The sequence below is a fragment of the Dermacentor andersoni genome, chromosome 2 (assembly GCF_023375885.2).
Source record: "Dermacentor andersoni chromosome 2, qqDerAnde1_hic_scaffold, whole genome shotgun sequence".
Taxonomy (NCBI): domain Eukaryota; kingdom Metazoa; phylum Arthropoda; class Arachnida; order Ixodida; family Ixodidae; genus Dermacentor; species Dermacentor andersoni.
This window is the reverse complement of record NC_092815.1, coordinates 138851482-138912429: the sequence shown is the minus strand read 5'-3', so window position 1 is coordinate 138912429 and position 60948 is coordinate 138851482. Positions and strand designations below refer to the sequence as shown.

Here is a 60948-nt window from a genome sequence, read left to right as displayed (position 1 = left end):
TTTTCCCATTTATTTATTGCATAATAACTCATCCAACCATGATCCTGTGTCATGATCTTTCATTGCCTTACATGCATATGCACAGTTGAAGTGTATACTTGTTCCTTTGATAAATTTTCCAATTGATAGTCAGAACTTGTGTTCTGTTGACGTCCTTGTTTTTAATGTGCTGTTGTTATTAGCCAAGCCCAGTTGTTCGTATTTGCATTCAGCACACACATAACCTTTGTATTATGGGAGCACTGGAGTTATGAGTGGCATCGGAGCCAGCTGTGGAAGACGACGACGAACGCACGAGCAGTGGGTGCGAGCGGTGGCGTGAGGCACGGCAGGGCGCTCTTGGCTGCGGCTGGCCAGAACTGGGCCCTACGAGCGTGGACTGTGGGACTGCGCTGTTCCCACAGTATATCGTACCTATATTATTTATTAGTACTTAACAAATATATCCATCGAGATAGATACTCACTGACCCAGCAGCAGCAGCTATGCCAAACCAAGAGGTTAGGCAAAGAAAGCTTCGCTGTAAAAGAATAGGCAGGCTCCAGCAATTTCTTTGGCTCTGAAGTGATTCACTCCAACTTTAGCGGGAGGAAACACCACCACCTTGACATCGAGTGCTCTCAAAAAAAATTTATTTGCAGTGCACACAACATCATGTTTGTCCGATACAGTGCTGCTTGATGTAGACTCCGAAATGCACTATCAAAAAAAGCATTTTACTTTGTTGTACCGAAATTTCATTATACTGAAATTCGACCTTTATGCTATTCCAATGGATTTTTCCTGTACAAAAGGGGCCATAACATTTTCCAAGTTATGGGGCAATCGGGAAAGACTAATTTCAATGAGAAACAAGATTACGTTGTTGAATGTGAGAGTCAGCAACCAAAGATTCGGTTTCATATGCGGTGTCGACGAAGTCTTCACATAGGCAGTACGAAGCGAAGCCTGCGGAGCTTTTGTGTCCACTCTGCCGCTGCGAATGATGGTGTCATCCACAGTGGGACGATGCTAGCATGATGAGTACAGGCATAGGATAGCAAACACTTTGTCTGCCTCTCGCTTCAATGCATAACCAAAACTCGAGATTACGTGACCTCCAGCACTAAACACGCTCGGGAAGACAGCGCACATGATGCCATGGCCATCTTGGCTGCCCCAGCTTTTGCACCCACTGCAGATTACCTCCAACATAGGCCTCGCCAGCCGCGTACTATGTCGACAGCCATGTGGCTAGTCTAGGAGAGACTAAAGCTCACCTGCCTCCCATTTTTCCTTTAGTGTGCACTTAGCCATGTTAGCCTGTGCATTTGCCCCTTCCCCCTTACCTGCTCGCATGGAAAGACGGTGCGCATCAAACCACCATCGTTTTCGGCTCACCCGGACCATACGGTGCACAATAGTATCTTAATGCAAGGCGAGAGGGACTTCTCAGCTTCAGCAGCTGCTCCCTGTCGTGCAGCACTCGATTTGAGAGGTGCGTTCGCAAGTGGCTGCACCATTTCACCATCTGCGTCCACGGCATTTGCCTCAATGTACCTTACACCTCAGCATACCTTCTTGGCAGCAGTGAAATCTCGTTATATTGAAATCGTGTAAAAACACACTTCATTATAACTGAAGTTAAAAATGCATGGTGTTCTCTTAACAAGAAATTATAAAAAGTAGAATACTTTTCAAATATTGAAGTTTGTTATATCGAGATTTAACTGCACATACACGCATGCCACAAGTGTCGATCCGAGTCTGCGTTGCGTGCAAAACAGTGCACGAGTTCACAAGCGCCAAATCTGAGGGATGGTGCTGCAGTTACCACATCCAGCTCCCAACAGCACAATGCTAAAGATGTAGGAGTGTAAGTTCAGAACTCCATTTCATACATATGGAAATAGATAGGTCAATAAAAGCGTGACTCTGCACATTTCACAGTTGTTGTTCTTGACCTGTGGCTCTTTCTAGAAAATAGCTACTTCACACTTTACAACTACAACTTGTGAATCGTTGTTGTGTTACGTTTGATCACATGTTATTTGTGAACCTTTGTGCTTCCAATATCACGCATACAACTATGTTTTGGTTGTGAGCACAAATGGCGCACTGTGTCCGGTGCTCGTAGATACATGTCATTCTGCTCGTTAGGTGGTAGATAGGCTCAGATCTGCGACATAATCCAATGCCATAATTTACTTCACATTTTGTGACATAAGAGTATGAGACCTAACGTAATGTCATGTTACAAGACACACGCCTACATTCTTGCGTATGAACTTCACTTTTGCATGTAATGCACTAGCATTCCTGGTGTTGTCTGCTATGCATGAAACAGTTAATTTTCTGCATCCTATGCTGAAGGTGAAGCTGAAGATGACAAGTTAGAAGAAGCCCAAATTCGTAAACATTAATAAAAGTTTGGAAGAATTGTCGGGTCATGGCAATGACCTGAGTTGACAGCGACAGCAGTTGCAACTGTCAGCACAACGAGAACGCCGGATAGACAGACACATTACTAATTCCTGTCTTGAGCTCTTATTTGCTGTAGCAGTTAAATAAGATCGGCACATGCAGCCGAAAGACTTGTCTTTTTTTAAGTGCTCACAGTCCATTCAATGATGTTGAAATGTCTTTATTCAGTATTTACATGTGGCCACGTGGATGGAAAGAGATGATGCCTGGGTGCCTCTGCTGCTAGCTGAGGGTCGACAGACGAGGGAATGCACTTTGCTTGCTGACAACCAGCTTCTGGTGCTGCAGCGAAATGTAACCCTTTATCTTGCCCTGCGACGTGGCAGTGAAGCAAAAAACAAAAACTAATTTACAAGTTCAGCACAATCCAAGCATGCCTACAACTTCACTCCACTGGCGAAGTGCATGATGCAGTAGCAACAACGCCTCTTTGCAAAGGATGTGCAGACACACACAACCATCAGTAATGCTTTCAGCTGTTTCTCATAGGGCAATGCAACCTTCACGTTCTGCATCATTGTGGCCCATGTTAGCAGCTCAACAGTTCCAGGCTTAGAAAATCTGTAGAAAATCACATACATAATGCAACCTGCAACAAAGATTCTCAACCTGACAGCTGATGCACAATCAAGGATGAAAATCTGTGGGACAAAATTGTGAAAAAAAAAAAGCATTTTCTGATGCACAAGGATGCAGCCCAAAATTGAGCAGTGTATTCTGACATTTTCCTTGCAGGCATCGCAGAGCACAAATAAGTTTGTGGCCGTCCACCTAAGAAACAAGAAATCATGCAGAAGCATACATATTTGGGTTGGTTGGTTCATTGAGCTGGTTGGTGGACACAGTACAAAAGAATGAGATATAAGAAAGAGACAGGAAATGGCACTGACTAAAAAGCAAACGTTTGTTCCTTTAAGCAGCGTATATAGCATACCACTCAACAAGAAAAGACTGAACAGGGGAGGTATTCTGTAAGAGTCCACTTAGTGGACATGTCCATTTCGTCTGATGATTGGCTGTAGCACCTGGCTGTTGCAGACACGCAGAGCAGCCAATCAGAACTTCAACAGCAGACGAAATGGGCATGTCCACTGGGTGCACTCTTACAGAATACCTCCCCAGGAGCATGCGTGGAAGTAACATGGAATGAAATCATTCTGGTAGGAATGATGTCTCCTTTGGAAGGAGTGAAATGGAAGGGTAGCTTACACATGCATCGACACTTTGGACGTGGAATGCCTCGGATATCAGTTGTGTGCACTCAGTGTGGTATTTTGACATTATGGTGCAATCTTTAAAAAGTGGTTCACAGCCACGATCTATGCAATGCAGTGACAGGTGGCTATCTCTAGCTTGCTAACTTGATTAAATTCTGCAGTTTTAGTGCCAAAACCACAATATGATTATGAGGCACATTGTAGTGTGAAACTCCAGATTACGTTTGACCAACTGGGGTTCTTTAACACGCTAGCTTGCTTACCAACCTTATTTGAGTGCTTGATTCACACTCTTTTAAGGTTTAGACACAAAGCTATATTTTTTGCTCTATTAGGGAAGAAAAGCTGGTACTAGTACTCTGCCTGCATGCTAACAGCACTTCAGCTTTTTTTTTTTTTTTTACAGTTCTAGCGGCTGAGTGTATTTGCTACATGGCCAATTATACGTTGCAGGACTTTGCAGAGAAGACAAGGTCAAATTTATGGCTGTCTTTAGACATAAGGAAAGAAGATAAAGAGGCAGCCACAAGTAGAGTCTGTTCTGTCACCTGATTGCAATCAGTTTAGAATGGTAAAGCATTCATTCAAAACTGTATTCATGCATCCTGTGAAAATTTTTTTTTTTTTTTTCACTGAAACCTAAGCACCAGTATGTATGTTTGACACCTCGGATTTCTAAGTATGTTGTATTTTGGTGGTTATCGAGGAAGAAATGGTTATTGCCGTATATACTCACGTAATGAATGCACTTTTTTTACCAGAAGAACTGAAGCAATGTTGAGGGGTGCATTTATTATGCTGGATAAATTTTATGGGAACTTTTTCGAAACAGCAAAATTTGATAAGATGGTAATGATTTGAAAATGCATTAGATAACTTACTTTTGCAGTAAAATACATGTATACTACTTGCAAACTGTAACAATGTTTTTATTACACTTCACTCTGAACCAAAACCACCATAACTGTCGTGGGCCGCTTCCACCTACATCGTGTTTCGACAACAGCTCATCCTCACAGCCGCTTCCGGCCGTCTGCCGTTAACCACACGCATCACGTTGAAGCACTGCTTTCCAGAACCTGTTCTTTTGACGAGCACTCCGTGTGCATCTTTCCTCCACTGTCCTGCTCATTGGCATGTCAAAGTTTATCCATGTCTGATCAGCATTTCCATTTTGTGAGCAGATAAACTCTTTGTCCCACAACAGGCATATAGCTCGACTTAGGGCCAATCGCACCCAGCGAAACCAAAGACGGACAGAAAAGTGAGAAACAGACGTACGAATTCGACACTATGCCCGATTATGTCCACTATGCCAACCAAGCACCAACCAACCCTTGCGCCTTGCCCAGCCATGCATCATGCCTGTGTGCTGTCCTATAATGTTAGAGTATAGTTGCTGTTGCAGAGAGCAGTTGCGCATTTTTTGTTCTCTCGAGTCTGCCAGGTCCCTCTGTGCTGGCACTGGCATCAAACATGCGGTAAGAGCAAGCTGAGCGTTATCGCGATTGCTCTTTCCGTAAGGTACTGAGCAACTGTGATGACGCACAGCCTGTTGTTCATATTGTTACATGTGGAAAGACACAGATTAAAGAGGCTATATACAGGCTATTTACACTGGAGACAGATCACCAGGCCGACACTCGCTCGCGCCAAGGGCACAGACCCACTTCGTCGTCGTCCTTGCGGCGGCTCGTCCCTTGAGCATCGCTCGATGATATCGTAATACTACCCCCCGGCGGCAAAAGCGCTGTCACGGTGCTCTTAAATATCCAAGGCGCGTGGAGAGTTGTAGGGTTTGAGTCGGGCGACGTGGACAATGTCACTGGTTGTCACAGCGGAGGACGTAGTGGGCGTGGCTAGAGCGATTTCGTAGGTGGCATCGGTTACTTGCCGAAGCACACGATATGGGCCTGTGTAGCAGGAAAGCAGTTTTTCACGAAGGCCAACTTTACATGATGGTGACCAAAGCAACACGAGGGTGCCGGGCACAAAATGGACATCACGGTGATGTAGGTCGTAGCGTTGCTTTTGTTTGCCTTGAGAGACTTGTAGATGAGTGCGCGCAAGTTGGCGAGCATGGTCAGCATGGGCGATAGCATCACGGGCATAACCGCTAGCTGAAGCTGTGGTGGACGGAAGCACAGTGTCCAGTGGTAGCGTCGGTTCACGGCCATACAAGAGGTTTTAAAAAGGCGAAAAGCCAGCAGTTTCGAGACGGGAAGAGTTATACGCAAATGTAATCTAAGGTAGAGCCTGGTGCCAGTCACAGTGGTCGTCTGAAACGTATTTGGATAGCATGTCCGTAAGGGTGCGGTTCAAACGCTCAGTGAGGCCGTTCGTTTGAGGGTGGTAGGAGGTGGTAAATTTATGCTGTATTGAGCAGGCACGCATGATGTCCTCAATGACTTTGGCTAAGAACGTACGGCCACGGTCTATCAGCAATTGACGCGGAGCACCATGAATCAAAATGATATCATGCAGGAGGAAGTCCGCAACATCAGTTGCGCAACTGGTTGGAAGAGCGCGGGTTACGGCATAGCGGGTCGCGTGGTCCACCGCAACTGCAACCCACTTGTTTCCTGATGTAGATTCCGGAAATGGGCCGAGAAGGTCTAAGCCGACACGATGGAAGGGCTCGGCAGGGATGTCAAGCGGCTGTAGGTAACCAGCGGGGAGCTGGGAAGGCTTCTTGCATCGTTGGCAAAGTTCACAAGCGGCGACGTAACATCGTACGGAACGGGCAAGGCCCGGCCAGAAAAAACAGCGACGTACACGGTCATAGGTTCGAGATACGCCGAGGTGTCCTGCCATTGGTGCGTCATGAAGCTCTTGTAGAACAGTTGAGCAGAGATGTTTAGGTATGACAAGTAGGAACTCAGAGCCGTCCGGATGAAGGTTACGACGGTACAGAGTACCGTCGCGGAGGACGAAGAGGCGTAGAGTGGCGTCGGCCGGAGAGTTTTCAAAACGGTTGATGAGTGCTCTGATGTAGGCGTCACGACGTTGTTCGTCGGCAAAATGAAGCAGCTGCGACACAGAGAATACACAAGCAGCACTGGTAATATTGGAGAAATCAGGGTCGTCAACAGGGTAACGCGACAAGCTGTCAGCGTCCTGGTGCAGGCGGCCAGACTTGACCACGGAATATGAAAATTCTTGTAGCCTCAAAGCCCATCGACCAAGCCGGCCTGTAGGATCCTTTAGTGATGAGAGCCAGCAGAGAGCATGATGGTCAGTGACTATGGAAAAAGGGTGACCGTAAAGGTAAGGACGGAACTTCGCAACCGCCCAGACTACAGCAAGGCATTCTCATTCCGTAATGGAATAGTTGCGCTCCGATGGTGTGAGGAGGCAGCTCGCATAAGCAATAACGCGATCCTGGCCACGCTGACGCTGGGCTAAGACGGCACCTACGCCATGACAGCTGGCATCTGTACGCAATTCTGTAGGGGCATCAGGGTCGAAGTGGGCGAGAATGGGTGGTGAGGAGAGAAGAGTGACAAGACGAGAGAAGGCGGCGCCTTCTGCAGTACCCCACGAGAATTGTACGCCTTTCTTCAAAAGATTAGTGAGGGGTCTAGCAATTGCCGCAAAATCTTGAACAAAACGACGAAAGTACGAGCATAGCCTGACAAAACTTTGAACGTCTGCGGCTGTCTTCGGAACCGGAAAGTCTTGGACAGCGCGAGTTTTGTCGGGATCAGGCTGTACTCCGGAAGCGTCAACGAGGTGGCCCAGAACAGTAATTTGGCGGCGGCCGAAACGACATTTGGACGAGTTAAGTTGCAGCTTCGCCTTTCGAAATACATCAAGTGTAGCTGTTAGACGCTCAATGTGAGTGTCGAACGTGGGCGAGAAGACGATGACGTCGTTGAGGTAGCAGAGACATGTGGACCATTTGAAACCACTGAGCAAGGAGTCCATCATACGCTCAAAGGTGGCAGGGGCATTGCATAATCCAAACGGCATTACTTTAAATTGGTATAGACTATCAGGTGTGATGAACGTAACTTTTTCTCTGTCCATATCGTCAACAGCAATCTGCCAGTATCCAGAACGAAGATCAATAGAAGAGAAATAGCTGGAACCGTGGAGGCAGTCAAGGGCGTCGTCTATACATGGGAGCGGGTAGACGTCCTTCTTAGTAATGTTGTTCAGATGGCGGTAGTCTACACAGAAGCGCCACGAGCCGTCCTTCTTCTTAACCAACAATAAAGGTGACGCCCAGGGACTCGAAGACGGCTCAATGATGTTTTTGTGCAGCATTTTGTTGACTTCACTTTGAATTACTCGGCGTTCTGATGCAGAAACTCAATACAGTCATCGGTGAATAGGAGTAGCATCGCCAGTAAAAATCCGATGCTTGACCGCGAGCATCTGGCCTAAAGGGCGATCGTCGAAGTCGAAAATATCTCTGTAGGACGATAATACTAGGTAAAGGTCTTCAGCCTGCGCAGAGGACAGGTCCGTCGCAACCATTTTCTGTATCTTGGGGTTGGCGGCCGAGGCTGGCACGATGGGCCTGCTAAGCTCGCAAGAAGCATCGGTCGATAAAGTTGCCACGTGATGGTCGCCGAGACAATCAACGGTGGCAAGGCAAATACCTTGCGGTAGAATTTGCTTTGCCAATCCAAAGTTGAAGATAGGCATGAAAGTGCGGTTCGCAGTAGTAGTAAGTATACTGTGAGGCACGGTAATGTCATACTGTACTGGAATGTCGGGAAGAGGAGTGACGAGGTACTCGCCATCAGGGACTGGTAGGGAAGACAAGAGTTCAATATAGGCTATTGATTTTGGCAGCAGGCGAATAAAGCCGGTGGGGCGTAGGCGGCACTGGGGTGCGTCAGAAGGTTCTGCGAGAATCGGCAACTCAAGGCGAAGGGTACTAGTAGAGCAGTCAATAAGACCAGAATGCGCGGAGAGAAAATCGAGGCCGAGAATGAGGTCGTAGGGCAATGAGCAATCACGGTGAAGAGGACAGGAGTGTGGCGGCCGGCGATGCTAACACGTGCCGTACACATGTTGATGATAGGCACAGTACCGCCATCCGCAACGCGGACGACGCATGCCGATGCTGGGGTGAGGAGCTCGTTGTCGTCGTCGGAAGGCAGCACTCATAATAGAAAGATGTGCACCTGTATCGATGAGTGCCGTGACAGGATAGCCATCAACGTCAACGTCAAGAAGGTTTTGGTTCGTGTGTAACGTGAGCAGAGGATTTGAGGGCAGGGTGGACAACGCAGCTTCACCTCCAGAAGTTGCAGTGCCTAGTTTTCCGGCTGGATCCGGGAGGCGATAGGCGACGGAGAGAAGCGACGGGGTTGGGGCGAACGAGACTGATGGCGTCGAGGCGAGTGCGAGCGGCTGTAGTGAAGGTTCGGGGCAGGAGCATCAGCGGCAATGGGTTCATGGCGGGTGGCATAGGGAACAGAAGGTCCAAAGGGGCGGGAATGAGCGGCGGTGTATGTCCGAGGAGGTGGTGGCCATCGGTTGCGGCAGTGACGAGCGACGTGGCCGACGCGACAGCAGTGGAAGCAGATCGGCCTGTCATCAGGGGTACGCCATTCGGCCGGGTTGCGGCGAGATGTGGCAGAAAAGGACTGCCGGAGACGAGGAGGGCTGCTAGAGAACTGGGGAACCGTGGGTGTAGACGATGAACACACAGAGTTGAGACCCATGTTCTCAAATTCCTGTCTGACGACGGCCTGAATCAGCGCAATCGTGGTTGCTGGTGGATCTGGAGGCATCGCGGAGAAAGCTGGCAAACAGGCAGCCTCGAGCTCGCAGCGAACAATACGAGTTACGTCGTCACAGGGGGTGGTCTGACGCGGTCGACCCTCACATGTCGACGTAGCAGCAGTGTTGGGTAGCCGCGTGATGTGATGTGTTATACGGCGGCTCTTAGCTTGTTCAAGGCGACGGCATTCTTTGATGATGGCGTCGATAGTCGAGACGTGGCCGAAAACAAGCAAACTGAAAGCATCGTCAGCGATGCCTTTAAGCACATGCGACACTTTCTTTGCTTCAGACATAGTATCGTCAGCTTTGCGGCAGAGCGCCAAGACGTCGAGGATGTATGAAACGTACGGCTCTCTAGATGTCTGAACACGAGACGCAAGAGCCTTTCTCGCAGCAGCCTTGCGCCCAATGGGGTCGCCAAACAGTTCCCTGAGCTTTTCTTTGAAACTGTCCCAACTGTTTATCTCGTCGTCATGCGTTTGGTGCCACACGCGTGGGGTGCCGCCGAGATAAAAGATGACATTGGCGAGCGTGATCGTTGGGTCCCACCTGTTATTAGCACTGGCGTGTTCATAGAACTTGATCCATTCGTCAACGTCCTCTCCCTCCAGGCTAGAGAACACACCAGGGTCGCGATGTTGGGCAACCGTGATGATTGGAGCAGTCGAATAAGCCGAAGCCGTTGCAGAGGCGGTCTCGTCACCGGGAGGCATGGTGACAAGCTTGATGTACCGACCACTCCGGAGTTCCGTGGTGAGGACGGGGATTGCCGACCTCCACCAGAATGTTACGTGTGGAAAGACACAGATTAAAGAGGCTATGTACAGGCTATTTACACTGGAGACAGATCGCCAGGCCGACACTCGCTCGCGCCAAGGGCACAGACCCACTGCGTCGTCGTCCTCGCGGCGGCTCGTCCCTTGAGCATCGCTCGATGATATCGTAATAATATCACAAGGAGCCAACAAACACTGACACCAAGGACAACATACGGGAAATAACTTGTGCTTAATAAATGAAATAAAGAAACTATAAACTAATGGAAATTAAAGTGGATGAAAGAAGAACTTCCCAAAAGAACTTTGCATTTCACGTGCGCGAAATGCGAAGCATCGCATGCGAAATGCAGAGGTTGTGGGTTCGATTCCCACCTGTGGCAAGTTCCTTTCTCATCCACTTTAATTTCCATTAATTTATCGTTTGATTATTTCATTTATTAAGCATAAGTAATTTTCCCGATGTTGTCCTTGGTGTCAGTGCTTGTTGGCTTCTTATGATATGACTAACAAAAAAGAAAACCGGGCCCCTCGGCTAATCCCCTTCCTTCTCGTTTATTACATAACGAGGGTCTCGAATCTGGCAACATTGATGCCTTCGAGTAGCATGCGTGGGTTTATTGACCAGTTACCTTCACCCAAAAATATCATGTTCTCGTGACGCCTGCGGCAGGCATCACAAGACAAGGTGTCATCAGGCAAGTACTTGAATGTCCCAGGGGAGTCTCTAATCATGTCCTGCATTTACCTCAATTTCTCGATTATTAAGGCTCTGTTCGCGATAATACTGACGCCTTAGAGATTCTCTAGCACTAATCTATCACTTTAGCTTGACTCAATATTTGCCTTTAGTATCCCTTTAAGTGCCCTTGCTCTAAACACATGTGCGAGACTAAAAGATTTCAGCGTGTCCGAAAAACTACATCCCGGCCATTTGATAGTGGGACTGAACAGGAGTGAAATTTGGGTGTGTTTATTATCTGAGTGCATTCATTACATGAGTATATCCGGTAATACTTATCAAGTTGAGTCGAGTTATTTGAGAAACCAGTGTAGCCCTTTTCTAATGAAAACAATTAAAGATACCTGAGAAAATGCTGTCGAAATTCATGACATTATGACGAGACCATGCAGGAAACTTCGGGGCTTTGTCACTATCCGCCTTTCATTTTTGCTTCTTTTCTGCCTTTCCTTACAATAACTGTTTTGCCGTTGGTGCAGCATGAATGACTAATACAGCTTAATAAACAAGATATAAAGGGGTTAACCGAGGGGCCCGATTTTTATTAGTCATATCATACAAAGCCAACAAACACTGACACCAAGGACAACATAGGGACAACACATGATAATACAGCTTAATGTATTTCATTATGTGTCCCCTTGTCCAAATTGTTCGCTTGAGATTAAGTGTAGAAAATCAAAGTATTTTCCTGAAGCATCATTATTAAAACCTTGCTGTAGGAGCACGTCAATCCAAGTTTGTGTATTGCAAATCATCAGGTTCCAGTAGGGCACCTGTATGTTCAGTGTTTTGCAGATGGGTCCCAAGCACTACATGACACCTACCCTCGATGGCTTTGACAGGTTTGCCATGGCACGGTCGCTTGCTCAAAGGGTTCAAGAAGCGGACAGTTTGCATTTTGTCGAGGATTGTGTTGCTGCTTTGCAAAAGGAGGAAAAAGTTCAGTAAGGGCTTCTTGTGTCTCGGTTTTCTATGTGTGTCTGTTTACACTTCAATGAATGTATGCACTAGCTCAGGTGTCCACCCTTCCCAGCCTGCCACAGGAACATGACAACACACACGCTTGTAGAGAAATTGAGAAACTGAGAATTGAGGCACTTATACGGGAGCTTCCCTTGCTATAAATAAGTGAAATTGAAAGCCAGGCCTTCACAAATAAACACAGGTTCTTTTGTAGGTAACCACTGGTGGAGTTATTTACACTGTTGGGAGGCATTCTGGCGTGGCAGAAACGGAAGGCAGCAGGATCCGGCTGTAGAGTTACAGGTTCTTAAAGGGCGCGGCACCTCCACCATACGTTGGGAGGCATTCAGGTTTGATGAAGTTCCCAGATAGCAGAGCAACAGCAGGTACAGCTCAGGCAATGCAGGCACAAGGCTTCAACCAACTCATTCTTGTCTTCTTCCTTAAATCAATGCACACTGCTCCTTCTTGAGCACAGTACTTATTAATAGATGCGGAGTTCTCAGAGCGAGGGGGTGTGGGCAGGCTCTCTTTTGCCACCACGGGGAAAACTCGGATGAACTGCAAGTTGTGTGCTTGCTTTGTTGCCAAGAAACACAAACGCAGTGTAGCTATTGAGAAATGTTGCATAGAACTGCCAAATGCCTCAGATCAGGTGCAACTTTGCACTTGGTGAAGAAGCGGGCAGATTTTGTTCTGTGTGGAAACAAGGACATCCACGGAGTGGCTAGGCGGAGTATCTAATCTAGATTATGAAGCCAGATTTCCTGGATTACAGTGAATGAGAGAGCACTATCAGGACTGCCCTTCATTCAATCCATAAAACATAGGATCCTGCGTCCCACAACAAGTGACGTATGTCGAGGCTGTGCCCCCCTGAGCTACAATGTAAATGTAGGCTGAGAACAGAAATATTATCTGCCATGAATCTACCGAAGTTTCACATGAATTAACTGAATGCACTCTTTATTTTACTCAGTGAATTGAGACCCTTAGTTGTTATGTTTTTTATGCCTAGAGGAAGATCAGAAAACAAGATTCAGTTCTTTTCTGAGCCTTCATCTCTCTATCAACCATGCATAGATGAGCGCACCCCTTCTTGAAACCAACGTGTGTGCTTACTGAATGGAACTGGAGTTCTGCTCACCTCGTAGATAAGATTGGCAATGATGCAGTGCAGTTCATCCATGTCCACTTCGTCTACCTGAAAAAGTGGCCAATGGCCAGCAAACAGCATTGAGCAGAAGCTGTTTAAGTTAAGCCCACACCACATGTACGCTAGCGGATGCGTGCAAGCTTGCGTTTGCGCGCCCACGCATGCAAAGACGGTGCGGCATGGCTCGTACGCGTTGAAACGCAGCGTTATCTCGGGGAACAGCTCCTCCCTGTTAACGCACGCTTGGGTTGCCTCGCGTCTGTGTGCCTGGCTATGCAGCTAAGGTGCGGAACGTTCAACTCTCAGTGAAGCAGATTTATATGATGCAAGAAAGTGCTTCTTCTTTCCTTTATGTGCTTATTTAACAGCTATAAAAATATAACAATTACATTCATAGGTATCGAAGCATTTTGAAACACTGTCAATAACAAAGTACGAAGTGGTGTCTGCCAAGGCGTCTGTGGGTGAGCCCAGTGAGCGCGCGCTGTCGCGCGTCTTTGTGGGTGCAAACTTGCAAACTAGCATTCCTCGCGAGGTGCGGCAGGCGCTAGATGCCAGCTTGCAGGCATCTGCAAGCGTACGTGTGCTCTTGGCTTTAGTGCTAGTTTCTTCAGGGGAACCATCAGATTACACATGAATGCAGGCACATGATGACTGGTACCTAAAGGAATCTGCTACACGACACTTTAGCAGTGAAATTTTTCATCTCGCAATGTTCTTCGCATGGCAAATGACCAATCTGATATTTTCGTCAGATGACCTAGGTATTTACAAAACAATATTTTTAAACTGTGGTCATCTGGGCAGCCTGCCAACTTTTGAGCAATGCCGATTGGTGTCATAAGTGACAATGCACTGCTTGTCATTTGCTGTAGTTGATTGTTCAGCTTTGTTCATACCGCTTTGATGACAAGGTCACCATTTGCCACTTGGTATTGAATGCAAGCACTTAGTTGAAAATCAGACGTGCAGACGTGTCAACTTAGTGAAGCCTGCAAATTCATTGATGTATTTAGCCTCATGTAGTTCAAAGAGACAACGTTGAGTGTGAGTGGCCAAATTTGATGAAAGTCAAAGCATAGTACACAAGCCTTTATGGCAGCATTTATTAGCATGTACTGCAGACATGCTAGCAGGCTGCAGTTTGTGACACCGAACGCAGAATGTCAACATGGTAGATGCTCTTGATGGGTTAATGCTAGGTTAACAGAATTATAAGCGTTCCTCTGTTAAGTAAAGCCAATACATTAACTGACCACATCAACATCCCTATAAATGTTAGTCTAAGCGAGAAAGTTCTGTGTAAATCCTACTGAAAGTGCTACAAAATGGGTATTACACTGAAAGTACCATATAAACAGAGTGCAACAGCCAACTGCATATTCATCCTGATTTACTTTGTCTTGAACTCTCACACAGCCAGCTGACTAGATTTCCGTATATACAGTTAACTTCTGATAATTTGACACTGCTGGAACCGCTGAAATTGTCTAATTATCTGGCTGGCTGAATTGAAAAAGAGGCAGAAAAAACATCAGAACGCACCACTCATTCGTTTGGCAGTATTTGCCCAAATTCCAACATGCCTCTGATGTTAACACACACCCACGTTTTATGGGTTCAAAGTAGAAAACCAACGTAAAGATGACTTTTTAGACCCGATATAAAGTAGACACTGAGCATGCCTTCGATTCTGGCAATAAGAAAAAGACAAAACCAACAAGCTTTACCTTCACAGAATGAAAACTTATTTACTTAATGTCCATCATCATCACTCCCGGATAGCTCTTTATTTCTATCTATAAAGAACCGCAACCTGTCATCCTCTGTACAAGCCACAGCACATTTGATATTATGCATTTATAAAAAAATTCTGCAACAATCGCAAATGGGACGGCGGCTCACAGTTAGACTAACAAGTTCACTAGTTCATTCTGTAACGATTCTCCAGAAAGCCAAGAGCACGTGACGTGACTTGTTGCTGCTAACTTAAATTGTAAAACAATGTATCATTTGAATGTGCGTTTCTAATCAAGACTGAAAGTGGCGGGTTGTCTTCGTCATGCTATGCAAGAATTCATTCTGTGGCATGGAGGAAGTTCTGTAACCATTCATGGTTGCTATCTTGAGATGGCCATGGCGATGATGCTGGCTAGGCTGACTCCGATGCGGACTGCACCACCTAAGCAATTCTTGAGTAAGTTTTCTTCGACAAAAAAAAAAAAAAGCATGCGTTAGAATAGGGTAAATATTGCTATAATTGATTGTGAGCTACCATTTTCATTTTGAAATCTTCCTGGGGCAGGCCGAAAAAATACTCTTTTTCGATGGGAGATGATGTGCAATCGAAACATTTACTGTACCCTAAGCATCGCCAAGATGGACAGTGCCGCAAGTGGAGTCACCACTGCGGTCACCATTGAGGCTGGGTGTGTGTGTGATGACCAGCCAAGTTCAATTTATCCAGGGAAGGCTAATTCCAGGATGGAAATAAACTTTGGTCCCCTAGAGATGTATGGGCACTGGCCTGGACTTTCGTTCGGGATCAAACTAACTGAAAAATAGAATTAACTAGAGACAAATTAACAAAAGTCTACTGTAGTATAGCATTATGGAGCACTGAATGAGTAACTGCCATAAGAAAATAAGCATAAAAAAATCCAAATACATACACCAATAAATTGCTATGCTTCAATGTTTTATGACATTTCATTAGATGCAACGGTATGCCGTGGCCGAATATCTTCACATGAAACAAGTGAATGCCTTTCTTTTTGTGCATGGTAGCATTTTGTAAGGTCAGACCAACCAACCAAACAAATCAAGGAAACCATGAAAACCATGAAAAGCAAACCATGCAAACCATGAAAAGCAAACCTTGCAAACCACGAAAAGTATCTTGCCATTAAAATAAAGTGAAAGATAAAGAATAAATAAATAAAAGGAAGGGTGCGATTGTAAAATGAAGCCGCACCTTCATGAACTTCATTGCCACCAGGAACGCCTCCACAGGAATCTGGTGTGTCTTCAGCAGCAGATACCTGTGCAAGATAGAAATGGGCAACACAGATCAACAACCCAGATATATCTTGTTTTGGCTAACTACAGGGAAGCGGCAATGGCAATGAAATGCAGTTGTAGCTGACTGTCAAGCTCCGTAAACATAGTGATGTCTGGAACACTCACAAAAATCAACCTGCGATTACCAAGATGACCAGGCATATAATATACAAGTAAACCATGAGTTAAGTACAACATAACATCATTGCTGCTATTCACATTTTATACTTCAGTTCCAACTGTCCAATGCTTTGTACTTTTATTCTGATGTCCCCTTCACTCTTATGTCCCCATCAGGCATTCTCAATGCCTGATGCTGTGCCTGCAACATGTTCTTTAAACAAACAAATAAATAAATTGCAACATACACAATCATTTTTATAGAGGTGGCAAATTATATGGACATCTCAGTGCAAAGGCTATGAGAGATGCTACGAGAACTTTGAAATAATTTTGCTCAGCAGGAGCTACCACTGGTTACTGCTTCCAGAGATTGGTACACAAGCTGCTTTGCATTCCACCGCCACTGGTACATGATCGTCATAGCTGCGAACCAAGCCTGTTATGTCGTACTCAGCAGCAAAGTACTACAACCACTGAGCTGTTGTGACCGATACGGCTTGGGAATATGCTTACAAAACAGAATTTTTGTTTGATAAATAAGAGGCTGTAAGGGTGCCAATGAATAGTACGCATGAGTAAACATGATGCACTAAGAGGACGCAAAAACCAAGCAGAGTACTCGGCCAAATTTGGTACAGTCTCATTGTTTTGACTCTCTAGGGGCAACAAAAACACCCGAAAAATTCAATGGATGCCTTCTACTGCCCCCGATCGAGGGCTCAAATCATCACAGGATGTCCGAAAAAGGTATGAAGGCTTGCCCCAGCACAATTATTAGGTGTCTTTGTGCTCATACAGTGAGATGAGACAGTGGGTGCATGCGCGTATAATTAAATAATACATATATATATATATATATATATATATAAAAAGAAAAGCTACCGAGGGGCTTTATTTTTCTTAATCATGACCATATAAAGCCAACAGACCTGCCGCTTGGAGATTCCGCCTTACTACATAATTAGTTTCAATTGGTTAATCAGCTTCTAAATTACTATAATTAGTTGAAATTAGATGATAAGTGAAATACACAATAAACTGCTGCGTGATTGGCCGCTCGAGGCACTTTGCATATATATTCGCGGGCTTCTCTCATGCTTGGAGAAACACTTTTATGTAGCACATATTGAGTAAGCGAAAGCTGTATCGGGAGCATTTTACGTTGCTCTACAATTTCCTGATCAACACTTTTCACACACAGACACAATAACAGATAACACAATAACATGACACAAATAACAGATGGTGCCTTGAATAATTCTCAAAGTCACATGTCACTATGAGCAACGTCACACTGCAGACTCGAGTACGTAGGCGCAGGGACGTGAGTACATCATCCTCCAGCTTGGAGCGCGCTGGCCGCGAGAAGGAAAAACAGCGTTTGGTTTGAAACCTCAGATCTTTCCGCAGCGCGTAGCGCTGTAATACTTTGCGGACACGATCGTTATCACACAATGTATGCTCTGAGCTTGTCAGCTCAAAATGGCCAGACCAGGTGAGGGGGAACCTGAAACACTTTTTGAACGTAGATAGTAGGAAAACGATGCTGATCTGTGGGAGAGGCTCCTGTGAACATGCGAGCCAATTACTACTGCACTGCATGCTACAGGATATTTACAATCTCTTGCCAAAACATTGAGAAATTGCTTGCTCTCGCCTTTGCAGTGTTGTCATCGCAAGCAGTGAAGCTCACCAACAGCTATTGGTCGATTTAGTGATCGCAAAAAAATTTTCCCTATACTATCACTGCTAATGTTGAAGTAAATAAATGAAAAATATGTATGCCTGCAAACTTTAAAAGAAGGAAAAACCATTTCATCTTTGCAGTGCCTGTCTACATGCGACAGTTCCGTGCAGATGCGTGGCCTTTAGATAGCAGTGAGGTGCTGCGTAGCGTATATGTTGCAGCCGCTACAGGGTGCTGTGTCGAGCCTTGCCCCTTTGCCAGCTTTTCTGTGCAGCTTCCAGTGCACTAGTGGAGTCAAAAGAAGAAAGCCGCTCATCGATGCAATAACCACGTTTAACTCTACTTATACTTAAAGTATCTAAAAAATTTATCAGTGAGGCGATTCTATTAGTTAGAAAGGTGTTTCAGGGCCCCTTTAATATAAAGAAGTGGAAGGGACATACACTTTTTTGAACAGGTTCCGGTATGTGATGACCTTGAGCCGCTCCAGGATGAGGTAGATACCACTCTTGATGAAGAAGTCCTCGTTGGCTGCCAGCGCTTTGTCTAAACGCGTCAGGTTGCCCTCCCTGTATCATGGCAACGAGAGACAGCAACAGTCACAATGAGCATTATTAAAGCACCTCGATTTACAAACCTATAAATGAAATTTTCTCCTGGAACTGTCGTGGAATCGACTATGGATATGATATCAATCAGTGGTGGAATGACCGTCTGACCTTTAAGCACATGTCCTGGCGCAGCCAAAATGCTGATCTGGTCCAGCGAAAAACATTTCTGGCGCAGTGGCAAACGTACATCTATACACAAGATTGTCCCAATTTTGACTGAAATAGTCAATAGATATAACGGAGCCTGCCTTATGCGCATCAATGAGGCATTTGAAATAAAAATTCCCATCCTGGTTTCTATAATATGTATTTGAGTTAATTTCCTTGTGTGTATATCAGGGTATAAAGTTGCTTGTCCCATTTTGACTAGCAACAGGCGATTGCACATTTGCGCCGCTTTTTTTTTTTTTTAAGGAAGGTTGTGGAGGAATTAGTGCATGTAAGGAAGACGACGCCCTTGGGCGTGCGCTACTAAACCAAATATATAGTTAAGATGGTTTTCTTCAAACCTAACATGCAAAATCTCTTCCATGGTGTAAGCTGTTCAAATTACAACCATGGAATCTGCTCTTCTGATCGTGCAGGGTTGGAAGAAAAGTGGCTGAAGAAAATATGCAAATTATGTGTTCAGCAGTTGAGCACACGTACTACGAAGTATTCAGAAAGTGGCACCACATCAACAACTATACTAAACAATGTGTGATCGAATATTATGCGAGGCTTCTTTCCGATCCAGTGGCCTTCTTCAGCGAGCTCCATGCCATGCTAGTACAAGCAATACCCACCCGACTGCATCACAAAGGGCACAACTTACAACCTAACAGCAGCAGTGCATTGCAAGCTGTGCTGAAGCGAAACGCAAAAAAAGAGCAAAAAGTTGGCAAAACAGCAAATGGAGGAACGACGACATCGGCTATATCCACTGGCTATGAGCACTTCACTGACTTCCAAGATGATGATGATAGCATACTTTAGGACTTTAGGGTTTAGTTTCAGTTTTACCAGTACAGCAGGATCAATAGAACGAGGCCTTTGTTCTTGTGCTTTCTTTGGCACAGGCTTTGTTCTTATGCTTTTTTTGGCACAATTGGCGCAGCTGTTCCGCCACTATATCAATTCTTCATGGTTTCTACAAGCATCGTGTAAACTGAGCATTAAACCAAAAATTTTTCGGGTTTGGTTCGGCTTCAGGTTCCAGCATATTTTTCCGGTTTGGTCCAGGTTCGGCTCCGGAACACTATAACAGTTCAAACTCGTTCATTGAAGTTCATAACAGTTATAAGTTAAGGAGGATGGAAAGTTTTATAAACTATTTCAGCCACATCCACAAATTTATTTGAGTGAATTTATTTGCTGTAACACTGAATCAATGGTGAGCTGATGCCTCACTGATACAGTAGGCCTGCTGACCATGCGGTCAGCATCGCCGTTACAACTGTTCGTTTGTACTTTTATTTTGTGGGCATAAATTTGCCCAGCAGTCTCTATATTTGGAGCTCATCCTAGCCTGACTGCCTGCTTGCACACACCAGTTTCTTACGATAATGTGAACAGGTCCCTTGATTTTTCCTGCTTCATTTTCCTCAAAATTCAGAAGGTAATAAAATGGGCATGCACTTCAGGATGCTAATATATACCATTTAACTTAACCAGAAGTTATTTTCAAAACAAAGTCATTAAAGGTTATTATAAGAGATTTAAAAAGTAAGGGTGTGCGAGTACCGAATAGGAGATTTCGAATCAAATATAGAATTGAATAAAGAAAAAAAAATCTGAATATCGAACTGAATATCAAATATCAGAAAATTTAACACAAGCTTTTATGCTTACAAACCTTCTGAAAAAACACAGCTGCATACTATCAGGATGCCACCCCCTTACATAACAAGAATCTTGCTAGCTATCAATAACTTGGGTACCTATGAATAAAAATGCATAGTATGCTGCACTTTTATTAAAGGGAACACCAAATTAGCCTGCCAGCACTGATAACAACTCGGCTCGTATACAAAAGTCTGGAAAATATTTTTTATCAATGGAATGTCTGTCAAATAGAATTAAGTGCTTTCTTACCACTGAAACTGAAGAAATAAACTGAAGAAAAAATCCTATATACCAATGTTGTTTTCATCAGTTTAATAGTGGGCCATACTCTATTGCTTAGAAAGTGTTGCTTTCCAGTTTTCTTCAAGAAAACAGGAGGGCTTTTCCATATTTATGGCGGGTGGTTTTTGTGGGTTATTGTCAGCTCGTTGTAGGGCAAATCTGTGTGACAGACATAAGTGGGGAATGCACATCATGTCAATCTGCACCGTTCCGCACAGTTGGCGTCGATGGTAAAGAGTTCTCAGATTGGGAGGCCCATGGCAAACTTGCGAGGCGTCGCCCCCTCCCCCTCCCCTTTTTTGTCTGCATCCATCTGCCGTCCGTATAAATGTGTCTGAGAGCCGTGCTGTCGCATGATATTTTTGAGCCCACCATGCAAATCCAAAGCTAGTATTGTGATGGGTCGCTCGTAGCTATGAAAAGAGACTGTTGTGCGCCTACGAATGGTGTTTGTAACGAACGTCCACCATGCGGTATTTTGCAAAAATGGCTGCCATGAACATGCAACAGTCATACTGTGCATCCACTTTTGTTGGTGAGGCATTTGTTTGCTTTCTGAGGGTCGTGCAACCACTGAGACAAGATCTGCATTGATTTGGTAACTTTAGTAACCAACAACCGGGGAGACAGCTCCAATTAGGCCTAATGTATTAATGATGTGACCATGACAAAAATTCCACCACTGGCTGACGTGATAATGAGCTGCAAACTGTCACGGAAAGCTCATCGAAAATATGTTTCTACGGGTGGCTCATCAGTGATCGATCGCGAAATCACACGTGCGGGTTTGACTGACGGCTGTTGAAGAGGCGTTAGGGTCTGCGGCCGACCGGCCGGTAACTGCGGCGAGCACGCTTGCCAAGTTCATCTCTGAGCTCTGATTTGGGCAGAAAGCTCCCAGCTGCATGAATTTGCATGCACGAACACTGAACTCGCCTATTCGATGAGATCAGCGTGCCTTCTGGTGGCTAATCAGACCGATCTTCGCACACGCTCTCGTGCTTCCCACATGTGCTGCTGTTGTAGTTTTCTCTGTTTGCATCACGTTAATCGTTTTGATCATTATCGTTGACCTGGATGAACCTTGTGCCAATGGAGACTGTGCGCCTTGGGAACGCTGCACGCATCAAGGCCAGGTCATGGCCAGGTCATTCACCGAAGGTACCAATATTTAAAAAACTGAATATTAGACATTTGATTCACAAATCAAATTATTCTAATGATCACTATTTGATTTTAAATGGAATAATTGGGTATTCGCACACTCCTATTAAAAACGCCTCCTTGCAAGCAACCAAAGCAACCATGCAGTCCACTCTCTCACTTTGGGTCCTGTGATGGCATACAAGATTTTTCTGCAGTGCTTACAAAGCACACAAACCTATTTGCTGTTTGTTGTCGATCGTAGACTGCCTGCTGCCCTCACCACCAGCCGGAAATGTGCAAGCAACCTACGTTGATTCGTAGACAAAACTGACAGAGCAAAGTGGTGAACAGCTGCTGTACGTGCACTGTTGTAAAACTTCCGGGAATGCTTAGACGGAATGCGACATTTAGAATGTTTTACACAAGATCCTGCTACTGAAGACAGTGTATCTATAAGAAACTTATTTCTGTCATTTGGTGTTGATTCAACCGAAATCACTGCACTTTTAGTCCTAGTGAAAACGGCATTCCGAAAGCTGGGAAATTTCTCTACCAGGAAAAACATAGCCAGTTATGTTCTTTACATAGTGGTATACACACTCTAGTGCATGCAAATTTTGTAAAGAAAAGTATTACACGAGAAGCCCTGCAGTGTCCAAATTTTATACACACTGGCCAAGGGGAGAGGCTCTTCTTAAAAGGCCAAGAACTGGCACAAATATCACATTTTTAGTATTGTCATTTTTGCATCTCCAACACCCTGAAGTTTCATAAGATTCATTCCATAAGATTCTAAAACCCTTCATTTCTATAGGAATTTATAAATTAGGTCCCAATAAATATGCTTTGAAATGTTCTCCCTTGATTTCTCTTGATTCTTCAACAATTTTGACAGGTTTGCAATTTTGGAGAGAAAATAGCTTCCATTCTATCTTAGCTATTGTAGTAATTCTTTCTTTACTGAAAAGATAAATGCATGTATTGTGCACTAAGTTTTTGTAGCATAATAATTTCTTCAGAAAAATATTTGTTAATCATATGTTTCGCATGTCAATATCACATTTTTATTTTTCAGGCAACTGTGATGGGCTCCAACTGTAGTTAAAATTGATATGTTATTGGTTTATACCTTAGCGCACAACTTAGACATTCTAGATTATTTCTATATTTTAACCACTGTGTTCGGTTTATTTGTCTAAGGTGCTAATTTTCCTCCAAACAAAAACACTGTTTCTATGATATGTCAGGTACTACTTGCCCTAGGACAAAAATGATCACATTTTTGGAATCAGCACACCAAAATATCGGAAGTGTGCAAATTTGGTTAAGATTTATCCAGAAATAACAAAGTTGGCATCCTCCATGTAGCCTCCTCCCTTAAGAGCTTCTGCATAATAAATAACAACTGAGATGGTAAAAAATCCATCTCAGAAAAATCAGTCAGCTGCCGCAAAGCCTTCCCGACAACACCAGGAAACAGAGGAAGGTGCTGCAAACAAGCAACGTGACTTACGTGACGGCGGACACCACCTCTGCAAACTGCATCAGGTCGTACTTGCGCAGTAGGGCCTCGCTTGGCATGTGACCCTGCACACAGGTGCGACAGCAGCAGCTAAGACAGCCACACGTGCTGTACATGCAAGTACATGCGCGCTCAAGGAAGCCAAGCGTTTTCAATAGGAGTGCATGCATAAAGGCCGGCCTTCGTGGAGTGAATATTTGGCCTCAACACGGCTACATTTGCCCTGTGGCAAAAACCACATGCCTGGCTTCGAAAAAGTTGGCGCCGCCCACCAATCTATCCTGGCATATACTTCTGTCAGGTGGACATGGCTGCTGGAAGCGACAAGCACGCGGTGGAACATGTTAGCCAATCAGAAGCTGCCTGACAGGAATGGCTGCCCCTGACACTTCTCTGACTTCACTCCCATGGTGTTGTTTTTCGTACTTTCAAAGGCAGCCACTCACATTTTATCATCTGATGTTCCATCTGTGAGATGGTGCATACCGAACCAGGAATGAGCGCCAAGCAGGTCCAAAGGCAGCAAGCAGAAGGGCGAAAGAAGCGGTCAGTGAAGGCCACATGTCCAGCTCACATAAAGTAGTAATCTCTGGCATGCAGCTGGTGCTTTGGCCGATGTGAAACAGACACACTGCTTGAAGGTATGCATAAAGAAACATATGTGACCATGTTTCACGCGTACCTTTAACACTACTCAGCCAACTGTCAACGAAGCTATTCAGCTGTGCACACAAGCAAGCATTTACAAGATGTGTGCTGCCGCACTTCTTTTCAACTGCAAACATCAACACAGTGATCACATGCAGTTTTGAAAAGAAAGGAGCTTTCAGCACCGACCACAGGTCATGCATTTGTTAGGGAGCCAATTTTTTTGCATAATTTGCCAAGAATGGTAGAGCAAAAATGTTCTAACAAGCCAAGTATCAAAGCGTTCATGAGAACACTGCTAACCCTGCCTGTGTTTTTAATGCAGCGGTACCATCTTCACCTCCAACATGGAAGGCTTGGGTTTGACATTAAATTATTTTTTTCTACATTTTTTCCCCTTTATTCTAGACTAGAGGAAACATTATAAATAGCCCATTTCACTGCATTGTATTGAACTAGGCATGCTGAAAGTTAGCAGCAGCTCTAGCTTAGCCATAGAGATGGCAGCGCTTGCTTTTCATGCTTCAAGCACAATTTTACTACACTAATGAAATTGCATAAATATTGTTTTCTAGTACAACAGGCACAAAATATTTTCTGATTATTTTCCAAAACCATGGTAATCCCGCCTCATGTCTAGCGACAATTACAGCGGCATGACGACATTTACTGTCGCCTTAGGGGCGATGCAGCAAAAATATGGCTGCATGTAGGGTGAGATTTTCTGATGTAAGAACTTTTGCACCATGAGGGCCCGCCTTAACAAGACCTGTTAGTTGTGGACAGAGAACCTTTTAATCTGGACACTGCACCGTGGCTAGTATCTGTATAGAAGGCTTCTGGGATGGGTGAAAGGACACTAAGTAAAGATTTCATGTCAAGCTAAAATGATATATCGGTGCTCAAATAAGTCCAAAGTGTTACTTTGTAAACAACACAGCCTTTATTGGTAAGAAAATGAGAAATACAGGACAGCACTAGTACTGCCACTGGGTACAGCACCAACTCTTATGACGTAACATGAACAGCTTGTTTATAATTGCCAAATTGCAGCCAATCGCTGACAAGAAAAAATGAAGCTGCATTTCAACTTGAAAAAATAAAAAGAAGAGAAAGAAAAGTCTAGCCAATATCATTCAATTTTCATGCAAAAGAACTCTTCCGATTCTTTACAACGCTCTCCTGTGGCACTTTGCAGGAATGCCCTGCCTTCTCTGCACTTGACGGAGTGTGACCGCAGAGGTCACAGGTGCAGCTACATGAAGAAGCCTGTTTGTTGTGGGCGGTTTTAATTGTGAAAGAATCGTCCAGCCTTGCAAATCACCAGAACTGCAGATCACATTTTGGCACGAAACAAATGCTGCAAGGATAACCTAGCTTGGTTGTCACCGACTGTTTACCTCATGTGCCCCTTAAAGCTGAACACACTTTTACCGTACTTTCGCTTGACATGGAACCTGTAATATATTCACTGCATTGGAGATGTCATTTCCTTAGAGAAAAAGCCCCAATGACCAGCCAATTATCTCCCTTGGTGCTCAGACGAGAAAGAAGGGTGTAACAGACACAAGCGCTGCTTCCAACTACATTTCATTAAAGAACCTCAATGAAAGTACAGCCGCCGACCAACAATTTGGACTGAGTGGGGATGGCCTAAAAGGCTAAATATAATTCGGAGGCCGAAATATTCGATTTGCCAGAAAAGCTTCTCAATGCACTGATGCACGCACATATGCTTGTGCGCGACCTGGTCTTTTTGTATTTCAATCACTAATATGTTGTCACTACAGTCGAGCCTACTTATAACAATACTGGTTTTAACAATGAGAAGTTGCTGCACCGGAAACTTTTGCATGTTTTCCATGGTGAAATAACCCGCTTAGTACAATGCCCCAATGCCGCATTATCAGTTATAACTACTAAGTCTGGCTGCTGGGTGTCTGAGCCAAAATGTTCAATTCATTCCCTCCCTCAGGGGTTTCATTTTCATGAGGGACCTTCTGTGGAGCACCTGGATGCCTTGGAGAAGAATGTTGGCAAGCTTCACATAAAGCAAGCATGGCTGACAGACATAGGGTTTTCTCGTGTAAGCCAGTGAGAAGTATGTGGCGAGATGCTTGTGGCAATCTCACCTCAGCGTTTATTCTGATTTCTAAAATTGACAGGCTGCCGTGGAAACCTCCTTGTATTTTTTAAAAGGCCCTTTTTGGGGCCACCAAAGCGATGTCTTGGTGGAGCTTGCATACTGCTTGCTGCCTGTGACCCCTCTTTGCAGTTGTTACAGCAGCGCCATTAACACTGACAGCCACGGCTTGTTACACACGATCAGAGCGCCCAGGAAGCAGTTAAACGAGTGAACATGTTCAGCAGCCAGATTGAGGAAGGTGGTGGGGAGGGGCACTGGCCACCCAGCCGTTAGTTTTCTCTGCCATCCCTCTATTTTGATTTTTTCATGCAACCCGGTTATAACAATTATCGGTTATAACAATGGAATTTTCGTGGTACTTGAATATTGTTATAAGTGGGTTTGACTGCATAGATAAATGAAAGTACAGTAAAAGCATGCAACAATTTCCATCTCCAGGCAAATTAAAGAAAGCCCATTCGTGCTCCAATGGCTGAATGATCATGGTTTCTTTGCAACAGCCAGTGTCCAGCACTACCCTCACTCAATCGGCGCTCTCGTTGACACAGACACTGCGAGTGGAGTTGGCGTTGCTTGAAGCTGCTTGACAATTCCGTAAGACAAGAATTTGTAATACAGTCAATCCCAGATATATAAAACTTTAATATCTCAAATGACTGTTTATACTGAATGGTTGTAAAATCCACTTGGAAATCCCATGCAAAAGTATACCAATGTACTACACATATATCGAACTGCCGTTTACAGCCACATTTGATATATCGCACACCACACCCCTACAAATGGGTTTTTCTTAATGAAGGCGTCGTTGGAAATATTTAATGCAGACGAATTTGAAATGGCACCCTTTCGGCTGATGCTGTTAAACAGGAGCTTGAGTCTGAAAGGCAGTACATGCCACGAAGGAAAAATGAGCAGGGTGCTTTAAGGAGGAGGACGAGGAAGAGAAACATTTATTAAAAAAAAAAAAGAAAGGACAAACAGGGTGCTTTCAGCTTTGGTTGCTGTGCATATGGAACCAAGGCTCATGCAAAGTGTGGCCATTCGTTATCGGCAAGAGCACATTGCCACTCTGCCTCAAGAACGTGAAAGACATCCCGTCCGAAACGCACTCCACAAGAAAACACGGATGACACTCGATTTTTCTCATTGAGTGAGGCCGGGTATGGGATGTCTGTGCCATCGGGTTTGTCTTCTCATAGACAAGCGATTTCAGCAAATAGCATTTTGGGGTCCCATGAATGGCTAACACGAATCCGACATCCGACCCCAACTACCACCTCGACGGATCTTTACATTACAGTGCGAATTTAACCAGCGCACGCCACATCCACACTTTGTGGCATCGGAGCGCGAAGAATCATCGCTGTGTGATTTGCGGGTCCGTTCTGAACGTGTTTCATTTGTACTTGCACGGTTACACACGAGTGGGAATGGATTCAAATGTTCTGTAAGCTGAAGGCTGCTTGTGTGGGCAGTCACTGACACAGCAGCTGGAGTGGAATGGCCGAGAACAAAGGGATTGCAAAGCGTCAGAGTGCTGATCAGCACGCAAGAAGAGATGCATGGACTTTTTAGGGCGGAGTGACGGGTTCCAACAGGAAGGTGGTTCCGAAATTCAGCACAACAGTCTACCCGGATCGTTGCCCACGTAGGACGATAGGCTGATTAAATGGCATATTTTTTGGTATTGTAATGGACACGTAGCTGGGCATGTTCACGCCCGATTCACAGTACAAGTGCATTGATGGCGGTACACCACATATCCAGAGAGGCTGGTTTACTTCCGCAGTGCATCCATTTCTACGTTATCTTGAATAAAAAAAATACAAGCACTTTGACATGTGCCAGGCACATCGTACTCACATGTCCATACAATGCTGGCTTTTAGGATTATCGAATCGCAATCAGTATATCGAAGACCATTCCGTGGCGCGAATGACTGCAACGTTTGTGAGTAAAAATAACTTGACTTTTGTAGATTCGACACAGCCTTGGGGAAGCAAATCGGTCAAGTACCGTGAAAACCGGAATATAAGTCGAGCTTTTTTTCAAAAAACCATTGCGAAAAGTCGACCCTCGTCTTATATACCGGACATTGGCGGAAAAACAACGAAAGCGTTGCAACAATGGGCAGATGAAGTAAAGAGCCGCCTTCGCCATCAGCAGTAGCGCGGTGCAGCGACATTGTAGCACTGCCAATTCGCGTTTACATTGTCACAAAGTTATATGGGTTAAAGGCTGCTTTTTCACATTTTGTTTCAAAATGAGCAGAAGCCGACGGCAATTCACCGTCGCCTTCAAGAAAAAGGCAATTGAGTGCGTGGAAGCCCAAGGCAACCTCGCGGCACAGCACGAATTTGGAGTATACGAAAAGCGTATTCAGTACTGGCGGAGGCAGAAGCAGCAAACCAACAGAAAACGTCATTCCGTGGGTGGACTGCAGAACTGGAAAGACAAGGTTGCGGAGTTTGTCCGAGAGCTGCATGTAAGATCGCTGCCTGTGACTGCCGAATGCATACGTTTGAAAGCGGTAGAGATTGCGCACGCCTCTGGACTGGGTAGCGAGAAGCACTCGTCATCCGACTCTAGTTCGGACGACTCTGATCAAAGGCGTTGCTCTGATTCGGAGTAGCGCTTGCGCACTTCGTGCCCTTCTGTGTACTGTACACCCGGCCAATTTTTAACAGTATCGCGTGACCATCGACCCGCGTGTTTGTCAGCACCTTATCATCACGGCACAGAGTGGCGAAATAGCAAAAGTAAGGGCAAGTGTACACATGCACGTATCTCGTTTGTTTCGCCGCTCAGCGCTGTTAATAAGGTGCTCACAAGCATGCGGGTCGATGGTCACGCGATACTGTTAAAAATTGGTCGGGCGCACATGCGAGCAGCATTTAAATAAATACTGTCACTATTGTGCAGAGTCGCATTTGTTTCAAGGTAAGGGTGTCTTTCGGTACTTTTGCCATTGAAAAAGATTTTTTTCATTTTTAGAATTCGTTAGTTGGGGGATCGACCTATATTCCGGTCCGACCTATAGTCCGGTTTTTACGGTACTGCTTTTCATAACCTCGGGAAACTGTCCAAGATGTGCAGAGGTCTAAGATAAGCTTCAGATAAGTGTATTTTATCATTCGAATTAACGATATATTGAACTATTTCGCGATACCTTTTGAGTTCAATACATCCAGGGTCAACTGTAACAGTCAAGGAAGTCACCCATGATTGTGTCACTATTTAACATGTCAAGAAACAAAATAAAACACCCACAACCGAAACAGCAAAATGCAAATGCAGCCTTTACTAAGTGGCTTGGCTTGCCAGTAGTTTGAGCATGGTCACAATGCTAAATAAACTACTGGACTGTTGTGGAGCTAATTATCTGAATTATCAGTCTGCTACTGCATTTTGCATTGAACAAACAGAAATCGCAAGGTGCCCAAGTGCTTACCAGCAGCATTTTGACAGGAATGAGGTAGATCAGGATGAGCCGCTTGTTGTGCACAGAGTCCTTGTCACATCGCAGGAAGGCAAATGTCAGGTACTCCTCAGCTGCGCCAGCACAGAAAGTAATGAAAACATTTAGAAATGCGTAAGCTAGCACCATGGCATTGACAAAACTTTTGCCCAACACTGTTCAAGCTTGTGCTTGTCTCCCTCAAACTATAATTGATGCTGCAGTGTAAAAGTTGCTTCTAATACAGGAAAACATTGCAGGCTAGAAGGGTGTTCACCCTGCATCAATTTTTGTACACGAGACAACCACATGAAATTTGCTGCAACACAAGAATTTCTTCCAGCTTTTGGCATCTTTTTCTGGTAGGTTTCAATCAATGCTCACTACACTGGATGCTTTTGCCAACCATGTTTTTCTGATGAACGCATGTTTTCTTCTGATATGCTTGGGCAACTTCGGTTGCTCATTGCAACGAGTACATTTATCGTCCTCATAGCAATGTGCGAGAGAAAATTTGCCTGTGAACTGCTAAATTTACACGACTGCCACCTTCAAATGTAACGCGAGATGGAAGCATTACAAAATGGTGACGTGTCAAATGATACATGGTACATGAGATTCCATGGGATTTAGGTCAGGACTGCAAAAACTTTATGTAGCACGGGAAGACACACCAGCGAGGAATTTATCAACAGGGCCCCACCACTTCATGCAGGGAAACACCATGGCAACCAAGTGCAATGTGACCTTCTGCCATATGACCAAATACTTTTTTATTTGTGCAAATCTGTTGCAATTTGCATTTTCACCCCTCTAACTAACAATGTGCAATGCAGACATCATGCCTGCTTTTTTCATTACATTCCCAGCAGTCCATTTACATGCAGTGTGACAGCTTTGATCATCTCCATTCAGTGGGTATGTTATACACACTGGGGCCTTTTTGTACATGGCCTGAGGATCAACACATCTTTTCTTGATGCTAGGATAAAGTTGATTCATAATGAAATCAGCACCGACTTATAGCTCCAACAAAGAAATCCATCTTTATTCAGCATGCTTGATTGAGTGCAGCAGGATTTCATGCCACTGTGTATGTTCTCTGAACAAGAACACAAAGCTGTCATGCTTGTGGGGATCGAGGTGCCTTCCAGCGCCTTGTCCATCAGCCCTGTTGTGCTTAGCTCGATCTCCAGGAAATGCCGCACCAGCGGCACCAAGGTGGACATGGCTAGCACACCATACCTAATTTCCTGTGAAAACCATGCTTCACCCTCCTGGCGTCTAGTCATCGCGCGAACATATGTCACCAGGACATGCCCTGATTGACCTCCTGAGTGGCGGCCCTCTTCACCCGAGCTCTCTTACACTGAGCGGTTCATCGCCGTGGCAGATGTTCACAGGCCCGCAATGAGTCGGTTACATGGCACCTTTGCTCTCGCCACTTCTTATTCTCGTGCTTGGTGGACTGCTACCCACTTAGCCCAAGCACAGTTGGCACGCATAGTTGATCGGTCTTGCGGTGAGCCTTTGCCCGTAAGTGCCACGACTATAGCACTGTGTTGTATCTTGGGTTAATAAACGCGTGTTTGTTGGCGATCTGACTTCGGAGCCATCTCTGCACTGTGTCACAGAGTCGACAAACTCTGCCATAGCACCTTTGTGCAGCGGAGGAGCGTCGTGCCCTTTCCTGACTGTCGATCGTAGGGTGAGCCTTGTGCAAACCCATCCCCACATGCTGAAGAGGTTCTGCATACATTCTCAAAAGCCCATGCATTTTCCTTGTTGCTTGTATAGAGATAAAAAAAATTTGTGCCCGTTCCGCATATTCTCAGTATGAGCAATACAGAAACAGAAAATTATGCCACTACATACAGATTTTTCAGTTGGGTGGGCTTAAGACCTACCTAGTCTACAAGCTATTTAAAAGTGGGAGCACAGACATGTGAAAAAGTTTGGAAATGGAGTGCTGGGAGGTGAGCTCACCATTCTTGAAGTCACTGTCAAACATTGCTTTCTGCCCTACATAGTACCTGAAAGACAAATAAAAGTGAGAGTGTTCATTACCATTGTGCCCTGCACCATAAGATACCATTTCCTTCCACCAGTGATCATGGCATGTCTTTTATAACTGCAGTCTAACAAGCTAATAATGGCACATTTTTACACAGATTATGTCACTCTCTTGTACTTGCCATAACCACTGGTCAAAAGAAATTATGACGAGTAAGAGCGGAGGAAATATTTTGGCAGAAACCATGTTAGTATGACTTCCAACATTAATGTGATTAGCAGTGAAGCAATGTACTAGCGACACACCTTATTACTACTACTCAAATTCGTCATGTATGGCGTGTGTGTGTGGGGGGGGGGGGGGGGTGTACTGCAGCCGAGCTCCTCTTGTGCTTCCCTCTGGACATGCCGTGCCGTCATCTAGCCATGAAGTCTGTGCATGGCGCATGTGTGAGCATATATTCAGATGAAACTGTCTGAACATATAGACCGTTTTATTGAGGGCGCCGCCATTTTGCAATCACAGCGCCATCTATAGTCCAGCGCCATGCTGGTAGGTGGGATCGTGCTGGAGCATGCATGGCGAACATGCTATTGATAACGAGTGGCAGGTTTTCGTGTTTTCCCGAGAGGTGTCAACAAGCCTTTGCGATAGGGAAACTTCTGAGCATGTTGTTACTGAGCTTTGAGCTTCAATATAGCTGCAATATCAAAAAGCGAAAGGCTTAGAAGTGCTGCCACAGCCCTGCCTACAATCGAAATATGTCGAGTCAGGTCTGAACATTGTTGATACCTAACATAGGTGCAACATGTTATCACTATACGTCTAGCCTTGAACTCTTAAGGTAACACCCAGGTGACAACAATCAGAGATGTCTCCTTGTGCTATGCGGTGTGCCACAATGGCGAACATCAAAATCCAAGTAACTAGCGAAGCTCTGAGGAAAGACATCGTGCTAGCTTTCGTGCTCCTAAAATTTTCGCTGTACGATTTTTTAAGCAGTCTACCTGGCAACTGAGCATCAAGTTTTACAAAACAAGGAATGGTAAAATAACTTGGACGGAAGGGCCATACTCAATAAAACGACCTCGTGATAGTGGCCGCAAATAATATGCCACAATCAACCAGATGCACGCAACACAATGAAATAATATGTGCATTCTTAGGTATCGAGTGGTGCCTGTATGTGATGCAGTTTCTTTTCTTGAATTGTTGCAGACGGTTACCCGAGGCAGGGCCTCCTAGAACTCAATTGAGGACAAAGCTGTTCCTTCCAAAACAAACACAAAACATTTACTGTAACTAACATAAATAGAAACACATGATATAAACACTCAATAAAAACTCATAAGCAGAAACAAAATACAGCAAGGACTACAACAGTCATAGCACTCAAGTTAGGGGCAAACTATGAGTGTGAGCAGGCACGCAACAGTTCGACGCAGAGGGACGGAGACGAGGTGGCGAAAGCAGTGGTGTTGGGCTCACCACAATGTCGATGTAGTTGACCGATGAGCCAACGACCAGAGCACAGCTCGGGCTTGGAGAAGGGACGCAGGTGGCTTGCTGGCATGGGCAGATGGAGGCAGCGTCTCGGCGAGGCAGCTGGGTGCAAACTCAAGCCTGTAGCCCGACTGCTTGCACTCTGCCTGCGGGTGCAGAAATTCACCAGTCTCGGGTAGCAGATTGTGGTGGGGAGGAGCAGCAACGCTTGGGAACAGGATGGCAGGAGGCCCCGGTTGGTTGAAAACAGCTTGGGTCTGGAACCCAACGGTACCCAACGGTCTTCAGCTCCCAGTCTGGTGGCCGATCTTCGCCCTTGCGTTGCTTCCTCGAACTCTCTCCCTCTTCTGCCAGCGCACCACATTTTTCTGCCACTCTGGCTGATTTGTCCTTTCCTGATTGGCCTCTGGGAACTCCATGCACTTTCCCGATTGGGTCATTTTCCTTTTTGTTTTCTCTTGTTGCGCCGCGCGTGCTTCACGCTCCTTGATGCCATCATCTTCCATTCAGCACTGAATTCGCCTCCGCACAAGCAATCTGTTGTCCTCTTCTTTCACCATGGCACTGTTTCACGCACTTAAAACATCACACTATGCAAGGACACATCGCTGAATCAAGAGAGCTGAAAAATGAACTACTCTTTGCAACAGCAACTTTGTTGCCAGACAGCTTGCTGGCAAGATTCGGAAGCACGGTAGGTAGAATTTTGTCACAGAATCAAAATTACCATACCTTTATTTTCTTAGTTAGCACATACTTACTGTTTTCATAATACGTTGTCGGTCAACTTCCACCAGAACATTGGTTGCCAAGCATTATAATCTTAGAACATATTCGAACAGAATAACTTTAATGAGCGTGCACGAATAGTTGACTTCATCCATTTGCAATAGTTGACCCACTCGAATCCGTGCCTTTCGTTCACATCCCAGTCTGTTGAGGGGTGCTGAGTGCCGAGTGATGAGGGGTGCCGAAATCTTCTGAACACACACGCGATGAATCTGTTGCCGTCAAGTCCTTTCTGCTTATGCTGGCAATCCAACGTGGATGCTTGCTGGCAACTGCAACGATGGAGTCCATGGAGTCGTCGCGGCTAAAGATGGACATTACATTCACTTCCAAAAGTTATCTTCAAAGCCAAATACATCACAGTGATAGTCCGTTGACGTCGAGTCATCTGGCATTGCAGCAATCACAGAAGGAACACGCTAGAATCACACTAATTTGCAATGAGACTGCTACTATCTAAGTGGCCACTGGGGGAAACGGCGATCCGCACATACCACTGTGATAACGAGAGCGGCGCAGTGCGCTGGTTCGAGGCTAGGTTCCTCCTTGCCCATAAAGCAATCTATATGACAGGGGTTCGATTCCATCCAGCACGAGAGAAATTTTAAATGATTTCATTTGTCACTGAAGAGCGGCACATACTTGCTGAGCCAAGTCGGCATCAACGAAGTTAGATACAAACATACATACCACAATATGGGTGATGTTCCCAAAGAATGTTAAAGGGAAACTGAAGAGTCTGTCGGATTCAATAAGACGCTTACATACGGATGCGGGAACCTTATAAACAACCATGCAGGTAAAATTTTGGGGGGGATTTTTCACTTAGGAGCAACGTAATCGCCGGTTAAAATTGCGCTGTCGCACCGCCCCCCCTCGAGCGCCGCGCGTTGCTGCTGACGCTGACGATGTGAGCGGAGACCGGAAACCACAGCGTAGTGACATCAGCACTGCTGTTCCGCTCCTTCGCAGTCTCCGCGACCGTGCTTTACCGTGCTTGTTTCTACGTACGTGCCATCACAATCTGCTTCGCTCGACCTTGCATTCCTTCGTTCGTGTGTATGTAGAGTGGTAGTTGACGTGTGCAGCATCAATTGAAGTGGTGGGCCAATCATGCCGGCGTTCTGTGCAGCCTACGGTAGTACGAACACCAGCGGCCGCGATGTTCCGATGTTCCATTACTTCCCGCAAAACAAGAAGCTTTCAGCTAAGTGAGAGGCTGCTGTGAATTGAAAGAATTTCAAGCACTCAAGAACAACAGTGTTGTGCTCTAACCACTTTCGTGACGACGATTACTGCCAGAGTTTATCAATTATGCATGAACGAGTGAGAGTACGACTTGCTGCTAGCAGGCTTTCTAAACGCAGCGCGAAAAGGTCGGGGCAACGAACACATAAAGACGGCATAGGTGCGGGCGGACGGATGGTAACTGGTCTTGGAAGACCTTATGAATATACGAACTCGTCCAAACCTGGATTTTGATTTACTGCTAGCTCCTTCGTATTAGCACGCTGAACAGAAGGTGCATGTTTATCCCCCAGCCTTGACGCAGGTTTCATTGCGAACTGCCGTTAATTTTCTATTCGCACATGTGTTGTGAAACAGCATGTGTTTGAAAGCCAGCGCACGCCAGGATGCTGTGCTCCCCCTTCTCTGGCGCACAGAGAGAAATTGGCCGTCTCACGTAGCCGACAGAATTCGCCACCTTTACAGCCCCGGTTACGAGTAGCATACGGATGGTGCGCTGATGAAGGTCACTACACGTGCAGCAAGAGCCAGAAAACTTTTCCCGCATGTAAACCGTCTGTGTAGATTGCCGACCACTTTGGGGCAGCGCGCAAAGGCCGACGATCCCATCCCCGCTTAAGTTCCACAAGGAGGCATGTAGGAACATAACTACAGTTGTTTGCCCAGAAACGAACTCACTGGATCGCTGACTGCAGCTTTGCAAAAAACATACTCACCAAAGAACATTTCTAACACGAGGAGATGTTAACACTTCGCTTTCGTTCCCGTCGAAACCACTACTTGCTACCAGCATCTTTTGCTTCTTCGAGAAGCCAGCTCCTCGCAATCGGCTCGTACATGCAGGGAGCAATGCCAAATGCCTCAGAGAAACGCAAGCTCTCTCAATTTTCCATTACTGTCTCAGCAAAACAACAGCACCAAATTACCTTGCACCGTGCTTCATGTGTAGCGGCAGCCATCGGTCCGGACGAACACCATTGTTGACGGCACGAGGCGCCCGACCAATCACAGGCGCAAACGAGGTGCGCGAGGTGCCCCGCATCTGCTGCTACACTTTTCGTTGAAATCAAGACTGTTTGCGCTTTCTTTCGCTCAATTTCGATTCGATATTTGAATTCGGAGGGTTGAAAACCATTACGTACAGCTCTTCACTAATTTTTTCTGGAAAACCTTTCAGCTTCCCTTTAATTGTATTGAAACCAACTTTACTTGTGCTAGTATAGTATGTGCATTATGTAATGAACCTTTTATACAAGAGAGCAAGAAATTTACTGTGTCAACATGTGGGCATGCAGAAGTGCTTTGACTGGGGCTAGTTGGCACTTTAGTACTTTTGCCAGTACTATAAAGCTGCTGCGTGGGAGTGCTGACAACGCCAACAATGGTTGTCTGCAGGGTATGGCCCTTATCTGGCAAAACATCACAGCAGGTGCCGCAAGATACGAGGAGGGCTTTCTTAGATGTTGCGCTGCTCATTACTTACCTAACATTTGCCAAAGGAGTATTCACACACACAGTATGGCTCTGGACTTCAAACTAATCCTATGTAACCCGGTTTCCAAGCCACTTAAGTTATTTAGGTATTAAGTCCATAATCTGATTTCAGGAGAACCATTGCAAAGGCAGGTGCTTAATATGCATTGCAGGGCCACATCAGGGAAGGCCACTGCTTATGCGTAAACACTTTAACTCCTCTAAATCTAATACAGTATATGAGCATGCCACACGAACAGCTGCCACATTGGCAGTAACAGATAACGGTTTCTCTTGTGATCATTAACCGTGATTGTGAAAGAAGTATTTAGTTTCAATAGACTGCTTTCAATAGACAGCTTCAGCCGAGCATTGCTTACGGTCTGCTCCACCCACAGTTCATGCACTCGCGCACTGCAGAGACCTGTCATTTGGATAAGCGCGCTCCCCAGAGATGCGAGCAATGTGCAGTCAACTTGGCTGTAAAACAACAAAGCCAAGTGTTCACTTTGTGGCAATGAATTGAAGGCTGTGTACTGCCTTCTGGAGTTGGCATGAGGAATGAGCCCAAGTTCACAAGCATTCGCAAAGAGTAGATGCGCAACATTTGTAGGGATACACAGGTCTGAGTGGAGCAAACAGTAAACGTCAAGCTAAAGCTGTTCAATTCGCGCCACTGCTCTAGACCTTTCGGCCTTGCCTCAGCTCCGTTTTCCTGCTGGAATGCCCCAGAAGCTGCCTTTCGCACAATGCCCCTTTCTCACCGACTCACGCACCCCGGTGGCCATTGTCCTTACCTGTATGTGACCAGCTGGGATATGCTGAAGTGGTCCTTCAGTGCTGAACTCTCTATGGCCCGGATCAGGGGCTTGCAAAGGTGTAGCTTGTTGATCTGGAGGCACGTATGCGGGACTGTCACTACATTTCTGTCATTTCACTTCTTGGTACTCAACAAGCGCACACCAAGAAGTAAGAGGAAACAATATCCACCATGTCGATTTGACACACTAGTTTCGTGATCGCATATAGGTGTGGTGCAGGAAAGTATGCAGGGGCTGTTTTAGTAAGCATTCTTCTCCTTTTTTGAGTATGTTACAATTCACCTCGTTGAGTGGTTGATTCCAGTGATAGTGAGGCCATGGCTTCAAGCAAGCCAATGACGGTCAAAAACAACGAAAAATTTAAAGAAAAGTTACAGAGTATGGCCATTTCTTCCATTTAACTTCTTTATACTCGTGAACAAAGTGAGCTCATGTGAAAAATATATAAGGAGAAATAATATCCATGGTGTCAGTTTCACACACCACTTTTGCAAGTGGATGGGCATGGTACATACAATAACAGTACAATGTCTGAAGGATTTCGAAAAAGAAAAGTTAGAATTAATGTCTGAAAAAGAAAGATGTCCATCAGGCATAAACTTTCAAAGTCTCAGTGGAAGGCAGTGCTTCCAATAAAGGTAAATAAAAAATAAAATTGAATTCATGAATTCGTTCACTTGCATTTGGCTGCTGCTGCAATTTGGTGTTAAGTAATGTGGAATGTTTTCTACTAGATATTTCAGCAAGAGAAATGCATGGTGTTGACCATGGCCTCCAACAGGCTGCGTGCAATCCTAGAGGCCATACGCTGACAAGCAAACTAAAGAAATGACAGGTTCCAACTTTTGATCTTTCTTTTTTTATCCCGGAAGGGAAATTTTGTGGAAATAAACAGTTTTAAGTTAAAAGAACACTAACTTATCTATTTTGGTGGTTTCTTCACTGTTACTTTTCATTTCTGTGGTTCCATGAAAAAAATTTAGACAGGTTCCCATTGTATAAAATTCTCAAACCAAACACTTTGATTCGGTACTAAAGTATTCAGTTCATATGAAAGAATTCTGACAGCCTTCCGAAAAACACTTACCAAGTCATTTAAAAACTCTCACTCAAGCATTTTGAGCTCACCTTGAAGTAGATTTTGAACAGCTGGTTGACTAAGTTGAGCATGCCACGCCGTTTGGAGTTCTCCAAGGATGACCGGCTAGGATGAGAACGAACTGGTTAACAACTACCATCTTGATTTCATACATAGATTACAAAAGCAGACATTAAGTATAACAATGCATTCAAGAAACAATAATCCATGAAGAACATTGTTTTACAGCATGAATATATATTACCATTACATCTCTAGTGTCACTTAAAAATAGCTATTATCATAAGTAGAGTCATGAGGTTCAATAGCCATTTTCATTAAGCATATTCTGGTGTTCATCCCAAACAGCTAGAAAAAAGGACTATCTCAAGGACCCTTTTCTCCAATCTACAAAGTGTAAATTGAATGTTGGGTCACAACTACTGGACAAATAGTAAGGAACAATATATACCTCAGGATTAAAACAGTAGTAGGTGAGTTTAATTTTGATAACATGACTGCTCACTATTGTTTGCTTGCATAATGTTGCCTCATTTCACACCCCTTGTCGTCATTCAGTCGATCACTCATATTGTTCATTTATAGCACATATCTTTTTCTTATAACACATAGTTTTCTTATAAAATGTAGTTTCTGGTCTTTATGACCTTGTTGCCACTGTTTGCGTATTCAGTTGCCCTGCTTGAATTTATTACCTTAGAGCTAGTACAAGTCACTGGCTATGAGTTCAAGAATTGTTTGGACGTCCTTTTATGACTTCCAGAAAGCAAAGTTCACACTTAAGCGGTGCTCAACAAATGACATTGCAAGACCATGACCTCACTGCAAGCTGACAGCCTGTCTTGGCAAGGAAGGGACAGTACAAACAAAACACGCCTGCTCTTGTCAGTTAGACGAGCACCAACCAAGGCAATGATGTAATAGCATGCACTAACCAATCGGTGTGCCTTACTACGGTTCCTTCTGGATTCCTGCTATTGTTGCCAGCCCTCCCTCCCTACTCACCGCCCGCACTTTCCTCTGCCCAAGTCGAATCACCACATCAACCACATCCCCGTGAAGCCAACAGACAATGAAGCCAAGGAAAGCATAGAGGGAAACAAACTGTGGTTTCTAATTGAAATTTAGAAATTATAAAGAAAGGGAAAAGTTGCGGGATCTGTGCCCACACCTTTTGCAGTATGTGTACGATGCTCTACCAGAGCTGTGGCTATCGTCCCGTACGCTTTCTTCAATGTTTGTGTATGCAGGAGTGGTAGCCAGCATCCCCCATGCTCATGGTAGCAGATGTAGCACATCAACTACAGGTGTCATGTAGCCTGTGAACGTTACATACAGGCGGCTTACCAATAGACCCTCGTATGCTACCTGAAGGCATCAAAGCTGCTCAAGTCGAGATCCTCGCGATGTGTAAATGAGAAAAAGGGCACAACAAGCATCAAAACCTGTGCAACACCACAAAAAAAGCTTCACATAAATATAGTACACAGGATTTGCAAGGAAAATGTCTGGCTAGCATTCCAGAATAACATTCCTGACATAATGATGCTACGTAATAAAGCTGTGACTCATGTTCAGCTATTCACATAACAAGCATAATTGAATGTCAGTGATATGATTACTGTTGATGCAGATTATGGCATACAGGGACGTGCCTATTTCGCTTAAAATGTTTGAAAAAAGATTTAGCTCTTACTGCGGCACTGTTCATGCTCAAATTTCGCAGAAAGATCACATTTTGGATTCTTCGTCATTTAATAAAACTCCTGGCAAAATTAATTGCCTCATTTTAAATAAATATGAGCAAAGTTGCCTTCGTTTATGGGGATGACAGCTGCTGCTGCCATGACAGCGCAAGCATAAACTTGTATCGCTGCCTGTGGGCACTGCAGAAAAACCTACCTGAAATGCTACAGAAAGCAGTGTTTCAGGGACGGTTGCCATGTGTTTCAGAGGAGCAGGCAACACGTGGTAACCCTCTCTAACCAGCTGCCTTGTGGAGTTGCTGGCAGGTGGCAACACAAGTGCACTTGTGCCACCACAGCAGCAGTTTGAGTCCCCATAAACAGGGCAACTTTGCACTTTCTTCTTAAGAACCACGCACTTAACTGTGCCAAGTGCTGCACTGAACAATGTAGACTCCAGAATGCAATCCTTCTGCAAAATTTGAGGAAGAACTGTGCAGCAGTAAGTGCGAAATATTTTTTCGAACATTTTAAGCGATACATGCACGCCCTTGTATGAATTTGTAATGTTTCTTGGCAATGCATTGTGTACGAGATTCGAAGTTTTTGGCGACCTGTACATTGTTGCACATGATTGTGGATGTCAAAAATCAACTGGCCACAACATGTTCAGAGGTACACTCCGAAATGTACTCAGTTTGTCCTTTCATTATTGCTGAAGTGCTCAAAACCCCTTAAGTAAGGCTGGTGCCTTAACTGCACAGCCTGGCCAACTTTCCAGCTCGATGGTTTGGCGAGTGATTGGTCTTGATTCACCTTGGAAACACACTGGAAACGTCGACTGCCATTCAAACATTTCGCATTGTGTTGCAGAAGCCTCTATGCTTCTGACACACCAGCTGGTGTGTCAGAGAGACAGTGGTGGCTTACGCGACCAGTCCTCACAACTGAATGACCTTTCCTTGCTGCACATCATTCATCCCTATGCTCTTAGCAGAGTGACAGTAAGCTCAAGTATACTTAATATATGGTGCTCTGAAACGAGTCGCGGTTACTAAAACACAAGAACTGCTCCCAGGCAAGTCCACGCAGGCATGTGTCTGTATGGCAGGCTTACTGGGCTCACGTGACTTCAACCAACTGACCAGTACAGGCTAGTTGTAATTGTAGATAAATAAATTGGTCTGTCAAGCTTACCGAGTGCCGGGTAACTAAGGCAGTGATTTATAAATGGCTGTTTCAGCAAAGCCACCGGCTCATTCACACTCAGACTTTGCACCAGAGGTGGCATTTCACATATGTATATATACGGTAGTCTAGCTTGTTTCACCCAGAGTAAGCCACAAGTGCAAGCCATCTGCTGTGACGTGGCACTGGAAGAGCAACTTCCTTTATGATAGGTATGGCGGAGCCATCCATGACTGTTACATAGCGTAGCTTGCCATGTTTCACTGCAACATTAACAGATGGCCACTGCCAAGAAGAAATGCACTTATTGTGGGGCATCACCGTGAATGAAGCATACTTTCGGCTTCTTCTTGACGAAACTCAAGTTTACTGTGTCCGAAAATGGCATTAAACACACTGCTCAGCAACATTACACCTCCGTCCAAAATTTAAGTGCAAACAAGCCAGAGGCCAGTACGAAAGAGCTGTTCATACCGGGCTCCTTTATATGTGCAACAGATTATCTAATCATTTTATACCTTTAGCTAGCTGTTTGAAAACCTTTAACATCCACAGAACAATGACTGAACAGCCCACACAAGCACAGAATGCAGCCGCAACTCTCACTGACTTGTCACTGGCGCAGACTCTGAAGCAGCCCATCAGGAATTCTGCTGCCTTCTCCAACGTCTCCCCGGGTTTGCCTTTGCTCTTTTTGGACAGCTGCATGTCGGCCTGGAGAAAGTAATATATAGTGGAGTTTGCAATTAATTAATCAGTGAATGTATTTTTGAATGAAGGTCAGAATTATTTCCTTTCAATACAGCAAAAGATGAGAGAAATTATTCCAAATTTACATTTTTCTTTTGCTGCTTGTAGCATTTTTTCTGTACAAACGGTACTGTTTTTACAATGCAGTAAGGTTGCTTTATTTTCCAAACTGTGTTAAATATAAATTTGAAGAAGACTTCTCTGCATCACACTGAGGTCTTATGGAACAGCATGTTGTGGGGCTCGATACATTATGCAAAAAAAATAAAAATACCAAAAGAAACATTACAGGGTCTCTTAAGATCTCTCTTAAGATCTCTTTCTCTTTGCCTCTTCTCTTTCTCTTCTTTCTTTTAGTCATTACTGCTCACTGCTCAGCATTTTTAGTCATTTGTAATCAATTGTGGTCATTACAAGCCGTTGTCAGACATGTTGGTCATATCATAGTCATTAGTAGTTATTACAAGTCATTTCAGTCATTACTGGTCATTACTAAGCATTTTTAGCCATTTCTAATCAATTGCAGTCATTACAAGTTGTCGTTCGACTTATTGGTCATTTCATAGTCATTACTAGTAATTACAAGTCATTTCAGTCATTATTCATGACTGCTCACTAGTAAGCATTTTTAGTAATTTGTAATCAATTGCAGTCATTAAAAGCTGTCGTTATACATATTGGTCATTTCGTAGTCATTTTAGTCATTGCTACTCACTACTAGACATTTCTAGTCATTTCTAATCAATTGTGGTCATTACAAGCCGTCGTTGGACATATTGGTCATTTCGGAATCATTAGTAGTCATTACAAGTCACTAGTAGTCATTACCATTATTAACCTTACCAATTTCTATTATAATGTTATCATCCACTAACTCACTATCAATAATATTTAATTTTTAATCTGTCTTTAATCTGTGTTCATATGGCGTGATGACGCTTCGGCAGACACTCCCGGCGGTCAGGTCTGCTGACACACTTCACCATGAGCCTAGAAAGGCTTTCGCCTGAACATCTAAAGAATGCAAAACACATGTACATGAACAGTGGCTATTTTTCTGCAGCTCCGAAGGCACAGTTAGTAGGTGGCGCAAACACTCACGCGCAGCGGCAGGAACCTCCGGTTGGGCAACAGAATTGTCATTAGAGTCTTTGGAGAAGAACACATCACTTTCTCTTTACAAGTGAAGCTCTACAGAGCTGTCTTCTGATGAACAGTCATCAAAATACCTCTTTTCCCACACACTTTTATTCCCATGCGGCAGCAAGGCTTGCCGTGCTCTCCGAGCAGGCGCCAGAAGGACATGCCAATGATGAGGAAGGTGCGACAAAATGACACAACATGGACAGCTGCGGCCACCCAGTGTCAAAAATTGCTACTAGATAATGGCATCAGTGAAAGCAATGGCATGTGAAGCAGACAACGAGGTGAAGGCACACAAATAGCTTCCCGATTTCACACTGTGGTTTTTAAGATTTGACATACAGGTGAACAAACAAGTATGTGAAGCAAGGCTTCATGACACGACAATCATGTTTACAAGTCAAGATACTGTGGCGCATCAATTGTTGGAGGCTAACGAGATTAAGAAAAGAGGGAACGCCTGTGTGAGCACCCCATCTCTGAACATTTATAACAATGAAAGCATGTTTTTAGATAAGTTTTACATTTTGATTAATTGCGATTCCCTTCAAATATATCTTCAGTGTTCTCGCACGTGCGCATTGACATAATCAGTGTCCCTCTTCTTTCGTCACCCTCTCCCCATGGCTATATAATCAGCCACCTTTGACTTCAATAAACAGTTGCAAGCAGCGCCTTGTCCTCTCTTTTGTTCCTTCTTTGTGTGCCGTTACCGTTGGCGCTTCATTTCATGACAAAAAAAAAAAAATGATAAGCATCGCTGCTTTTACAAGGCTGGTCACATTTATCGCATCAGGTAGCATATAAATTAAAAACGAGTGCATATTGCGATGAAAATGCAACCCACAAACAGAGCTCACCGCGGCAAGCTAAGACAAGGAAAGCAGTTGTCTTTCAGATGTTACTCTGATAGGCATGTTAACATTGTCATGTATTTAATCATATAAAGTGACGAAGAAGCACAAAAGTTACGGGAAAAAAAAAGGTGACATAAGCCTTCCTTTTTTTGTATCCTGCGCTGCTTCACCGAATACAGATGTGTTGGTATGTTTCCTTTCTTTGTCCATTGTAATTGTTTTCTTTGAGATGCTTCATCAATCTGAATGTCCGAGATACTAGGCCAATCTTCAATCTTTGTCTATTTCATACAGCTTAGTGCAACGAGAGCCATCAGTGGCTGCCGGTACGTGTGTAAGGCTGGCGTTGATGGTGAGTGTGAAGGCACCGCTGTATTTGTGTTCGCCGTCAATGCACAGCAAACAGAGTCATGTCCCATATGCAACCAGAATTTGGAAGTGCGAGGAAGGAAAATATATCTAAAAAAGAAAATGACTGAGCTGCTGAGAGGATGGCAAAATAATGACTACAAATTGTTGTTTAGAAGCGCCTGCTAGCATAATGTGACGAGAGTCGTACAAGTTATCATTGCATCTACATCTGTGGACATGACAATGAATTGGCACTGCCAACTGCATTAGAAAAAGCAGTCATCTTGCTGGTGAAAATGCTGCATAAAAAAATCTTTCACAGTTCTTTTGCATGTGCTTCGGCTTACTGAGTGGCAACTTGCTGCCTGTATCATATGCCTCCTCACTTCCCGAATAGGCAATGTTACTGTATATTGCCAATTATAAGTTGACATTTTTTTCATAAAATGACCTTCCAAAGTTTGGGTGTCGACCTATAATTGGAGTCAACCTATACGCAGAATCATAAAGTCGACTTCTGTTGTGTCGAAAGTAGTTTCGATAGAGCTGCGAGTAGTATCCCACGCCGTGCACGCATAATTCCACAATAACTATCAGACACGGTGCAAGAGTGGGCTGCTTAAAAAACAGAAATTTATCTTATGATATGCCTTAAAGTTTTTTTCATACGATAGAAATGCTTTGTTGACAAGGTGTGGGCATTCCATGGAAAAGCTGGCAGTGCTGTGTGGGCTGGCAATGCTTCGCAGGGAACTAAACCAAGTGACCAGTCACCTGCACCCACAAGTGTCTTCATGTGTTTTTCAAGTGAAGTGGCGCAATGGGTCAACGATGCCTGGTATGGACTGCCAACCGACATTGTCCGTGTGGTGCTTTCCACATGCAGCATCTCGATACTGCCAGTACCACTTCCAACGGCAAGCAGAAGCAGTGGCTCACACGATCGCAATGACCGCGACTGCATCCTTCTGTCAAGTGATGAGTCGTAAGCACTGTCTCATGGACGAATGTATGTGTCTTTGCATGACTCGCGCTTCTGAAAAACTTATTGATGAGCTAGGGCAGCAGCTTGAGGCTGTGTTCGGAGTCAACTTTTTTTGCCTAGAAGGGGTTGCAAATTGGGGGGGTCGACTTATTATCGGACTCGACTTATGATCGGCAATATACATTAACCATAAACGCAGGCATTGGTTACTACTATGGGTATACAATGTAATTTCGGCTCTCCCTTCAACTTCGTTATATTGATTCACTGCACTCAATTGTACCATATTATTTCCCACCCATTTTTCATGCTAAAGTAGTGGCCAATTCATGTTTTGGCAAGGGTTAACTAGAGAGGGTTGTACGGTAGCGCGATTAAAAGACGGGACAAAAGAAGACACACACAGCACTATATGTGTGTCTTCTTTTGTCCCTTCTTTTAATCGTGCTACCGTACACCCCTTGAAGATGCATTCCCAACAAGCCCACATTGCAACACTCATTACCTAGAGAGTGCTGGGAAATGCCTTTGTAGCGGTACAAACATCAGCTGCATGGTGCCCAAGAAGACGATGGCGAAGAACTCAGAGCCAGCCTTAAGCCTTGGAGCCATGTTCAGCTCACAGTACAGTGGACATTAAATAGGCTGATAATGATGAATGACAGGCAAATGTTCATACCTGAGAGGCAAATAACCGGAGGTCAAGGCAGACTGTGTACATGATGGGCAGGGCCCAGTTTTCTTCCTTGAGGGACTGGAAGATCTTGGTGAAAAGCTTACGGCCAGAGAGAACAGGCTGCAGTCAAGGGCAATCTATGCAATCGGAAGCATCTGCTTTCTTGGCAGCTTGAGCCATCTACACAATTATTCATGCATTCAAGCTGAAAATGTGCAAGCTACCTAAAGGAAACGATATATCATAAGAAGCCAATAAACACTGACACGAAGGACAACATAGGGGAAATTACTTGTGCTTAATAAATAAAATAAAGAAAAGATAAATTAATGGAAATTCATTATCCACAATGGAATTAATTAACCCACAAGCTTCGCGAAATCGAAAGGTTGTGGGGTCAGTTCCCACCTGCGGCAAGTTGTTTTTTCATCCACTTTAATTTCCATTAATTTATCGTTTCTTTATTTCATTTATTAAGCACAAGTTTTTCCCCTATGTTGTCCTTGGTGTCAGTGTTTGTTGGCTTCTTATGATATGACTAATAAAAATCGGGACCCTCGGTTAACCCCCTCTCTTCTCGTTTATTACATAACGAGGGTCTCGAATCCGGCAACATTGATGTTTTCAGGTAGCATGTGTGGGTTTATTGACCAGTTGCCTTCACCCAAGAAGATCACGTTCTCGTGACGCCTGCGGCAAAAAGGACGTTCCACGTGCGCCGCCAAGGTCTGTGAGTGGTGGCGCTGGCTAACACTCCTAGGGTTCTACTAGTACACATAAATACCCAAGAAAGTAGATGGGGAAACAGCGCCACGGTAGCTCAATTGGTAGAGCATCGCACGCGAAATGCTAAGGTGGTGGGTTCAGTTCCCACCTGCGGCAAGTTGTTTTTTCATCCACATTAATTTCCATTAATTTATCATTTCTTTATTTCATTTATTAAGCACAAGTAATTTGTCCTTGGTGTAAGTGTTTGTTGGCTTCTTATGATATGACAAATAAAAATCGGGACCCTCGGTTAACCCCCTCTCTTCTCATCTAAAGGAAACGAGTATTTGGAACCCTCTGACGCCCAAGCTTGAGAGATGTCAGAAGTTTGTGCTGCTGCTGATAAAGGCGAACCCTACTGAGTCTTGCAAGTTCTACTCGCTCACAGCACACTTTGCTATTTTCTGTGGCAATGAGTCACACATGTCAGTTTGTTTTGCTGATAACTGCTGGCTTTTTGTCGCTCATGCACAACATGCAGGCAGTTCACATTTGTTTTGCTGACACGAGAGCTGAGAATATCGTCGCAGACATTTATGTACTATGCGAAAAATTCTGTGGTGATGTCTTACTCAACGTTCTTTCGGAAAAAAAAAACAGATAAGTTATACAATATATTTTAAATTTGAATGTTACGTGAAACAAAATTGGCAAAGTAAGTCAATTTTGGAATGTCATGCACTTCTTCAAGAAAAAGATGGAGGGTTAATTAAATTTGAGCTTTACTGTTTGCTTTATTAGGACATCACACGTTTTATCCAGTGCAGAGGCTCAAGTTTTTAAGGCTTCTTTCATTGTAGTGGGGCTTCAGATAGCCCAGACTGTAACACAGCCAAAAGCTTACAGTACTGACGAAGAGGAAGCTTTTTTTTTATGAGATTCGTAAAGCGCATTTGCTGACCATGAGAAATACTTTATCAATAAACAAACTAAGCATTACTCTAGATGTATGTGTCCATCTTCTCATTATAAGGCTATTTCTACAGCACTGCCAATATGCTGCATTTTACAGTTTCTGATATTCTGCATACAAAGGGAACAAATTGTTGTTTTTTCTGAGCATCACCTGAAATTTTCCAATTTGTTTCTTGTAACAGAAACCAACCTCCCAATGGCTGCGAATGACAACACCGTAAGGTTTCATAGGTCAGTAGAAGGAAAGCATACACAATCGTAAGTGGTTTTGACTGTCATACGTTTGAACACCTGTTCTGATTTTCTTTGCAGATCACAGCCGAACTTTCACACGAGGCCATTTTTTTCACCCTAGTTTTGAAATTCCCACACATTTGTTTAGGAATGTGTATTCAACCAGGATATACAACATGAATGCACACAAAAGGAGAAGGCACGCTGTTGTTCTAACACGCTGCCTTTACAAAGATGCAAGAATACTACAAAATATGAAGCAAGATGTCAAGGAAGGAACAGCACTAGCATAAACCATTGCCTTTATGTGTCCACACACAGTAACAGGAGCAGTCAAAAGCCAACTGCTCTTTTTAAAACTTTTGTAGTCTTTCAGCAAGATCACCTGTGGCAGCCTGCACAATGCTGCCACTTGTGCTGGATTACAGAAAGAGGTGACAAACATGTACTTGTGAGACAAATAAAAATGTGCAATTAGACAGCAAAACTACACTAATTCATAGCAATTACTTTAACGTACATGTTAGGCTACATAGACCTTAAGCCTGTAAATGCTCAGAAGCGTGTCCTTTTTGGTAGGCATTCCATGACCAACACTAGTTTCGAGATACTGGTCTCGAAGCCAGTGCATCGACAGCCAATGAAATTGTGGCCCATGGTGCATTCACAATTAAACCTCCCTTACACAATATCAGCCTGCCAGGCCAGCAATAAAGGTAATGCCAATGGGTTTACTGAAACTTTAACAACAGATCTTTTAAAACTGGCAGAAACATTTGGATTCCTACTTAAATAAGTGCTGACTCACTTAAGTTCTGCAATTTCAACATGGGTCCCAAACTAAATCAAACAAGTTAGTAAATATTTGTTAATTCATTAATTGTGATTCGTCCTTTAAGTGAAGTTAGCCTCCTCATGTAGCCCAAGTGGCCGAACTGCACTATCTTGCAAAGGTGATTTTTCAATATTCTCTTTAAAAAATATTGTTACATGCAGAAAGACACAAACGAAAGAGACTATTTACACTGTATTTACAAGAGTAACGCAGCCAGAGACCAAGATGGTAACCAGCTCGTGCCAAGCCCAGATGCCAGTCTCGGTCTTCCTTTCCGTCATGTCTCAAAAGCGCCTGCTGTATTGTAACATGATCGGACATAGGAGCCATTGGTCCACAAAGAGGAGGAAATACGGTATACTTGTCGCAGTGCTTCGTATGAAATGCTGTCCACATATTATTACTGCAAGCACAATGTTTACGTTTGTTTTAATCACTTGTTGCACACATGACTTGAGAAGGAAGTGCTTGTTCAGAAGTGTGCGCAATGACAAACAAACTGTGCCGAGCTTGTCGTTTTCTGTCAAAGAAGTAACATATAAACTGTGAACACATTAAAGAGCACAGTATATTAACTTCTTTATAGCACAATGCCAGAAATGTTCACTATCACTCAAGCATGAATGAAAATTAGAACAAGAGAGAGATAGAGAGACAACAGGACTCTTCGGCTGCCCCACAGAAGTCATAGGTACTATAAGCAAAGGATATTGAACCAGGACAGCTTGCTCCTTGTAGGCATCCACGAAGTTGTAGTTGTTCATGTAGTACAAACACCTGAAGCAAGTGAACGTGGATCACACTCAAGTGAATACAGCTGGGAACAAGGACGATAACAAGAAACAACCACACTAAAGGAAACAATTTCAAAAAACTGTCTGGACTATACACAAGAAAAATGGCCACGGTTCCAGACACCGTCCATTATCAAGTTAACCGTTTAATTTTGACATACAATAAATTACATATCATAAATGAGTGAAATGGATCTGCAACCAAGCCCACATGCCCACTAGACACAACACAAACACTTGTTGCTTAAATGAGTTCTAGCCAAAATGAGACAAGCTTAGAAGCGGTGCAAGTGTTTTCTTCATTTTTCTTTTTTTTTTTTTGTTGATAATCACGTCTATACTATATAATATGATGTTGCCACCAGAAGGGTAACAAATTTCAGGCAGCTTTTATCTCGGGTCTATTATTGATCTTGTTAAATTAAGCTGCGGGGTGGAAATTCTCGAAATTGCACAGTGAGCTATGAGAGAAGCTGTACAGAAGGGCTCAGGAATAATTTTGACCACTTGGGGTCTTTTTATTGTGAGCCTAAATCTAAGTACACGAACATTTTTTTGGTTTTGCCCCCTGCTAAATGTGGCTGCCTTCGCCAGGAATTGAACCCACGACTTCACACTTATCAGCAGAATGCCATAGTCTCCAAGCCACCACTCACCTTGTTCAACATTTATTTGCAGCAGTTTCGCTTGTTTTCAAATGCTGAGCACAGCAATATCAGGTGCTGCATATTTGTGATGCACAACGATTTACAGAATGTGCGTCTACTAGAGGCTCTAATATTTACGCCCCTTCTTTTGTCTGCACGGATCTGCCATTTATGTATGATGCTTGGGGTAGTGGTGGTGTTGGTTAGTGCCTTGTTGATAAAGATTTCCTGGAATCTACTTACTTTCAGGTCCTTATCCATTTGACTGCCAGGTATTTTATCCAACTGCTGCTCAGCCCCGACAGTTTTTTTTTTTCGCTTATGGGTTCACCGGACATTTCATGCTTTATAGAAGCAAATTCTTTATCTTCGCTTTCTCTAAATTCAGATTTTATTAACAACTCATAAGTTCTCTTACATGTCAAAGTTCAGATGGAACTACCTAAACTAGTTGCCATGGGTTCCCTGCCAGAGCAGGGTGGGAGAGTCACACTACATATATACATTCTACCTAGCGTCAGAAATTGAACTTACACAAGTTTCGTGTGTTTAGATGGCCTTTCCGTAGATGACACAACTGATATGTCTTTTGCATGAGTTATTGCTGTAGAGGTAGTGAATATGCTAAAAACAAAAAATGCAGCAGAACGCATGCCACAATGACTGTCGACGGTAATGCATTAGCATTGAATCAATACTGCAACATAACGTATTGCCACCATCGAAACGAGTCATGTATGAGGCATGTACTGCAGTAGGACTCCACTTTCGTGCTTCCTTACCAACACTTGTCGCCATCTAGCGCTGCTGCCGTAAAGCCTGCACGTGGCCTCCGAAATGCATTTGCATGCGAACGCGTGCAAATGCCGAGAAACGCATCTTGCGGCAACTGTACTCCTCTCTCACACTTCTTTCCGGACATGCTGCGCCATCTAGTGGCACTGCGGCCTCCTAGACAAGAAGCTTGGTGTGCAGGTGCCTGCGAACGCTGAGAATTGTTCCCTCGCTTGCCGCAGACTCAGCAGCGCATACTCAGTGACCTAGTTGGCAAGAGGTTCACTGAATAGTGGCAAATACCCAGAGCATTCATGGCACAGCGCATAAAAGCGTTGGCATGAAAGGTGTTCATTGAAAAGCGGCACATACCCAGTGCATTTAAGGTGCAGCCTGCTGATGCGTCGGGTTGCTGTCCTTGAGGAACCCTTGTGACATGGGTTTCATTCCGCTCAGCATTGGATCGATTTAAGGCATCTTTTTTGTCACCGTAGAGAGGCACATACATATTTACTCAAGTTGGTGTCAAAGACATTCATTGAATAGCAGCACACACCTACCGGCACATACCCGGTGATGCAAGTTGGCATCAAAGAAGTTCATTAAGACTACCACAGACCGAGTGGCACTCACCCAGTACTCCAAGCCAGCGTCAAAAAGTTTCTTTGAACCCAGCCTCGCGTCTACAGTGACCCATGTTAGGGTGAAATAGGTTTATTAAAGAGTGGCAGATATGTACACATTGACACATACTCACAGACGCAAGTTGGCCCAATGGTTGTTTTCGAACCCTATTACCTCAGCACAGCAGCCCAATGCGCTACCCATCTGAACATTGACTATCCAGTGACCCAGGAAGGCGGGAAAATGGATAGATGCAAACATATATTGATACAAAGGTGTATCAGAAAGATGTACCTCGAAAGTACCCTAACAATGCTAATACACTAAATGCAAATATACTCATCAGTGGGATGGGCTGTGCGAGGGTCGGTCCCCAAGTTATCTAGGGACTGGTAGTCAAAGAGTCAAAGACGTGTCTAGGAGTTATGTGTATCAGTTTCTCTAGGAAAAGGTACTTTATGTAGCTGCATATTCTGGCCATATTAAGTCAGGAGTTCACTGGGAGATCTTTATAGGGGTAGGCTCCCGGACTCAGTGACCCCTTTAGGAGAGGTTGTAGGCATTCGAATATTTCTCCAGCTGTTGAGGTGGCTAGGTTGGGTGCAACCTAATTTCCTCCCCACTGGAGCCCCATGTGTCCGAGTGTCCAGGCAACCCTAACTTCAATGTCATTCTTTTGTTGATTCCTAAGCATTTGTCAAATGCACTTAGTAGCAGAATCCTATGAGTGGGTCCTCAATGCTTTGCAAGGCTTCAAAGGAACCAACGACATCTTCAAACACATGGACATTGAAGCACGAAAACGGGATATTCTGGGCTAACCTAGAGCACCTTATTACACTAGCCCGATTTGATGTAGCTAGTGACTTTGCCCGCTCCACCTAGTGGGTGCCTGTTTACCTTATACTGTAATCCCTTCCCTAATCAGTGACTCCTTGTGTTATAAAGGACCATATTATTATTATTATTTGGGGTAGTCCAGGGAAGCAGAATGAATTCCGCTAATCATGTTTTGTATGCTACTATATGCACTTCTTTTTGTTCCTGCCCTTGCATTTTCTTTTGCTGTAGAAAGGAAAATGCGAAGTAAAGTTGAAGTTGGAAGAGGTAAGATGAACCAATTTTAACAAATCTACGGACAGTAGTTCGCAACCTTACAGAGTGTCCAAGTACTAACCTCAGGTGTTGACAGACCACTTCGTCCCATGGGGTGTCCATGACGCGTTGTACTACGGGCTCGGGGTCTTCTACATGGAGCCGAGAGCTTGCACTGTGTGCATGCTTGCATGACAGCAACTCCTGAAAGGTGAGCATGAATGCCATACTGCAATATTTGGGATGTCTTGCCATAGGACATGGACACACTGCAACATCGCACATTCCAGCCTTGTGCCATGAAATGGTACAGGAATAAAAGGAGCAGAAGTGTGTGCCAGTCACCTACGCGCTATGTATCACTGAGGCACTTGCAAGAATTTTTCGCACATATGGTGTAAAAATCACCCATGTGCAAACAAGGAACACAACAGCTTATAAGAGTGAAAGGTCCCTTAGAAATCTCAAGTTATTCAGGGGTAATCTATGCGTCCTATGTAGCACCAGAACACACCAGAAAAGGCAATGCAAGCTCGAACGCCTCGGAGGAGCATCACATATCTACAAACATCACTGACAGGGATTCTACTGGTGTATTCACGACAGATAAGTGTTTATGTCTGTTCTTGGAGCCATCGTGTGTCCAATCGAAAATGCACGCGATAAACCAGGCACTCCATAAGATTTAAAAGATATACAGGGTGTCCATAAATGTTTACCCTGATTTCAAGATTCAATATTAATTATATTTATGATGGTAATGGTTGTTTTATTACAGGTCAACAAGGGAAACCATGAAGTTTCTGTACAGCTGCGTCTCATCCGACACTTTCGCCACAATCCCACCAGACAATGTTGCAGAATGTGTGGCAAGAGATTGAATACTGGCTTGATATTTTGCGTGTTACCAGGGCTGCACATGTTGAAGTGCATTACCTGTATTAAATGTTTATGTAAGGTTCAAAACATAATGAGTAGAGGCATGTGTGGTATAATGCACGTTTCATGTATCCAATTAAGAGATACATTGTTTTGTTATCAGGGTAAACATTTATGGACACCCTGTACATCTGCACTCTACGCCATCGAACACGTAAATAGCCGGACCACATTGCGTTGCTTTTCACCGCAAGCAAGGAACCCACAGACATCTTTCATAATGCCGACAACCCTGTACGCACACTGGATTCCCGCCACCATCATGAATGATAGACGTGCAGGCAAGCATAGGATGTGCGTGGAAGTTTATGGGCTGAACAGGCTCTGCTACAAGTCTCACTGAGTTTGCTGCAGTGTTCTGACCTATACATAGCCTGTTTGCTGCGTAATGTGCCCCTGCAATCACAAGCTTGGTTCCATGCAACAGGATATATCTTGGCATGTTCCAGCGCTTGTACCATGAAGGCACCGTTGACTATACTACAATGCAAAAGCAGTGTTGGGGAGAAGCACTATTTTACTGCTGGATGCACGATTCCATATCAAAGCAAATTAGGCAGAAAAAGTGTAACATACTGTGATATGGTGATATCTTATGCACTGGTGTAGCAATCCAGTGCCGCTATTTAGCATGGCCAAAGTGGCTTCGCAAGTGCTTGAGTATTCGGCCACATGAATGGGTCAGCTTGTCGCAGTCACAGTCACGCTTGCCCATCATATCAAGTGCGGCAGGGAAGTTTTGGGGAGAAAATAATTCAAACAGTTCAAAACTGCTTCAGGAAAACATTAGGAAAAGGATGCTTCAATTTTGAATATGTCGACATTTTACGAACCGAGGTAGAGGCACTGATCCATTCTACACCGCTCACTTCCATTTCGTATGATGCTGGCGAAGCTGAAACTTTTTGGCGTGCAGGCATCGTACTACCCTTCCTCAAAGCTTAAGTTAGCGAGAACTCGGAAAGTAGCACAGACACACTGGGTGCCTGGAGATGTAGACAATGAACTATCTTCGTCTCACGAGTTCTTGTAGAACAAGGGATTTAATTCCAACTCTTTGTCCATTCACGGAATTAAATGAAGTTTTGAAGCTGCTTCGCGGGTAATGGCAACTGCTACCTGGAAGAGTACTGAACTCCTTATGGCCATTGCGAAGCTCAGATTGCAGTGAAGACTCTACTCTCCTGAGCCTTCGAGCGCTGCGAGTGACACACAAGGTGCACCACTGAGCCCAATAACTGCTAACTCGAGCTGCAGCTTAGACTTCCGGCAAGGCTCAAGTGCAGAAGTTTCGTACTGCTGCTGCCCAAGTACGCACTTGGGCGTGCGTAGGTTCGGTTTTTCTGTCAACATTGGTATCGTAAGAACCACAGTAAATCACCCTCGTGGCTCTACACAAGAACATTACAGCAGTCCACAGCGCTGCACCCACTTTAATATGTATGCTGACACAGCGTTACGACTCCGGTTCGTGCGTGCACGGACCACCAGTCGTCGAAAGTGTCACAACACGCACACTTCATGCAGCTGGTAACGCTGGATGTAGCCGGAAGACTTACCGCTGCTTTCTTGCCCCTTCCCTGCTGCAAAGCTTCGTCGATCTGCGAGCAAATGCAGAGAGTCACACTCGCGCCTTATATTCAGACGCATAAACTACATATGCTGCCGCACAACGCCGATCACACACGCCACCACGCTTTGCAAAGTCGTATGAGCCCATGAGTCCACTCACCTGTTGCAGATACTGGTTCATCGTGGTGTGGGCCATGGCTATGGGACTGGAAACCAAATCGTGTCTAGTTATCTAAGTACACTGGTGTAAAACATTACATACGAGAACGCAAGCTTGGAAGACGCGTTTGTTTACTGCGAAAGCGCCGCCATTGATGGATTAGCTCGAATGTTTACTTGGATTGGATCGACATTGTTTTTTTACGTGCTGCTACTCTACTGGAGTGGAGAGAGCGCCCATCAATGGATAAATGGATGGATGTTACGAGCGTCCGCTTTGGAACGGCACGGTGGGTTGCGCCAACAAGCTCTTATTTTATGCTACACTCTTAGGCAAAGTTACACCCTTTGGCTTGCCCCTTCTGCCACACAACAATAATCGTTATCTGCCTTGATGCGTTTCCTTTCTTTAACGCTGCGAGCCCGGAACTTTCCAGTAACGAACGGCACGCGCGTTATCAGAAGGGGCACTCCAAAGGGTGTAAACTGTTCTGTGCTGATAACGCGCGTGCCGTTCGTTACTGGAAAGTACCGGGCTCGCAGCGTTAAAGAAAGGAAACGCATCAAGGCAGATAACGATTATCGTTGTGTGGCAGAAGGGGCAAGCCAAAGGGTGTAACTTTGCCTAAGAGTGTATGATGTCCTATCCCATGTCCTACATATGTTAAAAAAGAAAAGGAAATAAAAAACCCATGATGAATTCCCATAGCCTGTTTCTGAATCTCTATTGCGAATTTTGTTCTTGAACGCCTCTGTTGTTTGTCGTTTCCCTACACTCTAAGAACAGTTTACACCCTTTGGCGTGCCCCTTCTGCCACACAACGATAATCGTCATCTGCCTTGATGCGTTTCCTTTCTTTATCGCTGCGAGCCCGGAACTTTCCAGTAACGAACGGCACGCGCGTTATCAGAAGGGGCACACCAAAGGGTGTAAACTGTTCTGTGCTGATAACGCGCGTGCCGTTCGTTACTGGAAATTTCCGGGCTCGCAGCGTTAAAGAAAGGAAACGCATCAAGGCAGATGACGATTATCGTTCTGGCAGAAGGGGCACGCCAAAGGGTGTAAACTGTTCTTAGAGTGTAGACAATGTTACATCTTTTGGGGTGTGTCTCTGCCACACAACGATAATCGTCATCTGTCTTATGCTTGCGTTTCCTTTCTTGTAAACGCCGCGCCCGCTACTTTCCTGTCGGGAATGCTATGTCATGCTGATAACGCACATGCCGTTTCTTACTGGGAAGTACCGGGCTCGTCGCGTTAAAGAAAGGAAATGCGGACAAGACACATGACGATTATCGTTGTGTGGCAAGGGGGTGTAATTTTGCTTAAGAGTGTACTTCACTCTTAAAAAAATTTACACCCTTTGGGGTTTATTTTGTCCCACAACAATAATCGTCATCTGTCTTGCTCGCGTTTCCTTCCTTTAACGCTGCGAGCCCGGTACTTCCCAGTCACGAACGGCATGCGCGTTATCAGTGTGACGCAGCATTCTCGACAGGAAAGTAGCGAGCGCCGAGTTTTCAGGAAAGGAAACGCAAGCCAGCCAGATGACGATTATTGTTGTGGGACAAATATACACCCCAAAGGGTGCAACCGTTTTAAGAGTGTTCCACCAATCTTCCAATTATAGTGGGCCGTGGGAAGGCTCCGCGGTAAAGCAGTTTTATGCGCGCAGATATGGCGCACACAAGATATAGCTGCCGCTACTGTGCCTAGGCACAGGAACTGCCGACGTTGGTAACAACCCCGAAAAATACAAATACATGCACCTGAGCGCGCTACATAAAAGCTAGACCTTCACCGCGAGTGGCATGCACAGAGAGTCTCAAGCGATCAGAACCGCCGTTTTAGTCTAACTAAAAAAATTGGCAGTGGCTTAGCTCGGTTATGCCAAGATATACGTAGCGAAAGTTAAGGCATAGCATATGGTTAGCCTTGGTTAATCTTGATTGCAAGTCCAGGTTAGTCTGGTTGTCTAGCTATGTTGTGGCGTTTAGTCAGTCGTTCGGCGCGCTGCTCGTCTGTTTCCTGGGCGATTCGTTTCCTCTTCATCTCGTTCCGATGTCGATTGCATGCAGGCCTCCTGCTTATCAGAATTGTCGCCGTCCATACTGCCGCTTCAACAGTGGTTGCGGCGCACGCGAGCTCTCCTTTTCAATCCTCCGACATGTTATCAGGCATGCGACGCAGCTGGCGAAGCGAGCGGAGGCGAGCGCAACGACAAGGAACGCGGTGTGACGTCATACCAAACGGCGGTGGAAGAAAGGCGCGGCGCTGCGCAGCGGCGGAACACCTGTGGCTCGGTGCTACTAGTGGCGCATGCGCACTAGTGACTAGGGAGAGAGAGAGAGAGAGAGAGAGAGCGAGAGAGAGAGAAATATCCCCGGCGAGGCGCGCGTTGTGACCAGTGGCGTAGCCAGAAATTTCGCTCGGGGGGGGGGGGGGGGGGGGGGGGGGGGCTCACGTTGCAGCTAGGCCTCCTCCTTAAGAGGAAGCTTTCTCTCGAACGCTCCTATCTAAATGCATGTAGAAGGTGAATTAGATTTTCTCGGCAACCACTGCACAAAATTTGATGAGGTTTGTTGCATTTAAAAGAAAAAGTGAAATTCTACTGTCTTCTGGTTTCGAATTTTTCATTTAGGTTGTAAATTTTTTTATTAAAAATTGGCACAAATCTCAAACTTTAAGAAAACGAAGCTATCACGTTTAGAACTCTGTAATTGAACAATGAAAAAAAAATATCACAATTCTGTGAATCGCATCTAATAGTACAGTGCTCACGGAATGAAATGGGACACGGAGCATTTAGTAGAACCCTACATATGTGCAAAGTACGCGAGAGCAGCATGTCATGTCGCTAGGAATTTGGTCACCAAAGGTGACCAGGACTCCGATGTAAGTGTATGCGCCAGAATTACGTCGATGTGACACGAACTGCAGCCGGTTGAAACGAAAGTGTGCACATTACTTAGCCCTAAATTGACGCGTTTCATTCCGTGAGCACTGTACATCTACAGCGGACAAAATTGATATGTTACAAATGAATCTCAAACAATTTAGCATTATCGAAATACGGCTATTGCAGAGCCCTTGTGCACCACGTAACTAATTCACGTAAGATACAAATTGAGATACCAAATTTGACTGCTTTGACTCTTATAATAGATGTCGTTTGAACAACCGCGATATCTGTTTTTGATGAAGAGCTGTTAGTTTGTAAACGTCGTGCTTCTATTTTTTTCGCACTTTCAAATTTTTCAAAATATTTTAAACAAAGTTCGGGCCTTAAATCGAAATTCCGCTTCCAACAGACACTAGAATTTAACTTACTCTCTCAAATGCAACAAATTTCATTAAAAGTGATTCAAGAGTTATCTCAGAAAAGCATTTCTGTGTTTTACATGTATCTGAATAGGCCGCGTCGGAGTTGGGCCCGAGCTAAAGCTTCCTGTTAAACAATTTGCCTAGGGATCAAATACATGAATAATAACTGTATTGTCATTACCAAACATGCTGCAAACGAATTATTGAACGCTACGCACTGTCAATACAAGCAAGATATGTATTTTTTAATAAAATATATACTCGTATGTGCCACAAATTGTGCTAAAAATAACTGATACCAATGCTTCGATGTTTTTGTCTATTTAACAAGTAAAGAAAATATCACACGATCCTTAGAACTATATCAGTTCGAAACCAGCAAAGCAGTGCATGCCACTGATATGAAAAATGTAAAGGCCATGAAATGAACAAGTTGAGGACAAATACGTTAATCGAACTTTGTCATTCAACAACCTTGTTTACATTTTTGTACATATGCAACGGCCAGTGAAAAATCTAAAAAAAAATTAAATTATGGGGTTTTACGTGCCAAAACCACTTTCTGATTATGAGGCACGCCGTAGTGGAGGACTCCGGAAATTTCGACCACCTGGGGTTCTTTAACGTGCACCTAAATCTAAGTACACGGGTGTGTTCGCATTTCGCCCCCATCGAAATGCGGCCGCCATGGCCGGGATTCGATCCCGCGACATCGTGCTCAGCAGCCTAACACCATAGCCACTGAGCAACCACGGCGGGTAGTGAAAAATCTCCATGACGCTGTCATTTATTCCAATGTATTACGCAGGAGCAGCTGTCACCGGTCGTGTATCGTGAGTAATTGCGCCGAAATTATAGTCGCAACAGAGAGCACGTTTTGCAAGTTCTGCAAAATGTACGAAGGCGAGTCAAACGAAAGTGAGCCAATGCGAATATATGACAAACGGGGTACTTTATTTAAAAGTAGTCTCCATGAGCATTTAGACGTTTATCCCATTGACTAACGAGTCGGGTGATTCCCGTCTCATAAAACTCCTTAGGTTGCTGCTTCAACAAATCTGCAGCTGACTCTTTCACGTCATCATCCGACACGAATCTGTTTCCTTTAAGCTGTTTTTTCATTTGCCCCAAAATGTGGAAGTCGCAAGGCGACAGGTCTTAGCTGTATGACAGATGTTGCAGCGTTTCCCACTTGAACGTTGCCAGTTTTGTATTAACCACATCAGCGACGTGGGGACGGGCATTATGGAAAAATTAAAAATTGAATTATGGGGTTTTACGTGTCAAAACCACTTTCTGATTATGAGGCACGCCGTAGTGGAGGACTCCGGAAATTTGGCCACTTGGGGTTCTTTAACGTGCACCTAAATCTAAGTACTCGGGTGTTTTCGCATTTCGCCCCATCGAAATGCGACCGCCGTGGCCGGGATTCGATCCCGCGACTTCGTGCTACACAGCCCAACACCATAGCCACGTCGTGGAACAAGATGACCTCACTCGTCAATTTTCCACGTCGCTTGTTCTTGATTGCTACACGCAGCCGATCCGGCGTTTCACAATATCGGAAACGATTTATAGTCTCTCCGGCTTTAAAAAATTCCATCAGTAATGGTGACGATCGAAAAAAATAGTAAACAACGCCTTTCCGGCGGGAATGACGGCCTTTGCTTTCTTTGGGGGCGGTGAGCTCGAATTTTTCGACTGTAAGCTTTGCCGTCGTGTTTCGGGCTCGTAGTAGTGGCACCATGGTTCGTCCCCGATCACAAATGCAGACAAGAAGTCGTCACCCTCATTGTGATACCGGATCAGATGAGTCAAGGCAGCGCAGAACCTTCTTCTGGCGGTGGTTCAAAATATTGGGCATCCATTGCGCACACAAGAACCGAACCGCGATTGATGGTCACACGCTCTGCCAGTTCATCGATGTTTATCCTCCGTTCTTGTCTCATCAGCTCATCAACTTTTGCACTTGTGTTGGGGGTGATTGCACGATGGCTTTGGCCCGGTCTTGGATCGTCTTTGCAACTTTCACGTCCTTTTTCAACCGTTTGCTCCAATGCTTCACAGTGGCCAATGAAATGCAATGTTCAACGTATACGGCCGCCATACGGCGA

General features: G+C 44.5%; 1 protein-coding gene across 2 annotated transcripts; it reads right to left on the bottom strand.

The window, feature by feature from the left end:
• Window positions 1-2607: 2607 nt before the first annotated feature.
• Window positions 2608-55712, bottom strand: PCID2 (PCI domain-containing protein 2). 2 transcript variants are annotated; one of them, XM_072286558.1, is made up of 16 exons: window positions 55511-55712; window positions 55338-55379; window positions 52922-53043; window positions 49618-49682; window positions 46157-46254; window positions 42002-42105; window positions 38548-38623; window positions 37396-37490; window positions 31558-31604; window positions 29566-29666; window positions 23764-23785; window positions 23309-23382; window positions 18376-18501; window positions 16037-16103; window positions 13054-13110; window positions 2608-2775 (listed from the first exon to the last, which is right to left on the bottom strand). In XM_072286558.1, the coding sequence occupies exons 1-15, from the start codon at window positions 55544-55546 to the stop codon at window positions 13088-13090; spliced, it is 1098 nt and encodes a 365-aa protein (XP_072142659.1). In that variant the 5' UTR covers window positions 55547-55712; the 3' UTR covers window positions 2608-2775; window positions 13054-13087. The 2 variants fall into 2 exon arrangements, with proteins under 2 accessions (XP_072142659.1, XP_072142658.1); XM_072286557.1 differs by lacking the exon at window positions 23764-23785 and having other exon boundaries at window positions 55511-55709.
• Window positions 55713-60948: the final 5236 nt, after the last annotated feature.

What these genes read in the sequence shown, in the direction of transcription:
- PCID2 (XM_072286557.1), bottom strand. Translation starts at nt 55,546, where the DNA reads ATGGCCCACACCACGATGAACCAGTATCTGCAACAG. An exon ending in TCCGGTTATTTGCCTCTCAG is followed by an intron (nt 42,106 to 46,156) that starts GTATGAACATTT and finishes TACTTTCTCCAG; the next exon opens with GCCGACATGCAGCTGTCCAA. An exon ending in TTGCCAATCTTATCTACGAG is followed by an intron (nt 2,776 to 13,053) that starts GTGAGCAGAACT and finishes GCCACGTCGCAG; the next exon opens with GGCAAGATAAAGGGTTACAT.